The 72,089-nt window shown below is 37.0% G+C and overlaps 2 protein-coding genes and 1 long non-coding RNA gene across 3 annotated transcripts; 2 read left to right on the top strand and 1 right to left on the bottom strand.

The window, feature by feature from the left end:
- Positions 1 to 36,787: 36,787 nt before the first annotated feature.
- On the top strand, positions 36,788 to 39,767 carry LOC113361271. Its single transcript, XR_003365045.1, has 3 exons — positions 36,788 to 37,229; positions 38,204 to 38,733; positions 39,611 to 39,767. It is a non-coding gene; the product is annotated as an uncharacterized LOC113361271 (long non-coding RNA).
- A 471-nt stretch (positions 39,768 to 40,238) lies between these two features.
- LOC113356197 (FAD synthetase 1, chloroplastic-like) lies at positions 40,239 to 43,870 on the top strand. Its single transcript, XM_026599259.1, has 5 exons — positions 40,239 to 40,615; positions 40,706 to 40,761; positions 41,602 to 41,737; positions 42,761 to 42,936; positions 43,065 to 43,870. The coding sequence occupies exons 1-5, from the start codon at positions 40,365 to 40,367 to the stop codon at positions 43,577 to 43,579; spliced, it is 1,134 nt and encodes a 377-aa protein (XP_026455044.1). The 5' UTR covers positions 40,239 to 40,364; the 3' UTR covers positions 43,580 to 43,870.
- A 42-nt stretch (positions 43,871 to 43,912) lies between these two features.
- On the bottom strand, positions 43,913 to 44,927 carry LOC113356199 (elongation of fatty acids protein 3-like). The gene has a single exon (XM_026599260.1). The coding sequence runs from the start codon at positions 44,867 to 44,869 to the stop codon at positions 44,012 to 44,014; it is 858 nt and encodes a 285-aa protein (XP_026455045.1). The 5' UTR covers positions 44,870 to 44,927; the 3' UTR covers positions 43,913 to 44,011.
- Positions 44,928 to 72,089: the final 27,162 nt, after the last annotated feature.

Here is a 72,089-nt window from a genome sequence, read left to right on the forward strand (position 1 = left end):
AGCTGGTTATATTTCTCAAATCGGAAGATTCATGAACTTAAACAATAAATCAATAAGGAATGCAATCTTTACAAACCATGGCTATATTGTTCATGAATTTATTCAAGTGAATCAAACCGATTTTGTTTCAATTGTGTCTATTTATAAATATCTAAGCAATTGAACAACTCTTCAACTAGTTCTTATGAGTCATTTGAACTAGTTATGTGAAGAAGATGAATATGGTTAATATGGAGTACTCATATGGCTAACCATTGGTTAACTATTTGTGAACCAACTAAGTGTACACGTTTAGGTACGATTACTCAAACCTAAATGAAATACATTTCATTTGTGTGTGACAAGCTAAGTTTCGATCTAACGGTTGAAAGATATTAGCTTGGTTAAATCAGGTTTTTCATCTAACAGTGAATATTGAATGCTTTATTACCAAGGTAACTTGGATTGCAAACCGTGATTTGAAAACTATATAAAAGAGACATCTAGCCAGACGAAACTACTTCTCTTGTAGTTGAGCGATCTGATCTTTCCATTTTCTATCGTACGGGTTCAATTGAGTAATTGACTTGAGATTATATCTCCAATAGGGCAAGATAAAAAGAAATCACAAACATTTTCCTCTCATCGTTTGTGATTCCGCAATATCTAGTTTCGCTACCATACAATTTAGATTATTGTGAGGTGATTGATAATTATAGGTTGTTCTTCGGGAATATAAGTCCGGCTTATCAATTGGATTCTGTTCACCTTGATTTTATCAAAAGACGAAACAAAACTCTTAGGTTTATCTGTGGGAGATAGATTTATCTATCATCATAGACTTTTCTGTGTGATACAGATTTGTTTATTAAAGTCTTCGACTTTGGGTCGTAGCAACTCTTGGTTGTGGGTGAGATCAGCTAAGGGAATCGAGTGCGTAATATCCTGCTGGGATCAGAGACGTAAGGAGCGTAACTATACCTTGAATCAGTGTAATATTGATTAGGGTTCAACTACAGTCCAGACCGAAGTTAGTTTGTAGTAGGCTAGTGTCTGTAGCGGCTTAATACAGTGTGGTGTTCAATCTGGACTAGGTCCCGGGGTTTTCTGCATTTGCGGTTTCCTCGTTAACAAAATTTCTGGTTTCTGTGTGATTTCTATTCCGCATTATATTTTGTTATATAATTGAAATATCACATGTTATGCGTTAGGATCAATCAATTAGAATATCCAACCTTTGGTTGTTGATTTAAATTGATTGACACTTAGATATTGGTCTTTGATACCATCCAAGTTTATCTCTCTAGTATTTGATAAAGACTCACAGATTTTCATTTGCTTGAGTAAAGATCAAATCGAGAGATTGAGATATTAACTCTTTGATATACTTTTATTTAGATTGAGTCTGATTGTCTAGTTGATTCCCTAGAAAGTATATTGGAGTTAGTCCATACAGATTGCTAATCGAAATATTGGGTGAGGTTGTTAGATCCCCGCTTTTTCAATTGGTATCAGAGCATGCAAACACATTCAAGACCTCAAAAGTCTGTATGTTGTAGCAATCTGATTTTGTGGACAAAGTCCTATCCGCGCATAGTCTATGACTTCCAATACTCCCGAGAAAGAAATGAGACAATTGACAGGATGTCAGAAGTAGAAAGGAATGTCACCAGAAATAAAGAAAATCCAACTGAGACGATTGATTTTCGCAATCATGCTCAACTCTTGGATGAATTTGAAAAGTCTCTTGGTCGAGAACGTGAACTCTATAAAATCATTGAGTCCTTCTCTAACAATATTAAAAAACTCACTCAGGAGAATATGCTTCAACAAGAGAAGATTAGTATCCTTGAGAATACTGTTAAAGAAGGGACAATTAGAGCAAAACGTTTGATTGAGACACATTCATCAAATCTAAACAACCTTCATGTTGAAACAGAGAACATTACTGCATCTCTTCACCTTGCCCAACAACAGTCAATCTCCTTAACTAAGGAAAACACTGCAGTGAGAAATTCTTCTATATCACGTGCTGGTTTTCAATTAATGTAAGTTACTTGTCATGAAGAAAAACTCACCAAAGGAAATTTTTGCAAAAAATAAACGGCAGGCTTCCAAACGGGACATGGGTTTGAAACAGATGTCTTTCAAAAATTCTCTTCCACGAAACTGTTCCTTCTGTGGGAAAAGGAATCATAGTGCTAAACATTATTTTGATAGGAAGAAACAGATCTCTGATCTTCGAAATCTTCTTCTATTTACCGTCAACCGAGTTAATCATCTGACGACATCGACAATGGATTTCACTCCCATGGAAAACCAGAACTCTCATAAAAATATTTTTAATGATCACTCATTTCAGAATCTTTACAGGGATCGTGTTTATTCTCATGGTGAAAACTACACCACAAAAAGACAGTTTCCCAGTGTCTATGAGAACACGACTGGTAATTCTAAGTCTGGAAGGTGTAGACCCATCTCATTAAATCATCTAGAACCAATCTCTAGAGGTCCTAGACTTAGTTATCAAGAAGTTCCATTTAATGGACTCTCAAAAAGGGCTGTAAAAACTTGATATGGAGTTGAAAACAGTCAAAAAGAAGTAAGAATTACAAAAGTCATGCTGTCAGGTGGTATTCCCAAATCGTCTCTCAACACTCATGGTGAGATTATATCTCATCCTACTACCTAACTTTAGGTATTGTCATCCTTATGTCTAACTTGAGAATCACAAGGATGTTTTTTGTGAGATGCTCAAGTCTTAGGTCGATTATCATCTGTTCTGAATCTGATGTCTGTTTTACAGGTTGAGATTTCTGTTTATTATTCTCTCTGAATCTAATGTATCTTTTTTTGCTCTATCTAGTCTGGTCAGACATTGAGTCCAGTTTGAAAGAGACATTGTGAAAAACAGTATGTATTTACTCTTGGGTCCTTTCTGATCTTCTGGTATCCGTTTCAAGCTCACGAACGTCCAAGTCTTCTATAGGAAACTATAGGGTTTTCACTTAAAGGTGTTTCTCTCTTGATTGATAACACATATATATATATACTTCTAGTATGTGTTTATCCCCTTCCCAGAAAATTATTTTTATAGGAACCTCTGTTGAGCCTCAAGTAGAAGTGAACACTGTGATGGAAGAAGACTTCAAATTAAATGATGTGATTCAGCTCAAGATCTAATTCTGAAAAAGATGCTTAAAAGAAAAGAGTATAACTCTTGGACATGAGAATTTGTCAAGGATTTAATTCTCGTTCAGAATGAAGTAAAGAACGAGCTTGCTAACCTTCAGTTGCAGATGAACCAGCTTATTGATAAACAAGCAAAGATTCTTGATAATCAAAACATCCTGATGAGGAACCAGAAGAAAGTCATCCTTGATTACGTCAAATCCAGGCACCTTGCCCGCATCGTTGACCGAAAAATTAATGTTCTAACTCATGAACATGGTGTTTCTACGGTCAAGAAAATCAAGGATATCAGTGATACTTTTTTTGATGGAACATTTCAAAGGTATGAAATCATCAAAGAAAATTGATTTTCTTCTTTTCTAGGAAACTTCTTAAGAGAATTTTTATTCTTGTTTTTGTTTAAGAAAGATAACTAGGGTTTGGAATATCCATTATTGTGAGTACACATAGCTATGTCCAACGTTTTCATCTTGCAATGTTTTTAGATTTATTTATTTAAAATCTAAAGTGATTTGGAAGATGATGTTTGCAGTATGAATCTTTATGGTTTTATATATTGCAATGTGTTATGGGATATGTGTGTTTGCGTCCGTGAACTATTATTGTCCCATACAATGTCAAAAGTTATCTCTTTCATATGTCGATATGCATGTATTGATACAAGATCGATGAACTTTTGACAAACAAAAGTTAAGCCTATTATGTAAATTCTTTGATGGAAGATAGGTTAAAATCTTTTGTTTACAAAGATTATGTCTATTGTATGTCATTGTGCAAACAATGATGAAGATAGAATGAATCTTTGTATATTCCGCAGTATTGATCTTCCCTGATACATATTTTATGTATATACTGTGCGACTCCATAAGTTTTCTTATGTGAGATTTTCCAACTAAACAAATCATAGATTCGTTTTTGATTAATTTGGTTGTGTATTCCGATTAGATTAATCATGGGTTCGCTTGTGATTAGTTTGATTGAGAATTTTTGGATACAAAATCATTTCCTTATGGTTTTTGGTGTCCAAAGAAATCCTTATTTTCTTGTAAAATTAAGGTCTCTCTTGTTGTTCTTTCGGGAATGACATCAAATGGGGGAGAGTTCTTTTGAACTTGCGCTTAATTTCTATATCTTTGTGGGGAGTGCGGCTGTGGAATATTTTAGGGGTTATCTTGTATCTTTATAAACTCCTTGATGAATGCATTAAGCTTCGGCTTTATGATTGCATCTAAATAAGTTGATATGTACTTTTCTTTGGTCTTGAAGCATCTCCGTGGAAATTTCATTAGGATCCCGTTTTCGTACCTTTGCCAATTTTATTGACAAAAAGGAGGAGAATTAATATGTAGTTCACACTACAAATACATATGGTTTACGTGTTTTACGGATCATTATGTAAAGAGGAGTGGTTTTCATGTTGAGATGAAAGTATTGACTAAGGGGGAGTGATACATATCACCATAGTAATGTTGTCGAAGTTATGATATAAGAAATTTGATACTGTGTAATAATACTATGACACTGTATAACAATGATCGAGAGATTTTGTTTTCTCATTGTTATGGCTATGGATCTTCAACAACTATGATGCTGATTTGAACATCTATGAAATCATGGGAGTACTTGGAAAAGGAGAAGTTTTCGAGTTATGTTGAAGCACCAAGGAGATCAAGCATGTGGACGAGAAGCTACAAAGTTTTATTTATTTTGTAATCCATATGTATTGATAGTTTTGCCGCTAAAATTGACAAAAGGGGAGATTGTTAGAGCATTGCTCGGTCGAACTCGCATGCGTTGCTATATCAAGCATGTTTGTCAAGTTTAATTGTAAAAACTATATGTCTTGATTTCTAGACTACTTATAGCTAAGTCTCGGTTTAGGACAGGTTAGTGTAGTTGAGCTCCAGACTCCATGACGATTATCTTATGAAGACGAAGAACTACTCAAGGAACCAGTGAAACTTCATTCGACTAAAAGGTATGTGGAAACTTGAACTTATCTATCACTCAAAAGTCTATCTACTCTATCTCCTACTCTTGAGACAAAGTCGTATAAGTATGATAGTTTTCATACATACACATTTGCTATTTCGAGCCGAGTTTACTCGCCTATCTTTTTCTCGAAATATGTGTTGGTAAGCTTTCGCTTTAACCATTTTTTTTAATCCGTGACGAAAGTCATGATGACGTTTCAATCTTGAAAATAGCTTTGATGACGATAGTCGTGAATAACGATTGTTATAACATTATAGAAGAATGTTTCAATGATTGAAATGTAGAGTTGAGATTACGTAACCAACTATGGATATAAGCATATATAGTGTGTTCGCACATTAGTGTATAAATCCATGTGCCGGAAACCAAGTGTGTGCATACGGTATTGGTGAAGGAGACAGGTTGGGTACGCGTACCAGTGGAAGTTTTCGAACCGAAAATTTATGCTGAGTTTGTAAGTTTGAAAACTTGTTAAACCAGTCACCTTGGCTACGCATACCCGTACGCGTACCCACGGAAGTTTTCGACCAAAAATTTCTGCTGAGTTTCTAAACTCAATTCCGGTAGTACCGGTACGCGTACACAAGCTGGTTATATTTCTCAAATCGGAAGATTCATGAACTTAAACAATAAATCAATAAGGAATGCAATCTTTGCAAACCGTGGCTATATTGTTCATGAATTGATTCAAGTGAATCAAATCGATTTTGTTTCAATTGTGTCTATTTATAAAGATCTAAGCAATTGAACAATTCTTCAACTAGTTTTTATGAGTCATTTGAACTAGTTATGTGAAGAAGATGAATATGGTTAATATGGAAGTACTCATATGGCTAACCATTGGTTAACTATTTGTGAACCAACTAAGTGTACACGTTAGGTACGGTTACTCAAACCTAAAATAAATACATTTCATTTGTGTGTGACAAGCTAAGTTTCGATCTAACGGTTGAAAGATATTAGCTTGGTTAAATCAGGTTTTTCATCTAACGGTGAATATTGAATGCTTTGTTACCTAGGTAACTTGGATTGCAAACCCTGATTTGAAAACTATATAAAGGAGACATCTAGCAACTGGAAAAACTAATCCCCACACCTCCTGTGTGATACTAGTTGGTTTATCTAGAGTCGATTCTCCTTTAACCTTAGGTTTCTTCTCGAGACCCTGTAGGTTAACGACTGAAAGACTTCATTGGAATTGTGAAGCCATACGAAACTACTTCTTTTGTAGTTGAGCGATCTGATCTTGCCATTTTCTATCGTACGAGTTCAATTGAGTAATTGACTTGAGATTATATCTCCGATAGGGCAAGATAAAAAGAAATCACAAACATCTTCGTCTCATCGTTTGTGAATCCGCAGTATCTAGTTTCGCTACCATACGATTTAGATTATTGTGAGGTGATAGATAATTCTAGGTTGTTCTTCGGGAATATAAGTCCGGGTTATTAATTGGTTTCTGTTCACCTTGATTTTATCAAAATACAAAACAAAACTCTTAGGTTTATTTGTGGGAGACAGATTTATCTATCATCATAGACTTTTCTGTGTGATACAGATTTGTTTATTAAAGTCTTCGACTTTGGGTCGTAACAACTCTTGGTTGTGGGTGAGATCATCTAAGGGAATCAAGTGCGTAGTATCCTGCTGGGATCAGAGACGTAAGGAGCGCAACTGTACCTTGAATCAGTGTGATATTAATTAGGGTTCAACTACAGTCCAGACCAAAGTTAGTTTGTAGTAGGCTAGTGTCTGTAGCGGCTTAATATAGTGTGGTGTTCAATCTGGACTAGGTCTCGGGGTTTTTCTGCATTTCGTTTTCCTCGTTAACAAAATTTCTGGTGTCTGTGTTATTTCTATTTCGCATTATATTTTGTTATATAATTGAAATATCACAGTTTGTGCGTTAGGATCAATCAATTAGAATATCTAACCTTTGGTTGTTGATTTAAATTGATTGACACTCGGATATTGGTCTTTGGCACCATCCAAGTTTATCTCTCTAGAATTTGATAAAGACTCGCAAATTTCCATTTGCTTGAGTAAAGATCAAATCGAGAGATTGAGATATTAACTCTTTGATATAGTTTTATCTAGATTGAGTCTGACTGTCTAGTTGATTCTCTAAAATGTATATTGGAGTTAGTCCGCACATATTGCTAATCGAAATATTGGGTGAGGTTTTTAGACCCTCGCTTTTTCATCTTCGGCCCATACAAGATTCTGCAACGTGTTGGAAAGGTTGCTTACCGCTTGGACTTGCCAGAAGAATTTAAAATTCATCCCATCTTCCATGTTTCCAACTTAAAGAAGGTTGTAACACCAAACACTGAAGTATCAAAGGGGCTGCCAATTGAAGTTGACGAAGAACAAGTAGTATTACTGTTAATGATAGCCCTTGAGGACAAGGACGTGTTAAGGGGGCAGGAACGATAGAACCTCCAGAACATTCAGAAAACAATGCAGTGGCAAAGGGCTGAAATTCTATGGAAGTCAGTTAGTTTTTTAGTTTAGATCTCCGTTAGTTTAAAAAACGGATGTTTATTTCATTGAAAGTTTTCTAGTTTCTTACGATAGGAATAGTTTCCTTCTTTAATTGAGTTTATGTTTAGAAGTTAGGTCCTTTATATATTTCATGAGAAAAACTGAATGAAGTAGAAAAGAATTTTGCTAATTTATTTGATAAACTTTTTTTTACGGTAAAGTTCTCGGTTGCTCTTTTGATAAGAATCTGACAAGGTTCTTATCACAATTGAAACCCTAATTTAATCGATTATGTCATCAACTCAAATTAAATCGATTCGGTGATGAATCTCAATTGATTACCCTATTGAATCTCAACTGAATCCCCTATTGAATCGATTAAGTCATGAGCTCAAATTTAAACCCAAAGATGAATTCAAGACATCAAAACCCTAATCATTTCTGCAACAACAGTAAATCACATAACCTCCCTTTGCCTTCTTTTTTCATCAAAATCAAACCCAAGATTTTAACTCTCTGCAACAATAGTTTTCTCCACCACTTGTCCGTAAATCAAATCCTTATTCATTTACGTGATGGGTTTCAAAAAGAAAAAAAAAGGAAAAAAATATACAGCACAACAGGGAAATTACAGAGGATATGGAAATAGCAGTAGCAGAGAGATTAAGAGAAGAGAGAAAGAAAAAAGGAGAAGTGAAAAATCTGGTGCGCATAAGCGATCCATAGATATGAAAAGAGAATGGATTACTCAAGACCGTAGAATCAAGTCCTTAGACTGTAACCCTCGGATCCTAGACGTACCTGAGGGGTAGTGTTGTAAACTCATAATTTTACAGTATTTTTGTTTTATGAAATTAATTAAAGTCTGGTCATAAACAGTCAATGACGGTCAACGTCTAGTCCAGGCATCAAGCACTAACGTTGGACAAAATGTTAGAACAAAGTCTAGTATTGGACAAAACCAAAGTCCAATTATCCCTATATTTTTTTAAGAGGAGGGATCCATTGACAGGGGAAAATTTTACAATTGTAAATATCAATTGTAATATTCGTTATACTATATTACCTTCTTAATATACTATTACCCAGGATAGAGTTTCTTTAACTTATATTTTTTTTCGATCTTATTTTTTTGTGTTATGATTTCAAGATCTGAATCCAGAATTGTTGTTTTATTATTAAGATTTTTTCTCTTCTAATTCCGAACTTCTCATGTGCTAGATTGGTTGGGCAAGCTTGAAAATGCGTGGGTCTAACAACCACACCCAACAATTCATTTGGAAATCTGAGAGGACTTACTCCAATATACTTTCTAGAGAATCAACTAGACAGTCAAACTCAATCTAGAGAAAAGTATATCAAAGAGTTTAATATCTCTAACTCTTAATTCAATCTGCAATCAACAAATAGAAATCTGCGAGCCCGATTGACATAAAAGGCTTTAACTTTTGTTTGTCAAAAGTTCATTCTATATTTAATCAATACTTTCATACCGACATAATAGAGATAACTTTTGAACAAGTATGGGACAGTCACAGGTTCACAGACGTAAACAACATATCCCATAACAATTTGCAATATATAAAATCATAAAGATTAAAATTGCAAAATCATCTTCCAAAAACTTAGAACTTAAATAAAAAATAAATCTCAAAACATGAAGATGAAAACGTTGGACATAGCTATGTGTACTCACAATAATGGCTATTCCAAACCCTAGTAATCCTTCTAAAAACACAAGAAATAAATTCTCATAAGAAGTTTCCTAGAAAAAATAAATCAAAAACAACTCAGACGAGATCAGCAACCATGGAACGGACAAGGGCGATTTCATCAGTTTATTTCTTTAGCTCATCCTTCAAAAACACTAGGTTCCTTGATGCAATCTCAAGATGTTCACGCACAACCTCAAAATCTTGAAGAAGAATTCCAACCAATTGAAGAGACATCTGGATTATAAGATCTTTTTCATGATCAATTGCTTTAAAGAAAATAACAGGGATGGGATCATCACCAAGTTCAAAGGTTACATCATCAAAGTTGTCTTCCTTTTTGCTTCCTTCCATCGTGCACTTGCTCAATCACACCCAAAAGATCTCTTGGCATTACCGTACCAACATATATATCAAAAACTTGATACATATTTAAAGGATAAATTCCACAAGAGAAACCTAGGGTTTCTTGCATACGCTTGGTAACGGACCATGTGCACAGATTAATAGTTAAGACCCAAGGAGGTGTCGGTTAACCTATGGAGCAAACAAGTTTTGAGTCGATGACAGGAATCTTTGATACAAAGAGACTTGACTGCCATTCTAGGAAGAAAAACTAGTGTATATTAAGAAGGCATTTAAAAAAAGAACTGTTCGGAGAAACATACAAAAAGAAAAAAAAACAATGTCATCACAATACAACACAGACCATTAGTCAAGAAGGTATCTTCTCGAGCGTTATGTGTATCTTCTCACTGGTCCATAGAGAGGATACCCATAAGGAAATAGTCAAGTTGTATGTTGATGAACATGAAGTTCATCAGTAGTATTGACACACTTCCTTTTACTCTCCTGGCCTATAACTGAATTCTTGTACATATTTTCAAAAGAATTATCAGGAGAAGGATAAGAGTTACCTGAATCAGCTGCTTTCCTCGCCTTCTTGATCTTGCGCTTGAGACCGTTGTTACTAGTCTTGAGTTCTGAAACACGATTATAGATGTGGATGTAATCAGGAACACTTATTTTAGAAGCAAAATCATTGTTGAGGGAAATAGAGGGTTTTGAAGAATTTTTCTTTCTTCGATATCTTTTTCTCCGTAAAGGTCTTTCAGAGTTATCAGTCATCCATATAACATTGTTCCTTTTACCATTGTAAGTGGAAGAAATGTTATGTTCATAATCAGGAAATGGCCCATTGGAGCACTTTTCTTGATTGTGGAATGAATTTCTAACTGAACACCGAAGAACAGGTTTGATTACTTCTTTAGACATCCACATGAGAATTTTTTGAAGTTTTTCATTCCGTATACGAAGATGACATCTTCTTTCAATGTGACCTTTCTTTCCGCAATAAAAGCAGTTGAAAAGAAGGTGTCTATCCATTCTCAACTGAGTCGTCCTTGTAGGCTCACGTACTTTATTTTCAGATACGTCTACAACTGTAGATTGAGGAAGGTCATTTGCCTTAACAAAATTCATCTTACCAATACTTGGATCTTCTATATCTTTATAGCCCAGACCACGTGTATCAAGATGTTCTTTACATGCTCCAAGCATAGAAGATAGTTTTGTAGAGTTAGAATTGAATTTTTTTCAAATTCTCTTCTAAAGCTTTGACCTTTTCAAGAGCCATACTAAGATCAGTCTCCAATTGTTTTTCTCGGGAGAGAAACGCCTTTTCTCTGACATTAAAACATTCTTGCTGAGAGACATATCTTGCTTTGGTTTCTGCAAGTATTTCTTTCACACAAGGAGATTTTGACGAATATCATCACATTCAGAATTCTTTGAACATATATCCTCGTTACGATCTTTAAGAGTAGCTTGTAATAAGTTATACCCAGAATCATACCCCTTAAAGAGTTTTCTCAATTTTCTGTTTTCAACGCAGAGAGGAGTTAAAAATTCAGCTAAGCAGGATGTTGACCTATTTTTCTTTAGGAGATGATCAAAGAGAATGATATGCTAAGAGACTTCTTCTTAGACATTTTGTCCTTCTTCTGAATCACTTTCATCAGAAAGTTCATTTAACTAATCATCATGACGGGCTACCCAGTTAAGTGTGAGTTTAAAAGAAGACGTCAAAAAAGAATTCTCAGTGGAACCAGGACAATTAACCAAGTTGGAATGTCCGTGAGCTGGTGGTGCGTGATCAGAGACAATATAGTCCATCCTCAAATCGCTACAAACATAGACTTATGAGGTCTTTAACGTGTTTGTCTGCTCTGATACCAATTGAAAATGCGGGTGTCTAACAACCACACCTAACAATTCGTTTGGCAATCTGAGAGGACTTACTCCAATATACTTTCTAGAGAATCAACTAGACAGTCAGACTCAATCTAGAGAAAAGTATATCAAAGAGTTTAATATCTCTAACTCTTAATTCAATCTGCAATCAGCAAATAGAAATCTGCGAACCCGATTGAATATAAGAGGAGTAACTTGAACGGTACCAAAGACCAATATTCAAGTGTCAATCAATTTCAATCAACAACCAAAGGTTGGATATTCTAATTAACTGATCTTAACGCACAACCTGTGATATTTCAATTATATAACAAAATATAATGCAGAAAAGAAATAACACAAACACCAGAATTTTGTTAACGAGGAAAACCGCAAATGCAGAAAAACCCCGGGACCTAGTCCAGTTTGAACACCACACTGTATTAAGCCGCTACAGACTCTAGCCTACTACCAATTAACTTCGGACTGGACTGTAGTTGAACCCTAATCAATCTCACACTGATTCAAGGTACAGTTGTGTTCCTTACGTCTTTGATCCCAACAAGATAATACGCACTTGATTCCCTTAGTTGATCTCACCCACAACCAAGAGTTGCTACGATCCAAAGTAGAAGACTTGATAAACAAATCTGTCTCATACAGAAAAGTCTATAGATTGAATAAATCTGTCTCCGACAGAAATAACCAAGAGTTTTTGTTCTGTCTTTTGATAAATCAAGGTGAACAGGAACCAATTGATAAACCGGTCTTATATTCCCGAAGAACAGTCTAGTATTATCAATCACCTCACAATAATCTTAATCGACTAGCGAAACAAGATATTGTGGAATCACAAACGATGAGACGAAGATGTCTGTGATTACTTTTATCTTGCCTATCAGAGAAATTAATCTCGAGTCAATTATTTCAATTGTACTCAATACGATAGAATCGGGCAAGATCAGAACACGCAACTACAAAGAGAATAGTTGGGTCTGGCTTCACAATCCCAATGAAGTCTTTGAAGTCGTTAACCTACAGGGTCTCGAAGAAACCTATGGTTAAAGGAGAATCGACTCTAGTTTATGCAACTAGTAACACACAGGAGGTGTGGGGATTAGGTTTCCCAGTTGCTAGAGTTCTCCTTTATATAGTTTTCAAATCAGGATTTTCAATCCAAGTTACCTTGGTAACAAAGCATTCAATATTCATCGTTAGATGAAAAACCTGATTCAACTAAGCTAATATCTTTCAACCGTTAGATCGAACTTAGCTTGTTACACACAAATGAAATGTACCCTAATTTAGGTTTATGTAACCGTACCCAAACGTGTATACCATGTTGGCTCACAAATAGTTAATCAAGATTAGCCATATGATTACTCTCATATCAACCTTATTCATCTTAACCATAACTAGTTCAAATGACTCAAATGAAATAGTTAAAGAGTCGTTCAATTGCTATATTCTCGTAAAAGTATACAAGAACATAATTGAAGAAAAATCGGTTTGATTCACTCGAATCAATCATGAACATTATAGCCACGGTTTGCAAAGATTGCATTCCTTATTTTATAAATGTTTATGTTCATGTTCATAACCGATTTTAGAACTTTAACCTTCAAGTATACAAATGGGTACGCATACTTGAAATACCCGGACCAAGATTGGGTTTCGCCAGTACGCAAACGGGTATTCAAACTTTCAATCCCAGCAGAAATTCTCGGACATGAACCTGTACGCCAATATGCAAATGGGTACGCATACTTAGGTTCCCAGATTTCTCAAACCAACAGGTACGCAAACGGGTGCGCATACTATGGTTCCCGGACATGGATTACATATGTGCAAGAGTGCACAACATGACATATCCAATAATGGTTAAGTGTTCTAAACTCTTATTTCAATCATTGAAACTTTCTTAGAGGATGACAATAGCCGTTTTCACACACTATTAGCATCAAAGCAATTTTCAAGATATTGAAATAATCATAACGGCTCATTCCAAGACTACACCAAATGATTGTATCACACAAACCATGTTAGATGTTACTTGGAAATTTTCACATGATATAATATGAACTTGGTCGAAGTGAAAGCTTGCCAACACATATTTCGAGAAATATGTAAGCGAGATAAACTCAGCTCGAAATCTCAAATGTGTATATGGAAAAATATATCGTAATACGACTTATGTCTCAATATAGGAGATAAATTAGAAATATACTTTCCAAGTGATAGATGAGTTTGAGTCTCCACATACCTTTTGTCGATGAAGTTCCACAAGCTCCCCTTAGTAGTTCTTTGTCTTCAAATGATGAACGTCGTGAAGTCTAATCTCAACTACACAATCTATGTCCTAGTCCGAGACATTTATAAATAGGCTAGAAATCAAGACTTATATTTTTGATCACTAACATTGACAAACATGCTTGAGATAGCAACACATGCGAGTTCGACCGAGCAATGCTCTAATAAAGCTGTCAATGGGATTTTGTAGCTCTCCATGGGTCTTACGACTAAATGAAAAAAATGATAGACACCACACAGCGCAACCATCTAAGTCAACCATAAGAGGACCATGGTATACTCCTTAGAAGCGTGGATATAAGCATCCTTCGCATCATCCAACTTATAATTATCCTTGACACTGTTTGACTTAGAAGATGACGCATCAGCACAACATTTCACGTGAGCAGGCCCCGAAACTTGGCAACTCTCTTCTTCACCACGTTCTTACTATTCTCATATATATTACAAAGTTCATATGTGGCAAAATGAAGAGTTTCTGAAGGGTTTCACTTGTTAGTTAGCAGATATGATGCTTCTTACAATTGAAGGTGCTTGTTAAAGATCTCTCACGAAAATATTTCCAATGGTAGTTGTTTCAGCAAAAAGAAAATGTTCATGACCCCTATGCGACACACCTGCGGAGAGAATACTCTGGGCCAATAACCAACAGACCCATGACATGCCCAAACACTTTCTTTTACCAGTGGAAAAAAAATAGTGAAAAAATAAAAAGTCACATTATCCAATACTTAAAAATTCAATAGAGATAAGCTTCTACCTAAAGCCTCAAAAACCTAACAACCTAACCTAAATATGATTTTCAACTCAACAACCTAACAACGGTCGCGACATGTGTTTTGATGTAACTGGGGTCTCTTCTTTTACTGGCAGTGGAGTTCGCGCATTTCAGCCTGGTTTGGCCTTGAGTAATGCCATCATGCGTAAAAATAAGAAATATCTTGACAATGTGTGGCTCAAGGTTATGGGTTTGGTTCTTTGACCTTTTCCACGTTCGGTGAACTTGGGGAAGACATAGTCGAATTTTAGAAGAGACTGCATAACCATTTGTGTAGATTTGATGTTAACGCAAGTAAATTTAATTTCCTTTTTCATGGATTAGGGATTGTGATTCAGAAAGGTGTTGGTGCCCATCTTGTTGCTAGATTTGATGTTAACGCAAGTAAATATAATTTCTTTCCTAGATATTGTTTTTGTTGTATTGTGCTCCGATTCTAACGAATTATCCGGTTTATTTACCCGTGGAATGACTTATGTGTACCAATGACTGCAGTATGATGAGAATATAATAAATCATGAAACTTGTTGGGAGATTTTTCTCAATTTCTCCACAATGTATTGTGTATCCGATGTGTTTCTCAGCGGTAGAAAGTATAGAATTTTTTTAGCATTATGCCCTATGGCCGTGAACATTGGATTTTCAGTCTTATATGTTACTTTTTCCTGAAGTTGATACCTATAAAAAAATAGTAAAATTTGTTATTCATTTCCATTTTGCCACCTGTATGGAACTCATGTTATTATTTCCTTACCATGGCACATCTCCCAGGTACTCAATCACCACTTTTGTTGTAAGAACTTGGTCATCTTCATACCAATCTCTACCTTCTGCCATATGAAAACCTTCACCTCGTAGTAGCACTTCTTATCCTAGATTTTGGAAATATGAGCATATCAGTATAACTAATTGTTGAGATATGCCATAGTGAAGCTATACGAAAGTCGTTCAAATGGTATCAAGTTTGAACATAACTAAATTATCTAACCATTAGACCAGACGGAATATTTTTTCTGCTGGTTAGGATTTCAGAACTACATCCTTACTAACTAAAATGGTCCAGAAATACATTCTTATTTTGAACTACACCATTATTTCTTGTTCAGATGTTTGCATACTCGGTCGATATATTCTCGTACCTTCTTTTCGAGCAAAAATAATTGCCTACGCTGAGTGTCCTGTAATTTTATAAAGTGTTGCTTACATACCTTGTTTCTCCCATGTTGTAACATCTCAGTCAGATCTACTACAGTCACCATTCTAAAACATCCAAATTGACGAATACCCAGATGCCCTTGATGCAACAACACAAAGGCGTCTAATTATACTCGTAATGTTAAAACGAATCAAAATACGTGACTACACTAAACCAATTTTCATGTATAAAAGAAACACGGACAAAATATTATTACCCAAAAGATCCTTCACATATGTTCCGGTAACTATCACCAGTATAGGCACATTCCTAGAGTTCTCTAACATTTTATCCTAGATTATATGTACAAATTCAATAACACCCATCAGAATAGTCTACAAATAATTCCAAGATAAAGAAAATTAAAACATACACAGTATTGAACCTTTCATTCTCAACTACAATCTCTCACTCGTTCAACTGATTTCTACTACCATCTCTCGCATCCTTCAACTGAAATCTTTACAATATTTGACACAAAACTAAGGTCTCGTAGGAAATACTATTGCATCAGTCATTTTATGCATCTCGTTCGTATTAACTATTATTCTCCTTTGTATAGAGGTATACTTATGTCCTCCATTTTTGCTTGTAAACAATTACGCGTTATTTGTTGTGATGAATGCACAATGTCCCGTTCATATTATATAGGGAGTTGCATACAGTCGATTGGTATAGACTGGTGCAATTGTAGCTTTAAAAGAAAACCAACAGTCTTACAATGGGCTGCAATAAACACGCTTTTAACTCTGGATTTACCTCATCTTCAATCTAAGTGTTACAACAATAATAAAAATCAATGAAAAAGTAATAAAATCATTTTAAAATAAAAACCCATTGGAGTCACGCGATGAAGATACAAATTAGTAAAATCATGTAGAGATAGAAAATAGATTGACATCATAGTATCCAAATTCCAAGCTCTCGGATTTAAACCCTACGTTTCCTAGTTTGACATGGAGCACAAACTCTTTATCACTATTCATATGCAATCCAAAGTGTAGAACTACATTCAATAAACCTAAGGTTTTATAATGAACCATTCTATCAAAACCATATGAAAAAGAAAAACAATTATATACATCACCTGAAACAAAAGAGATAATTAATTGAGATAACTGATAAGCGATTAAATTTATATGTATAATGCCAAAGCAAAGGTCTAACGGGAACCTAGCACCAAAGACGCTATAATGGACATGGTAAAACCAAGGACATGCCTCTCTCCCATAAGTCATTATCAGATCGAGCCCGACCATATATGACATATGCCAATATCCTATGTAGCTTTGGCCGCATACACTGTGATAAGGGTATATTCGACCAAGTTGAGCCATCATTATGCGTACTGAGGAACATCCATAATAAGTTTTGCCAAAATAATTTGGCTTTAAGCATAAGTTTTTCGAAAAAATTCTTTATCAAAGGAGAAGATATTTTGATAGAAGAAGAATGCACAAGTACTTTTACCAGAGGTAGATGAAAAGGAAAAGAATGAGAAATCTTTGATCCTCAAATTTGGTTTAGAATAATCTCAAATTAATGGGGGGAGAAGTTGAGTTTTAGAGCTTCTCAGGATATTAAGATCCGTAGTTTGCCTCCCTCTCTAAATTTGATGACATCGTTAAATTTTTGTTAATATTGAGGTGATTTCATTGGTTTGTATTGGAAAATTAAAATTTTAAATGTGTTTTGGTATTAATTTGTGAAAATATTTTGTATTGAACGTGAGTTATGGAAATTGATTTTTTGAATTCATTCTATTATTACAATTAAGTTCTTTTAGAGTTTCTCAGTGTATCAGTGATGTTGGTAGTGGTGGTGTAATGAAAAGTGAAAAAGTGGGGGTCTAACAACCACACCCAATATTTCGATTAGCAATCTGTATGGTCTAATTCAAATATACTTTTAAGAGAATCAACTAGACAGTCAGACTCAATCTTAACAAAAGTATATCAAAGAATTGTATCTCTCTTTCTCGATTCAATACTTACTCAAGCAAATAGAAATCTGCGAGTCGAATTGAATACGAGAGAAATCACTTGAACGGTACCAAAGACCAATGTTCAAGTATCAATCAATTTCAATCAACAACCAAAGGTTGGATTTCCCAATTGATTGATTCAAACGCACAACCTGTGATATTTCAATTATATAAAAAAATATAATGCGGAAAAGAAATAACACAGATACCAGAATTTTTGTTAATGAGGAAACCGCAAATGCAGAAAACCCCCGGGACCTTGTCAAGATTGAACACCACACTGTATTAAGCCGCTACAGATACTAGCCTACTACAAACTAACTTCGGTCTGGATTGTAGTTGAACCCCAATAAATCTCACACTGATTCAAGGTACAGTTGCGCTCCTTACGTCTCTGATCCCAGGAGGATACTACATACTTGATTCCCTTAGCTGATCTCACCCACAACTAAGAGTTGCTACGACCCAAAGTCGAGGACTTTAATAAACAAATCTGTATCACACAGAAAAGTCTACGGTAATAGATAAATCTGTCTCCCACAGAAATACCTACGAGTTTTTGTTCCGTCTTTTGATAAATCAAGGTGAACAAGAACCAATTGATAAACCAGACTTGTATTCCCGAAGAATAGCCTAGTATTATCAATCACCTCACAATAAACTTAATCGACTAGCAAAAAAAGTTATTGTGGAATCACAAACGATGAGACAAAGGTGTTTGTGATTACTTTTATATCTTGCATATCGGATAAATCAATCTCAAGCCAATCCTTTCGATTGTACCTAGTACGATAGAAACAGCAAAATCAAATCACACAACTACAAGAAAAGTAGTATCGGTCTAGCTTCACAATCCCAATGAAGTCTTCAAGTCGTTAACCTACAGGGTCTCGATAGAAACCTAAGGTTAAAGGAGAATCGACTCTAGTTAATACAACTAGTATCACACAGGAGGTGTGGGGATTAGGTTTCCCAGTTGTTAGAGTTCTCCCTTATATAGTCTTTCAAATCAGGGTTTGCAATCAATGTTATCTTAGTAACAAAGCATTCAATATTCACCGTTAGATGAAAACCTGATTAGATTCAATCTAATATCTTTCAACCGTTAGATCGAAACTTATCTTGTTACACACAAATGAAATGCACGTTTATCTAGGTTCGTGTAACCGTACTCTAACTTGTACGTCTAGTTGGTTCAATAGTAGTTAACCAAATGGTTAGCCATATGAGCACTTTCATATCAACCATATTTTTCTTTACCATAATTAGTTCAAATGAACTAGTTAGAGAGTTGTTCAATTGCTTAGATATTTATAATAGACACAATTGAAACAAAAACGATTTGATTTACTCGAATCGATTCATGAACTTTATAGCCACGGTTTGCAAACTTGCATTCCTTAGTTTATATAAGTTTAAGTTCACGAATAATCGTTTTTAGAAAATAACCAACTTAAGTACGCGGACTGGTACGCGGACTTAAGTACCCGGAATGAGTTTGTAAATAGTTCACAAACTCCAGCAGATTGTCTCGGGAAGAGAGCCTCCGACAGTACGCGGACTAGGTATAAGCGGACTGGGTTCGTTGACTCTGTTCGGGTTTTCCTGATCAACAAAGTATGCATACTTTGGTTCAAGGAATAAGGACTTATACATGTAGGAGTTACCTCACAATGTTTATATCCAACAATGGTTATATAATCTAAACTCTCATTTCAATTATTGAAACATTCTTAGAGTACGTTATATGATTGTTATTCACAAACCATTTTTCGTCAAAGCCATTTTCAAGTGATTGAAACATAACATGACTTTCTTCACTAGGTAAAGATGAACTTGGCCAAAGCGAAAGCTTACCAACACATATTTCGAGAAATAGATAAGCGAGTAAACTCGGCTCGAAATAGAAAATGTGTATAATCATAGTCTATATAGCAAAACGACTTTTGTCTCAAGATAGGATATAGAGTAGATAAACTTTTGAGTGGTAGATAAGTTCAAGTCTCCACATACCTTTTAGCCGATGAAGTTCCACCATATCCTTGAGTAGTTCTTCGTCTTTTATGATGATCGCCATGGGGTTCTTGAGCTCAACTACACTTTCTATCCTAGTTCGAGACTTAGCTAATAGTAGACTAGAAATCAAGACTTATAGTTTTGATCACTAACATTGAAAAACATACTTGAGATAGCAACGCATGCGAGTTCGACCGAGAAATGCTCTAACAATCTCCCCCTTTGTCAATTTTAGTGACAAAACTATCAATACATATGGAATAAAAAATAAATAAATAAACTTTGTAGCTTCTCTTCCACATGCCTGATCTTCTTGGTTCTTCAATATTACTCGAAATCTTCGTCACTTGCAAGTACTCCAATGATTCCAAAGGTTGTAATTTTAGTATCATCTTTGTTGAAAATCCGTAGCTATAATAATGAGAAAACATGAATTCTCAATCATTGTTATACAGTGTCATAGTATTATTATACAACATCAAAGTTCAATTGTATCACAACTTCGACAACAATACTATGGTGATATGTATCACTCCCCCATAGTAAATACTCCATCTCACATGGAAACCACTCCCCCTTACATAATGATCCGCAAACCATATGTATTTGTAGTGTGAACAAAACATTAATTCTCCCCTTTTTGTCAATAAAATTGGCAAAGGTACGAAAACTATTGGGATCCTAATGAAATTTCCATAGAGACATTTCATGACCAAAAGCAAGCACATATCAATTTTTTAGATGTCATCATATAGTCGAAGCTAAATGCATTCATCAAGGAGTTTATAAAGATACAAGATAACCCCTATAATATTCCACAGCCGCACTTCCCACAAAGATTTGGCAATTAAACACAAGTTCAGTTAAGAACTCTCCCCCATAAAATGTCATTCCCGAAAGAACAACAAGAGCGACCTTACTTTCACAATAAAATAAGGATTTCTTTGGACAAAACAAATCACATACGAATATGAATTTGAATCCAAAAATACTCAATTAAATTAACCACAAGAAGACCCATGATTAATTTAATCGGAATACACAACTAAATTACCACAAGAGTGTGATCAATTCAATTAGCCATACTCGACATAATACACATAAAATATGGATCAGGGAAGATCAATACTGCGGAATAGACAAGGATTCATTCTATTTTCCATCACTATTTGCACAATGACATACAATAGACATAATCCTTGTAAACAAAAGTTCATCATATCTTCCATCAATACTTGCATAATGACATAATAGGCTTAAAACTTTTGTCATGTTAAAAGCTCATTCATTCTTTTATCAATACTCGCATATCGGCATACGAAAGACTTAACTTTTGATAAGGTATGGGACAATTATAGTTCACGGACGCAAACACACATATCCCATAACATATTGCAATAAAACCATAAAGATTAATACTGCAAAAATCATCTTCCAAACAACTTTTTAGAATTTAATCAAATAAACCTAAAAAAATAAAGATGAAAACTTTGGACATAGCTATGTGTAATCACAATAATGGCTATTCCAAACTATAGTTATTCTTCCTAAAAACATGAAAAGAAGATTTACTAGACAAAGTAAAATCACAGTTCATTGAGAACCTCATACCTTTCAATGAATCCGTCAAAGAAGGTATCACTGATTTCCTTTACTCTCTTGACCGTAGACACACCATTTTCGTGAGTTAGAACACTAACTTTACAATAAACAACCCGAGCAATTTGTCTAGCCTTGACACAGTCCATGATGAGATTCGTTTGATTCCATATCAGAATATTCTGATTAGCAAGGATTCTGGCCTGGCCATCTAAGAGTTGGTTTATTTTCAGTTGAAGATTCGCAAACTCGACCTTTGAATCGTTCTGAAAACGAGTTAAATCCTTGACATAATCATCAATCTAGGAGTTGTGATCCTTTATTTCAAGCATCTTCTTTAGAACCATCTCTTGAATTGACTCCCGTCCTTGAGTGTCTTCCTCCACATCAAGATGCACAATCTCTTGATATTTGCAGAGTTCTCCATATATTTTTTTGATAGGGATGTAGTAACACAATAAAGAGTATATATGTGTTTGTAAACAAGAGAAGGAAACTCTTGTTTTGGAAACCCTATGAACTCACAGGAGTAGGACACAGACGTTCACGGACCGTTCACAAGAGAGGGATGTATTTGAACATAAATCCAGTAAGAGGAAAAACACAATGTTTGTCAATTATTGCTCAAAAATCCTTAGATTTAAAGCCTGAGTCATAAAATAGTCTTTCATAACTTTGATTGATTGAAAAAAGAAAACGACACAAAAAGACGTACAACAAATCTTGAGACTCCCATAGTCATCATCCTTGTACCTCTCAAGATAGATTCAAGGATGAGATTACCTAAGGTTAGGTAAAGGAGTGAGAAGTGATCTCACCACCAAACATGGGAAGAGGGTCGTACAGGTTCTTTGACCGTTTTACTTGTATATTCCCCATTTTCCATTGATTATAACGTATTCCAGAGGAATTAGTCATAAACTCTTTCAAAAGTCCATCCGAAGGATTTTTCTGAGGACTGAGTCTAGGACCTCCATAAATAAGTTCCAGAAAAGGGAATTTGGAGGATTTCCATTTTCTTGATCTAGACTTACCAGACTTGTTCTTATGAACACAGGGAAAGTCTTCATTAGTGGCATAAGAGTTTATACCATAATGAGGAACATGCAATCTGTGATGATTTCTTGAAGAGAAATCATAAGATTTCTGGTTTTCTGTCGGTAAGAGATTCACTGTAGATGTCTTCTTGACAGTAGAAAGAAGCAAATTATGGAGATTAGAAAATTTTTTCCTCCTAGAAAAACAATGAATAGCATAGTGATTATTTTTCCCACAGAATGAACAACATCGTGAGATTGGGACATGATTGCCTTGATCCAAACCTTCATCCTTCACATGCACATTCTGCAAGTGATTCTCAGTAGGTACCTTTTTGTAGGAGTTTTTCTTTACACACAGTAAACCTTGTGAGTATCAGGAGAAGGTGTAGAGAATGACTTAACAGAGTTTTCCTTTTTCAAGGTGTTACACTGTTCTTGGGCAAGTTGCAGAGATGGAACAAGTTTCTCTTTTTCATCACGATAGGTGTTTACTTCTGATGAATGCGTCTCGATCAAACGTTTTTCTCTAATTGAATCTTCCTTGAAAATATCCTCAAGAATACTAATCTTTTCACGCTGTAGAGAAGTTTCTTGAAGAAGTTTTTCGATATTGTTGGAGAAGGAATCGATGATATTATAGAGTTCACGTTCTCGACCAAGAGACTTTTCAAATTCATCAATGAGCTGAGCATGATCCTGAAAATCAATAGTCTCAGTCGAATTTTTCGAGATTCCGGTGAGTTCCTTTTCAGCTTTTGCGATAGTGTCAACTGTCTCTTTAAAGGAACAAATATCAACATTTGATAGATCCTTTTTCCCACCTCGGGATTCAGAAGAATCAATGAAGGAGTAATCCTTTGAGGTGACCCCAAGACATTTCACATAGTTAAAAGCTTTGGAAGGAATTTTGGTATGCGTATATGCTAGAGATGAGGTTTGTCCACAGACTCAGATTGCTACAAACACAGACTGATAAGGTCTTTAGACGTGTTTGCCTGCTCTGATACCAATTGAAAAAGCGGGGGTCTAACAATCACACCCAATATTTAGATTAGCAATTTATATGGACTAACTCCAATATACTTTTAAGAGAATCAACTTGACAGTTAGACTCAATCTTAATAAAAGTATATCAAAGAGTTATATCTCTCTTTCTCGATTCAATACTTACTCAAGAAAATAGAAATATGCGAGTCCAATTGAATACGAGAGAAATCACTTGAACGGTACCAAAGACCAATGTTCAAGTATCAATCAATTTCAATCAACAACCAAAGGTTGGATTTTCCAATTGATTGATTCAAACGCACAACCTGTGATATTTCAATTATATAACAAAATATAATACGGAAAAGAAATAACACAGACACTAGAAGTTTTGTTAACGAGGAAACCGCAAATGCAGAAAAACCCGGGACCTAGTCCAGATTGAACACCACACTGCATTAAGCCGCTACAGACACTATCCTACTACAAACTAATTTCGGTCTGGACCATAGTTGAACCCCAATCAATCTCACACTGATTCAAGGTACAATTGCGCTCCTTACGTCTATGATCCCATCAGGATACGACGCACTTAATTCCCTTAGATGATCTCACCCACAACTAAGAGTTGCTACGACCCAAAGTCGAAGACTTTAATAAACAAATCTGTATCACACACAAAAGTCTATGGTAATAGATAAATCTGTCTCCCACAGAAATACCTACGAGTTTTTGTTCCTTCTTTTGATAAATCAAGGTGAACAGGAACCAATTGATAATCCGGACTTATATTCCCGAAGAGCAACCTAGTATTATCAATCACCTCACAATAAACTTAATCGACTAGCGAAACAAGTTATTGTGGAATCACAAACGATGAGACGAAGGTGTTTGTGATTACTTTATATCTTTCCTTTCGGAGAAATCAATCTCAAGCCAATCCTTTCGATTGTACTTAGTATGATAGATCACCAAGATCAGATCACACAACTACAAGAAAAGTAGTATCGGTCTAGCTTTACAATCCCAATAAAGTCTTCAAGTCGTTAACCTACAGGGTCTCGATAGAAACCTAAGGTTAAAGGAGAATCGACTCTAGCTAATACAACTAGTATCACACAGGAGGTGTGGGGATTAGGTTTCCCAGTTGCTAGAGTTCTCCCTTATATAGTCTTTCAAATCAAGGTTTGCAATCAATGTTATCTTAGTAACAAAGCATTCAATATTAACCGTTAGATGAAAACCTGATTAGATTCAAGCTAATATCTTTCAACCGTTAGATCGAAACTTAGCTTGTTACACATAAATGAAATGCACGTTTATCTAGGTTCGTGTAACCGTACGCAAACTTGTACATCTAGTTGGTTCAACAGTAGTTAACCAAATGGTTAGCCATATGAGCACTTTCATATCAACCATATTCTTCTTTACCATAACTAGTTCAAATGACCCAAATGAACTAGTTAGAGAGTTGTTCAATTGCTTAGATCTTTATAATAGACACAATTGAAGAAAAAAAAACGATTTGATTCACTCGAATCGATTCATGAACTTTATAGCCACGGTTTGCAAACTTGCATTCCTTAGTTTATATAAGTTCAAGTTCACGAATAATCGTTTTTAGAAAATAACCAACTTAAGTACGCGGAATGGTACGTGGACTTAAGTACCCGGAATGAGTTTGTAATAGTTCACAAACTCCAGCAGATTTTCTCGGGAAGAGAACATCCGACAGTACGCGGACTGGGTTCGCGGACTGGGTTCACGGACTCTGTTCCGGTTTTCCTGATCAACAAAGTACGCATACTTTGGTTCAAGGAATAAGGACTTATACATGTATGAGTTACCTCACAATGTTTATATCCAACAATGGTTATATAATGTAAACTCTCATTTCAATCATTGAAACATTCTTAGAGGACATTATATGATTGTTATTCACAAACCATTTTTCGTCAAAGCCATTTTCAAGTGATTGAAACATAACATGACTTTCGTCACTAGGTAAAGATGAACTTGGACAAAGTGAAAGCTTACCAACACATATTTCGAGAAATAAATAAGCGAGATAAACTCGGCTCGAAATAACAAATGTGTATAATCATAGTCTATATATCAAAACGACTTTTGCCTCAAGATAGGAGATATAGTAGATAGACTTTTTAGTGATAGATAAGTTCAAGTCTCCACATACCTTTTAGGCGATGAAGTTCCACCAGTTCCTTGATTAGTTCTTCGTCTTGTATGATGATCTCCATGGAGTTCTTGATCTCAACTAAACTTTCTATCCTAGTCCGAGACTTAGCTAATAGTAGACTAGAAATCAAGACTTATAGTTTTGATCACTAACATTGACAAACATGCTTGAGATAGCAACGCATGCGAGTTCGACCGAGCAGTGCTCTAACAAAAAGTACTGAGAAAAAATTCATGATTGTACATAATGCATGACATGCGCTTGATAAAATTTTTGACGAACATAGTTAAATTTTTAGATAAGGGTTAAGATATAATGTCATTTAACTAATTGGCAAGGGCACATTTGTAAAAATTTCAGACGGTCAAACTAGTCTTTGGTCAATGTACAACCCATATGCATCAACTGCATCTTTTACAACTCGGACCCTATATAGATACTAAACATACGACCCTTTTACTCTTTCTTACATCTTGTAACTTATTCTCCTTGATATGATCAGAACCCTTGTGAAATCCTCTCCTTCACGCTGAATTTCATAATTACTTCTCTTGATTCAATAACTTCTTGGATTTTCCTGTTGGAATATCTTATTTCTTAACCTAAAATTTCACTTATTTATACTCTTGAAGATGAAGTTCGTCCTATCAGTGGGGTGTATCCTTAACTCTGGAATGAATCCATATATTTATACCTCTATAGTCTTCTTCGTTTTGTTCGTATCTTAATAAATGTTGTTAGTGTATTACCATGTTTGTTGTGTGGCATGGTGATGTTTCTCAGTTAACCCAACAACTCTGTAAATCCTTGAATTTGAGTGGCGGTGGACAGTTTAATCTCAATGAAAAAAATACCAACTAGTTATCCAAACAACTACCTTTTAAGGGAAAACTATTTGATAGGTAGATTATATTGCGCTAGTTGAAAAAAATTGTTGGGATGTGAAATGCTTTACTGTTTCAATAGGAGATTCAAGGAGGAATTTCTATTCGCAAGGCTAGTCATTGGGTATTGATCATCAAATTCTAACATGAGGCTGAGATGCACAAAGTTTTATCTTTATATACCAGAAGGGTATTTGGTGACATCTTCAACATTAATAAATGAGAAGATACTAATGACCTGCAAAATTGGTATCCAACTAAGGAACAACCTTAAATACCGGTATAACAGGACTGGTTGGATTCACTCATTTTTTTGAGCCTGATCGAGCCTGCTACACTAATCTACCTCTTCCTATCTATCGACCTTTCCAGACACAATATCTTGAGTACCTATGATAGTGACCACATCTGCTGGCGGCCTTCGATCTCAATCTTCCTTTCCACTAGCTCTAAAATGATAGTGAAGGTGCCCTTAACAGTCGAGTACCCTTATGTTTCGTCATCTTGCTTGCTTCTAATAGTCTTTAGTGCCAAATTCCAGGAGGTTCTCTTAATGCCTTCTTTTTTCTTCTCGTCGGAGTTATTTCACAAAGACTTGCCATGGGAAGGAAGAACGAGGAAAAACAAATACAATGTGTTATATTTTCCGGTAGTTCTGATTCTAGTGCCTAGCTGATGTGGTTTTTTTATGATGTTGTAGTAAGATGATTCGTTCACTCAGATTTGTTGAGAATTTGTTTTAAGATTTAATAAAGAAAATAAGGAAAAATATATATACAAAATTTGTCACAGGATGAAGAGAGACCGGGACTCGGGATTCCACTGGTTTTCATGTTCACGGGGTTCATAAATTAATCCTGGACATTTTATAGCTCAAAGAAAAAGAAACAATAACTTTATTCTTTGCCAAAGTAGATTTCGTAAAACATCAATTGTAAATTACAAGCATAGTGTATCTAAAGCATCTAAGACTAAGCATACACTATCTAACAAGATAACAAATGATGAATAGAAATCATAAATCATTTAAAATTTATGCAAAAAGTAAATAAGGAATTTATTAAATTACCCCAAGGATGAAATACAGCTTCCTCCGTCGTCCCAGTGAAGGGTTCTAGCTCCACATGGTGAAAACACACTCAAAAAGATAACTCATAGCTCAAATGGTGTTTTTATTGAAGAATAAGATAAAACAGAGATTTGCAATGGTATACGGGTGTTACAAATGTTGCAAAGAAGCTGTTACAAAATTATAGCACAAAACAGTCGCAGAAGCAACAGTCTTTTTCTGGAAGAAAACGAAACGGTTTTAAGACACTAGAAAAAGACTGCTACTTGCAGTCTATTGTTCTTCGTGTTCTTCTCTAATGGCAGCAGCAACAACTCTCTGCAACTCTAATTTCTATACTCTGTTCTCACCCCTAACTCTCCATCACCCTTCTATGACTCTCGAGAATCCTTTTTATACCCAACAGCCTCATAAAATCTTGCTCAATCACTCCAAATATTCTCCCATTACTCGGCAGTAAACGATATATTTTTCTTTCGTTTTTTTATCTCGATCACGTATCTGCAGCTGTCAATTACGTGAAAACTATCCATGTTTATCTTTGTCACGCTCCAACAAGTCGTTCAAGTCATTACACATCATCAGAACACGTACAAATTCTTCCAGAACCCGTGGATATCTTCTCCCTGTACGTGTTTTCCCTGTTTGCAACTCGTGGATTGCCTAGCCGATTCTAGCTAATTCTGATCGAACTAAAAGCCCACAACGTGTTTGCTAGGCCATATCACAACTTCCTACTAAATATCAGCCATTGAATCTCCCTAGAACACGTTCAAAACTTCGACCAAAAATCTGCCCGTGAAGAAGGAAATTTTCCCGCCAAAAATGAAATTTGAATTTTAGAAGAAGGACACCCCTTATCCAGTAGTCTCCCCTTATCCGTTGCTGGAGTGAGAATAGCAGATGCCTTTTGGGGTGACCTGGGGTGCCCCTTATCCAATGGTGAGACTCCGAATAACACGTGTCCTCCGGGACTTTTACCAACTTTTCGAGCCGAATTTTCCAAAAAATGTTTATTTTCCAAAGGTGCCTACAAACACATAAAACACCAAAATTAGTACAAACTCGAGTGCCAACAATATATAGTATTGAGATCAAATTAAACAAAAAAATGTGTCTATCAAATACCCCCAAACTTATTATTTGCTAGTCCTCGAGCAAAATTTATTTTTGAAAAGATAAAAAGACTACACTTAGCACGTGCAGCAGGCCGTTAAACCGCTAGGTGGCCCTAGCGGCGGAGTGTTGTCTCCGGAGGGTTTACCAGAGGTGTACCCACAAAACCTTTACTCCTAATTGGTCATAAGTATCCAAAGAGCTATGAGGACATACATATTCTCAACCTATCTCCAAATAACTAGAATGCCATAGAAATTAAAGGTGTCAACTCTAAAGCTGACTGAAGAAAAGGGGAGACATATCCGCACCACTGCTAGATAAAGAGATATCCGCTACACAGCTAGATAAACATTGTAAGATGCGTCCGCTGCTTTACAGCTGGATAAGATTAGGAGAGAGATAAAAATGAGAGGGACATCTACTACACAGCTGGACTAATTACGTGTGATGAGTTAAACCAGTGCTAGAAAGATCTTGTGCCAGATTGAAAGCAGACTAACAAAGCAACCAAATGTATCTTTCTTCGACTCTCTCATAGTGCTCAGTAGAAACAACGTCTTCTTCGGTCTTCAACTGTTGATGATAAACTATCGAACCTCATAAAACCTCGACAATTAACTCTTCTCTTCTATTTCTTCCTTGACTTATAAATTTCTACTTCCCTTGGGCCTTATTGAACAAAACGTAACGATGATTTTTTTTTTTCATTTTTTTTTTCATTTTTTTTTTTTTGGAAACAAAAATTACAAGACAACAATTTACATGACCATGAGAGAAGGACTTTCAAAACTTGGATCTTCGCAACTTGTGATGTCTTGGTATTATGGATTCTAACAACTTATATCATTTGCTCTTATAACTTCAACTTTGATTTTTAAATTATTCTTTTCTATTGTTGCTTCTAAACCTAAAACGTCTTCAACTTTCTTCATAGATTTTGATGTCGCTCCGCTTGTTAATGATGATAAGTTTCTACTGAGAGAGAGTCGTAATAATCCAGTAACTAAGACTACATTGTGAGGTTTCTTTGTCTTTCTGGCATTTCCTCCTGACCTACTCGCCTTTCCATCATGGATGGTTAGGTCCATCACGGTTACCCTCTAAAAGGAACAAGTTCTCTCCTGAATTTCAAGGATCTCAATGTCTTTTTCTCTAATGTCTCAATAAGTTGTTATCTCTAGCATTCCAATTTCTATCTTTTCAGTGAGAAACAATATGTAAACTTAGCTAACCGGGTACCATGTGATGCTAGAAGTTTCAAAAGTGCAACTAAAAATTTTCTCCCATACCCCCAAACTTAAATCTAACATTGTCCTCAATGTTCTAAAGATAAAATTAAAAGCATATGAACAAGGAGAAACTGTTACCATTTGAAGCAAAAGAGTTAAGGAAATATATTACCATGTCGCATGAGATTGGGTTACCTCCCAAGAAGTGCTAAGTTTAAAGTCTTCAGCCAGACATCGGAAGGAATTAGTCACCTCATAGAATCAAAAAGTAACAGACGAAATAACTGTGGGTCTTCAAAACCAAAAAGAGTTGACCAAAGGAAACTACAATAACCCAAGAAAGTGAACAAGGATAGCATGCCATTATCTAGTTTCCTGATTAAGATATTTATATCTAATTGTGGTTCAGGTTCAGGTTCTAAGAAAGGGTCTAAATAAAATATTTTCATTGGTTGCGTTTCTTCATAGGTGGGATCCGAATCATTAGGTCCTAGAGTCTGGAAAAACTCAAATATGATCTTAGAAGCGCACAATAATAACCTAAATAACTGAGGATCCTCTAAGTCAATAAGATTTGACTTACAAAATTGACCACAATGAGAGTAGTGGTCACTCTTAAGCAAATGTGTCGATTCTAATTTCCTAAAGCATTTAGGTTTAGTCTCACAACTTAATATTCGACACATTTGAAATATAAACGTTCCCACATTTGGAAGAAAACTATTTGGTGGGAAAACAAAGTCAATCTGGGTATCATAGCCTGGGCAAACCACATCAACCAGAGGATGGGTTTCTAACGACTGAACTTCTTTTTGGACATCATTAGGTTCAGGAAAAAGTATACTAAGATAATCTTGTAAGATGGTTGAGGCACAAATGTCAAGTCCTACACGAGGGAACTTTTTAAGAGTTAAAGCACACGGAGAATGATAATCACCCCCAAACTTAGAGTTTTCTGTGTCTCTAGAAAGACTAGTCACAACTTCCCTAATTTCTAGGTCATCGGATTCCCGAAAATGGTCAATTGATTCTTCTAAGTCGGGTTCACTCACTCATTTCTACGAGTTCATTTTCTTTTTCTAAGTCTAATGTTTCTAAATTTCTAGACTCTAAAACAATATTCTAATAAACTCGTTCCTCAAAACTATCATCGGCTTCGTAGACAGGAAATACTACATCATCTAAAACGGGGTATCTCTAGTCAAATCCTCATCCTTTTGAATAGGTGAATAATTATAAAATTATTTGGATTTGAACTAGAAATAATATTATCATCGTAAAGCTTAATTGGAGTAACAAATTCCTGATCACTATGCCTACATATTTCATGTTCTTCATCGATACTATCCTCATCATAATCATCATTATAATAACATGAAAATGATCGAACCTCATCAAAACAAGTAGTGTTACCAATTCTAACCTCGTCATCTTGATTATGAAAATAACTATCCTCATTTTTAAGGGTATTATTGGAAACACTATATTGGAAAGTAAGATTATTTCGAGCAAGTCTTTCATTCGTCTCAGCCATCAGCTTGAGGGATTCCTCTATAGAAAGTTCTCTTTCGTCAAAAACTAAGTTTATTCTTTCTGCTAACTTACGTGTCGACTCAGCTAATTTACGTGTTGACTCTAGTAAAGAGGAATTATCAGAAGGATCATAAAAAGGACTACTTTTCAATAGTTTCATTGCATCCTCCAAAGACGAGGAACTAGTGCTATAGTCTTCTTGCTCGTATGACCGGTGCGCATGTGGATAGTAATTGGGCTCACCATGGTATAACCCATAACCTTCAAAAGTTTCGCGTTCCCAATCACTATTCACACTATGGTCATAAAAAGGATAATGTCCAAGCTGCTCAGTCGGATACTCATTGTATTGGCTGTTATAATACCAGTTCGACATCCTAACTGCAAGGGAATTCTAAACAAACACAAAGAAGGCTGACTCGACCACAACAAGCCTATTTTATCTAGCAAACAAAAAGCATGATGGTTCCACTTAGATTGTTTCTAGACCAGCTTCTATTCTTTCGAAAAGGAATTCGTTACAATCTGAGCAAACCCCTATGGAATCAATCTGAGTCAAAGTAAGCTGAATAGAGGCGAGGGAAGCTGCGTGGAGCTTTGATACCCAAGGCCTCACCGCATTACAAGGCGGCGCAGTCACGCATTCAACTCACAGAAACCATCATGAACTTCGAAGTATGCTTAAAAGAGTAACCAATATTTCTCGAATGACTTTCCTACTAAGCTCGTTACCCTATAGGTCTCGTTCTATTCCAAATTTTAAAGCTTAGGTTCGCGTTTGGTTTCGTTTTCCTAAGGCGGGCAAGAAGAGAACGGTGATGAAATCCGAACCCTTATCTTGTATGGCCAGGCCTTGCCCTTTACTAGGAAATTAAAACAGCCATATTCGATTCCTCAACATATATGCATACAAAATCATCCAGTAAACCCGCTGACAGGAGATTCGCGGGTGTTTAGAATTCTTACCTCCCGTTCCAGATGGGGGATGAACCGTTGAAGTCGACTCGGGCCACGAATCCTATGTCATGTACGAACCCGAGGGGACGAGGCGATATCATAATCGCCGTCCTTCTCTGTGCAGTTTATTATAACTACCCTTCCGTAGGGTTTTAAAAAAAATAATGTCCAAATATGCAAAAAATAAAAATGTCCAAAAATTAAAAAGTCCAAAAATAAGAATTACAAAAAAAAAAATTCTATATACAGTTTCTAAAAATAAAATAAAAATAAATTAACTATATACAAAATCTTCTTCTTTACTTCTTTTGGATTCCTTCTTTGTTTCCTTCTTTAGCTTCGCTTTTCTTTTCAACACTTTTTCTTTTTCTTTAGCTTAGCTCCTAATTACTGATAACATATTCATTACCCATGAACTCCATTATTATATGAAAATCTCAAAATAAAAAAAAAGGTTTCTTGGACCTAATATAAGATCTCTCAAAAGCCTTTAATTGGGTGGAATGGCCTTTTATAAGAAGTCCCTGATCTCTCTCGGTTTCAATGATATTTGGATAAAACTTATAATGCAATGAATTTGTACGACCTCTTTCTCTATTCTCATAAATGGTTCCTCAGAACAAAATTTCACAAATTCGGGGGAAATCCGGCAGGGTGATTTCCTTTCCCCATATCTATTCCTTATATGTATGGAAATTATATATAGACTTCTAGATAAAGCTATCTTAGAGAAAAAATCCAGGCTAAAAATCAATAAACATGCTCGAATATTTCTCACTTATTTTTCGCTGATGCTTGCTTCCTTTTCACAAAAGCGGATTTGGGAGAGGAAAAAAATATTCTTGATGTCATATCTAACTTTGGTGATATAACGTGACAAATGGTTAATCTTCAAAATTCTGAAATTTACTTTAGTCCCCAGATTCATCCCAAACATGGTAAATTATAGCAAAAATTCTAAAGGTCCCATTGATAGCAAAAATTCTAAAGGTCCCATTGAAAACTGTGAGCCCCTACTTCATAATTATTATTCAACTCTGCGAAGTTGCAATACGAAACTCCTTTTTAAAACCGGTCGTATAATGCTTATACAATTTATTCACCCAGTGTTCTCAACTTATCAAATTGGATGTCTTTCCTCCCTAAGGATATATTAGATCAAACTGATTGTATTCATAGGGGTTTTCGGTGGAACAAAGATGATTCAAAAGGAAAGGGAGCTTACATAAAAGCGTGGGCCAGTATTTGCAAACCTAGATTAAGGAGGGTTGGGATAAAAATCCTCATAAATGTGATATACCTCTTTTAGACAAACATATGTTTTTTTCACAATACAATTTATCTAGTCGTATTTGTAATTGGGATGTAATCTCCAAATCCATGTAATCTTTTTGGTTTCAATATCACTGCTTTAGTGATACGTCACTTTTTTTTAATAAATTTGCTCTTTGCCGTCAAAAAAGTAAAAAAAAAATAATTGATCAGTCGATTAATTTTGGAACCTGACCACCTGTGGGCTCAACTTCTAAAAGCCAAATATTATCTAATTTTCATCTGCTCGAATCTTTTAGATCTTCTGACTTACCTTGGATTGGGACAAGTATCCAAAAAGGTTCAAACCTAATAAAAGATAATTTCTTTTCTCAAGTGAAAAATGAAGCTGATACAAAAAATTTAGGAAGACAAGTGGATACCTAACTCAAAAATAATTCTCAAACCTTTCGATTGGGCTTCTTTAGCGCTCTATGCATAAGCAAAAACCTTGTTAAAGGAAAGTAACTGGTTAATGGAAAACATATTATCAAGTGTCTCCATAATAACAAATTGCAAAGTACTAGCGGATATAATTAATAAAATTAAGCACGAATATCCCGTAAGCAGAAAATAAATTGCAGAGACTATGTCAGTTTTAGAGAAGCCTTTCTCAGGCATATGTTTAATATATTAACAGGAAACATAATACAACGGCGAACTCCATAACAAAGACAATGAGGATAAAAATATCATGGGAAATTGATAAAGTGCCCACGTTTTAAATATACTAAATGGAATTACCATCGTATTTTAACACTTTTCAAAAGTATCCCACAGTTAAGTTTTACGTAGGAAATACCAATAGGTCCTAGAAATAATATATTAGAGAGAGTTTGGTCCAGTTGACTGAGTCAACTGTCTGTTTGGTCAATTTTCAAAATATATATTACAGTTTGGTCCTGCAAATTATGGTTTGGTCGTAGGGTGATGTCATGGATGATGTAATTGTCATCTTGTAGTGGCAGAAATACCCTTTCAGATCCATATATATACGAATTTCTTAGCAAAAAAAAAATCATTTTCTTTTTCTTTTTCTTTTTCTTTTTCTCTCTCATAATTTTAGATCTAGTTTCTCTCTGTTCTTGTTTTTCTTTTTCTTTTGTTTTGGTGTTGTTGTTTGAATATGATGAAGACAATTGTGTTGAAGATGAAGAAGACGATGGAGATGATGAACGATGAAGATTTATATTTTTTTTCTATTTTTTGTTTTTGTTGTTGTTGTTGAAAATGGTGGAGACGATGAAGACGGCGACGAGAATTTGTGATGAAGATTTTGGATATTTTTAAGTCTCGGTTGTTGCTGCTGATGATGGAGACGATGAAGATGATGAAGATGAGTTGCTGCTGCTGATGAAGAAGATGAAGATGACGAAGTTCATTTCTGGAATGAACTCTGTTTTTTGACGAAGTTCAATGAACTCGTGTTGAATTACTAGGTGTTCATCTGAAGGAACGAACTCCGGAGTTCATCAGAAAGAATGAACTCCGTACAAAAAATAAGTTTGAAATTTAGTTTGGTTTTATTAGGAGTTCATTTAAAGGAATGAACTCCGGAGTTCGTCAGACAAAATGAACTGCTACAAAAAATAAGTAGGAAATTTAGTTTGGTTTTATTAGGTGTTCATTTGAAGGAATGAACTCCGGAGTTCGTCAGACAGAATGAACTGCTACAAAAAATAAGTAGGAAATTTAGTTTGGTTTTATTAGGTGTTCATTTGAAGGAATGAACTCCGGAGTTCGTCGGACAGAATGAACTGCTACAAAAAATAAGTAGGAAATTTAGTTTGGTTTTATTAGGTGTTCATTTGAAGGAATGAACTCCGGAGTTCATCAGACAGAACGAACTGCTACAAAAAATAAGTAGGAAATTTAGTTTGGTTTTATTAGGTGTTCATTTGAAGGAACGAACTCCGGAGTTCATCAGACAGAATGAACTGCTACAAAAAATAAGTAGGAATTAACACAAAAGGGTACTTTGGTCCATTTAATATTTGTAAATAATTATGAACCAAATGGAAAAGGTGATTTCTGAAAGGTCCAAATTGACTTAGGACCACCTAAAAAAGGACCAAACGATATTTTTCCCCAAGTTTTACATCCAAGTTAGTCAACACTAGTTTACTTTTCTAAATTTTACTTATTTACCCTTTAGTTGTTGCCATGTTTACCTTTTACATCATTTTTCAGATTTATCGAGTTTGGTTCAGGATCGTTTCATCGTTTTCAGGTTCGTTACATCATTACCTGACAAGGGTACATCATTTTAATGTAGTTTGGGGTTTTTGGTTGATGGAGAATCAACTTTCATAACACTTTTTAAATTCATCGAGCCCGGTTCAAGATTGCTACACCACATTCAGGTTCGTCGAGCCCGGTTCAGAATCGTCGAATCATTTACCCTCCCCACCAAAAAGATCTTATTCAAGGGTAAATAAGATTTTTAATAGATAAAATGGCTGCCGCCTAACACTTAAACGAAAGACGTTATTTGATATTGTACTTCTAAACAGGGGTAATTTATCATTCCATTACAGCAAAAGAGTTGAGAAGCCTAGTATTTTTGTTATGAAGCAAAGGGATGTCCCACACGAGAGCCCAAAGGCTCCTTCCTTATCTCCCCTCCTTTAAAATGCTAAGTTATATAAGCCTAGTATTTTTATTATGAAACAAAGGATGTCCCAAACGAGAGCCCAAAGACTCCTTCCTTATCTCCCCTCCTTTAAAATATATATTATACTCTGGTTACACCTTGAATTTAACCGGCCGTTAGTAACACCGTCAACATAAGGTGGGTAGACAATACTTTATCAGAGTTTCTGCCTAAATAAGTTGTTACACTCCGTTTACACCGAATACTTAACTGGACGTTAAGTAACACCGTCAAGGTGGACGATACTCCCGTGAAAAACTGAACCAAATCAAAGTTTTGTTTCGAGTTACACAACCCTAAACTCGATGAGATCTCCTCTCATTCACCTGAAACCGCAAACGAGAAGAAAAGAAAGAAAAACAGCGGCAGAGATTAGTGAATCAGAAATTCTGATGATCGCTATGGTGTTCGATTAAAGAGTTGATGGTTGTGTAAAAGAGTTATTGATATGGGTTTGTCGAGATTAGAGTTATTGAGAACTGAGGTTGATGATTAAGTTATGGATTAATTGAAGATGGGGGTTTGAGAGCTCTTGAATGATGATAAGAGTTGGGTTGAGCTCGATTTGCAACCAGATAAAGAAATCAAGTAGATTTCAGTCTGGAATTGATGAAGATGTTAGGGTTTGTGATGGAATTTAGGGTTCAGTCTGGAATTGATGAAGAAATTGAGTTCAAAGAGGTAATGGAGAATAGCTATGAGCTGCTGTAGATGGTGTTTCAGGTGCAGGTAATGGACAAGCTTAATGTGTACATATACGCATGCCTTTTGAGGGTAATTTTTATCTGTTCAATACTTTTGTTTGATTAGCTTTCAATGTTAATGTTTCTAATATTCAGATTTGGAGTTTTCTGTTTGTACATCTTTTTTTTTTTTGGTACGTTCTTTAGGTTTTTATATTTATTTAGTTCATTAAGGTTTAATTTGCCATTATTTTTGCCACAAATATGTATATATTCTTAACTTTGATGTGGTACTGATCGGTGTGCATTAGGCTTGAAAGTAAAGTTCAGTTTCTTGGGTTTGATTTGCAGAAGGGTAAATCAAAAATGGAGGTAAGGTCCTTTGTTCTAGAAATCACAAAAATGTAGCTACTGATGTCAAGGGAAGAGCAATAATGATTGGAGGAAATTTGATAATTCCTCTCAGTATCTACATGTGTATAATTTGCAATAAGTTCCCTTTTAGGTAAAAGCCAATAATCATGTACATTGAAAGTCTCATTTATGGTACTTGGTACTTCAGCGTCGAGATACTTTCTAGAGTATAATCTAGGGTAAATTCTCCAAAAACTAAAATGTATACAGCAAGTTCAATAAATCTCCAATAGATGATTTCATCCTTTTTGAACGGAGTTTATTCGTTGACATTTGATAGAGCTGGGTATGTAGAGAGTGATTCAAATCCAAACAGATCTATGAGGAGCGGAGCCTTTGACAGAAAAGAACTTGCTTTTTGAAGTTGGCAACAATGCATATAATAATTTACTGTTCATCACATTATATGAACTATCATTTTTCTTACTATTTCACATATTATCCACACTCAAGTATAGTATGGACTTCTTGCCTGGCTTAGTGTGTTTTCTATAGGACGACAGTAATACATTCAATGTTAGCTTGAAAGATGTATTTTATGAGCAGTGGTTGTTGACTTGCATAGCATACATTTGCTGTTTTAGGAATATGTTCTTAGCTTTTTGGTTGTCTGATCTAATCAACTAACTCTTCTGTTTTTTTTTATTGCAGTACACCAAATCAAGGGTTAGTGCATCGCGACGGGGCGGGACAAAGCCGCGCCACACCAAATCAGGGCTTAATGCACAGCGACAGGGCGGGGTGCGCCTCGCCACACCTTTTAGAGATGACATCATGGAGTCTGCAGTCAAGGTTTAGTTGCATCGAGTCGGGGACGCCCGTAGCACCTCAGTTACATGCCAGTTTTGGTAAAATAAAAGTTAGTAGGAGGGTTTGCAACTGGTTCTTATGGAGGAATGTTCGCTCAAAATCAAAACCCCTTTGGTGGTTTTTCAGGGTATGCATTGCCATGTGCTCCATCTGAAACGAACAAAAGGAGCAGAGTTACACCATGTCATGGGAATGATTGGAGTCACGTCGATGATGAGGATGAAGAGAAAAATTATCATAAGAATAGATCATGCAGATAGAGGCCTATATTCTATATAACACTTTGGTTATCTTCACATCTCATCAATGCGGAAACAACTACTTAGCTTAAAATTTAAATCCTCAAATTATATTGGAGTTGTTCTAATGAGGTAAGGTTATTACTCTACTACCACTTACTATAGCTTATTTCATTTGATAAGTTTTTTTCTTTTTGGAACGCCTACTCTTGCTACTCTTATCAACATCTTCAAGTAATGCTTACTGTTAGAAAGATACGGGGACTGCCATCCGTTCTGAACATATAAGATTTTCATTGTTCTTATATGTAAAACGTTTATATTTTATTTTTTTCATAGGTGCATGGTTCATACAAACCGCATTTGGTTCATTGGGGATTAGGGACTTTTCTTTGCGATATATTTGCATGGCAACTAGAAATCTTTAATGGGGGTTTAGGAAGTGTGATGATGTTGCTTGACGTAATGGGGGTTTAGGAAGTGTGATGATGTTGCTTGACGTATGACATAAGTTTTTTTCGCTGACACAGTTCAGTGTTGCAGATGACGTCTTAATACCGTTAAGAGCATGAGCCTCGGCTAGACTGTGCAAGAGTGTCACGTTGGGCTTAAATCTGTATGCTTATGGATCATATCCGCTAAAGTATCTGTATATTAAATCCCATGTATATTAAGAAACTGTGCTTGCTGTCTTAGCTCAAATGGAAGAGCGCATGGTGCTCAACCATGTATTTGTGGGTTCGACTCCCACGGATGGCGTTATTAACTTTTGTAGGCTAAAACCTTTTCAAGCATTTTTGGCATTTTCACCACTTGCAGGTTTCCAACTGATAAGAATTTTTGGTAAGAAACACCATTTTTCTGATCCTAATTAATGGTATATTTTTCTTGATAACATGATCTTCATTCGATATTACAAGACCCGATGCCATTCAAGTACTTCGGAATTATGTGAATGCCTATAATCATCAAAAAATGGTTTTTAACATTTTTAAGTTTGTGTTTGCAGATCGACAACAAGGAGTACCACCACTTCATCGCTGCCAGGTTGAAAAGTACCACCTAATGAATGATGATATTTTGGGAAAAGCGATACCAAGGTTACAAATTGGGGTCATTGGTGCACTAGAACTTGCAACTACATCTTCTGTTCTGTTGTAATCCACGGAGCGAAAATAAATGAATATTTAAAGTGGAAAAAAATCCACATATTTTCTACGAAAATAAAATGAAAAAACAAATAAAATATACACATATTCTACACCTATTTAATGTGTTTGCCCGCCATACCAAATGAAAAATACATCGTCACGGGACGGGACGAAGCCCCGCGCACACCAAATCAAAAATGCATCGCCACGGGGAGGAGCGAAACCCCGCACACACCAAATCAAAAATACATCTCCACGGAACACCAAATGCATCTCCACGAGATAGGACGAAGCCCGGCACACACCAAATCTATAATGCATCTCCACGGAGCAGGACGCAACCCCGCGCACATCAAATTAAAAACGCATCCCCAAGGAGATGGGAGGGACGAGCCCCACGCACACTAAATTAAAAGAAATAAAATCGCACCGGCACAAATCTAGTTCAACCTTAACCACCCAACAAAACCTCCACTCCGCCTTTGTAAAAGTAAAACAGAATAATCAGCTCTTCCCAAAAAATCATTTCACACACATATCTTACACCCACTCCTCAGTTCCTCTACACTCCTCATTCTCTCCTCTTCTCTCCAACGGAGTGAGGGAGGAGGAATGGCGAGTCGCTGTAAAATCTCGCAACATCTGAAAAATTGTGACCTAGGGTTTTGTTCCAATTCTCCAATTCGTCGTTTCATCAGCACTGGTAATCGTATCAGTAGCTTTTCATCTTCCCTTAAACCCTACCGAAATTGTATTCATAGAATCTCAATTTCCAAACTTACTACTTCTTCCTCGCATCATCGTATTGGTTTCAGAAAACCAAAATCGGCTGAAAAAAGTCCAACTATTACTGACTGCTTCAGGTTCTGTTTCATTTCCCCGCTTTGAAGATTCACATCTTTGCTATATTGATTTGAATTGTGCATTTTGATAATCAATGTGACGCCTTACAGCCAACAAGAAGACGATAGGGAAGTTGCTCTTGAAGGAGATGTTGTGTCTGTGGCAGGTATTCTTCACCTTATCATTACATTGGTTTTTGTTAGTTGATTGTGGTAATTTTCAGTCTAATCAGAATCATGTTTCGCTTAATTACTCTTTTGAATTCCACATTGTAAATGCTTCTTTGTTCTCATTACGGCATTTAGGGTCAGAACCTTGATAATTTTTCACCTTTATATGAGAGGTGCTGAGTCTGCTGACAATACTGTGAAGTAGAGGAAGGGGGGAAAAGGGAGGAAATGTGGAGCTACTTGATCAACCTTTATCTTGCCACCACCCAAATTCTACCTTTCCTCTTCAGTAGCATAACAGCTAGATTCTTCACATCCATTCAATTTTAGGTTGCCAATCTTTTGGTCTTCAGTAGCATAACAGCTAGTTTCTTCACATCCTTTTGATTTTAGATTGCCAATCTTTTGCTATCCAGAAAATAAAAGATTGCAGGTTTATATTCTAGATGTTTTTGGAGTTTGAACAGTCTGTGGAATTTCAGGCGCCCTTTAAGAAACAAAATCGCCCCCCCAACACGACCATCATTTGATCTAGATATTGTATAGTCCTGTTTAGGCTGGGGATTAGAGAATTAGACCCAACCAGTAGTTTCAGCATTTACCAACCTTTGTAAATTCCATAGAATTTTGTCTCTGCATGTTTATGAGAAATGTATTACTAACTCAATCAGTAGTGCACACTAGTATCCCTTTCCTTTTTCTTCTCTTTTTTCCCAGTATCTGGTCCTATTCATGATGGTGGTTTTCTCTCCCAAATCATCTCCCAGGTTACCAAACTTACCATATCTTCATCTTTGTGACGCTTTCTAATTATTTCTTTACTACTATTTAATCAGGAGGTATAGTTGCTTTGGGAAAATTTGACGCCCTTCACGTTGGACATCGAGAACTTGCAATACAAGCATCTAAAGCTGGGACTCCTTTTCTGTTGTCATTTGTAGGAATGGCTGAAGTACTTGGATGGGATCCACGGTATGTGTCTTCTGAAGTTTCGCAGTTCTATTTTAACTCACAACTCCTTGCTGGAAATAAAGTAAATAAAAAAGTGTATGCATTCTTATTATATTCAAGGCGTTTTGATGATTGCCCCTGGTTTGTTCTGTCGCTGATAGATATTGTTGGTTTGACTTATTCTGCAACTTAACAATAATAGTATGTGGAGCATCTTACAAATCGGGATTTTATTCTTTGCATTACCCATAAAGAATGTGGAAATACTATTTCCATGTCTACCGTTCTTATGATGTTTCATTTTTATACATTCGTAGCTTTTACAATGAAACAGGCAGACATAATTGTTTTTCATAGCTAGTTGAACATTGATGGATATATGTCCTTTTCTTTTTTTCCGAGAACCCTCGAATGACCATAAGCTGGTTGTCTTTTGATTGCTTTCAGAGATCCTTCTGTCACCAGAAACTTCTTTTCTGAATGTACTCACTTGTTAGGTTGGCAGTCTGCCCAAATCGGCATAGCTAGGACATGGATGAGTCCCTTCTTACAAAATGAGTTGGTTTAGATAATTATATACTTAAACAAGAATCTTGTTGCTCTTGTTGCATTAACCTTATACAGTAAGTGAGAAGAAAACATACAGAGGAGATTATTTAAAACTGTTAACATTACTGAGCTCTTTGGTGCGGCTGAAGGTTTTAAAAGGTGGCCATTGAAATGGGATCTCATATATGGTGTCTGTTACACTGAAAACTCTTGGATTGGTAAACAGACTCCTTGATAAAAGATACTAATGCATTACTGAATGGGTAACAAAAAGGGGATCCGCGTGGTGTCTGACTAAAACGTAGATGATGGCAGCAAGGATTAGTTTCTTCTGTGAATGATGTAGAAATTTTTACTGAGAGGGTTTTCCATTTGATTTTGGTATTCATTGTAATTACAGGTTAAAGTTCAATTTTCGTATTGTCTTGTACTCTTGTTTACTGGGTTTAATATTTAGATTTTACATTTACTAACTCGTGGATTTTCTTACGGAAGGGCTCCCGTCGTTGGCAAATGTGACCGTAAGCGAGTGTTTAACTCTTGGGCCTCATATTGTAACGATGTAGCTCCAGCTGAGTTTTCAGTTGAATTTTCAAGCATTAGACATTTGAGTCCAAGGCAATTTGTCGAGAAGCTGTCCAAGGAGCTTGGAGTGCGAGGAGTTGTGGCCGGTATATCATCTATTTACAGCTTGCATTCTCTTTCAGTTTTTATTTACTACATTTGTTTACCCATAAGTACCATTTTTTTATAGATTTAAATTAAAAGTGAAATCATCATGTTAGGGTTCTTATGGCAGGTGAAAACTATCGGTTTGGATATAAAGCCGAAGGTGATGTAACAGAACTGGTGAGACTCTGCGAAGAGTATGGTATTGGAGCTAATATTGTGAGCTCTGTTATGGATACCACTCAGTCGCCCGGGATCACAATCCCCACTAACACAAAAGAGAGGGGGCAAGTATCATCGACTCGTGTTCGTCATGCTCTTGCTGGAGGTGACATGAAATACGTGTCAGAGCTTTTAGGGCGTAAGCATCGTCTAAAGTTCATATTGCCAGAACAAGGAGCTACCACTATTAAGGGGAAGAATAGGATTTCAGCTCCAAAGTCATGTCTGTTAAATCTCCAACCAAAGGATGGGTCATATGGAAATTGCATTCTTTTGGTTGATGACAATAACATGCTACCATGCAGAACAGTTATTGATTCCACACGCATACATATCGAATCAGACGGAAATGTTTCTTGGAATGAGGTCTTATCTCAAGATTGTCGTGTTATTAGTATCGAATTTGATACTTCCTTGGGCTAATCTTCAATTTGCGAGGTAAATATAATTCCGCACCAAGTATTCTCCATTTGTATTCTTTGAATTAGGTTACTAGGCTGCTGCAGCAAAAAGCATGTAGGCGTAATTTCTTGGATCAGTATTATGTTTGTAGATTTATTTATAAGCAATAAGAATATCAGACAGTAGAACACAGAGATTCAAATTCTTTGATGATTCTTTTGCAGACGCCATTTTGTATTGTTGGCTATATGTATCTAACAAAACAGTTTTAATATTACCAAGAATGGGCAGAAAAGAATTGAATTGCAGTTCTGACACACTCTACACCTCTTGTCACTCATCAATCCTCAAAAATATTCGAAAGAGAAGAAATTTTTCATTTAATTTATGAGCAAAATAAAGAACATGAACACAACAACACTACAAAGCAAGACACTCTAAACCTCTCGTCACTCAATCAGTCCTCTTACCGCTACTACTCTTTTTCTTATCATAATTCTTGGTATGAAAATCAGTAAAAAGAGCAAGAAGTGAAGCATTGAAAGCAGCATTAAAAACCCAACCCCCAAAGCCAGAACACCCATCATTTCCACTAAAATGGAACCACAACATCACAATTGAAACCCCAAAGCTAAACATAAACTGAACAATCTGACAATCAGTAACAATTCTCTTCCACGGTGGTCTCTTTCCAAGTGCACACAACATGTAATAAGCGTACATTAGTGTATGTACTAATGCATTGGTAACAAGCGCCACTGGAAGAAGAGACTGAGATGTATGAAGCCAAACATAACACATCACAACTACGACAGCATGATGATACACGTGGAGAAATGTAAGCCGTCTATTTCCTCCGTTTAATAAAATCAAGAGTGTGTCGACGAACTCGAGGATCTTGGATAAATAAAATACGTACGCCCAGAAAAATACGGGTCCACTCGGTGGGGTTTCATTCGGAGGAAAACAGAAAATCCAACGGGTATTAAGCATTTGACTTGACGTTGATAGAATGCATCCAATGGCCATGATGAAAGAAAGGTTTACGAGGATTAAGCTATGGATTGCGGAGACAAAACGAAGGAGACTAGGAGATTTCGGGGACGACGATGATGATGTGGATGGATTTTGAGGCGGTGGTTTTGATGGGAGAATGATGAAATGGAGAATTGTAGTAAGAGAAAGATAAGTAATGACTGTAGTAACTAGGAACTGAGTTGACGCACCAAATGTCTCGCCTTCTTTCCATCTGAACTCACTTATCATGGGTTGATCTACTAACCAGTAATGCAGTTCCTGATACATCTCCATTGCTCTACAATTCTTTTCTGGCTATAATTTTCGTTTCTCTCTGCGTGAAGAATGAGAATGAAATAATAACAAAAGAACGTGGATAAGGAGTGGGCACAAAATCGACAATTATATCTTTCGTATCATGTGGGACCATTTGAGATGTGGTAGGCAGCAGGCCAGCGAGTAATGCTCCAAAAGAAAATAAAAGGAGGAGAGAAAATTTTCCCGGCTAAATTGGGATGTACCCAAATTAATTGGGGTATATCTAATGAGACAAATTCTGAGTCATTATAAAGTAAAACACAATAGCCCTTAACCAATTATTTTCAAAATAACTAATCCATCCTTCTTTAATTAACACAAAAAAGTTTTGATTAGATTAATTAATTTAGTTAGTTAATTAGATGATTAAATTCTAGAATTATGTTTTATTTAGATCGAATTCATGGATTATGGGTTATGATTTTTGAGGATTTTTTTTTTGAGATTTTTTTTTACAAAGAAAATGAAAGCACACTATCCAAACATTTCTAGAAAGGGGATTGCAAAAACTACTAAGTGATTTCATACTCAAAATTAAGAAGAAATCAACACTTCTGAAAGTATGAAAAGTCGGCAGGGTCGACAAATTAGGAAGATGTCGACTATGTGTAGCTCGCATACTTATAATAAATATACATGCCGACTTTATTATTTTTGACACACATGAGATGTCTTGTAAATGCTTCACTAGTCGGCATCTTATTATTTTCTCACTCTGCCGGCTAATGTATAGTCGGCTTGTTATTAATTTCTCACCATGCCGGCTAGTATATTATCGGCACTGAAGTAATCTTGGAACAAAACGACCCTGGATTAGCTGGAACGATGTGCAGTTTAGAACCTTGCCGACCTTTAGTTATACCCAACAGAAAACAAAATCTAGAGAGATGTAATCCACTTTATTCATGCAATTTTTGTTACTACATTGATTGAAACATAAAATCTAACTCCTTGTCGTAGGAATAACGGATGCACTTAGCACGTGCATCAAGCCTTTGAACCCCTAGGTGACCCTAGCGGACGAGTTATAGTTTCGTGAGGGTTTACATAGAGATCTACCTACAAAAAAAACTTCTGAAACCATCAATCTTCATCGGAGGAATCCGAGTCTGATTTGCCCACCATCAACTCCGGGGCATACTCCGGAATTTTGGATACCATGAAGTGAAAGCTTGCATTGAATGTGAATGCTTGCCCCTTTTCCTCCAAGTAACGCACTTTCACGACTTCATGCTACAAAAACAAAACACAAACTTACTTTGTTAGTGGTGTTTAATAGGAAGATCAAACAACATGGATTACGTAAAATAAACCACAAAAACACTTACAAATTGTTCAATGGACAAGTTAAAGTGGCTAGCGTTCAAAATCCCATGTTGGATAGCTAAATAAGTAAGTATCGCATTTTCTATGACTTGGTGCCTATCATGGATTTGTTGAACACTTATTTCATTCGGTTTCCCAAAATCTCGCCTATATTTGTTATATACCTTTGTCCAAAAGGTTTCGGCATCTACCCTTAGGGAGGACTGATTTTTAATTCGAGTTTCCGCGTACCATGCTTTGGTGATGGATAGATCGTCATTTGAATCAAATGATGCCATTGTTGTATGTAGAGATATTTGGAGAGTTAGATAGAGTAGATGATGATATGAGCTTTGGAGAGTATATGCAAATAAGTGTGTGTTGTTTTGTAGGGAGAACTAGTGTATTTATAGGATGGTCCCTAAATCTAGTCGTTGGGGTAGTCAATCAATGCAGTTGTACTTGCAAAATTTTGAATTTTGAACTTGCCGGCTAGATTTTTGTTTCCCCAATATACCGAAAATTTTTAGTCGTAAGGGTCGTAACTTTGTTACCTTCCGGCTAATATAATTTTCAAACACAGGAGAAGGTCATTTTTAGAGCACTGCTCAGTCAAACTCCCAAGCGTTTCTATCTCAAACTTGTTTGTCAAGTTTAGTTGATCAAGACTATAAGTCTTGATTTCTAGTCTACTTATAGTTATGTCTCAGATTAGGATAAAATGTGTAGTTGATCTTTAGACTTCACGGTGTTCATCGATTGAAGACGAAGATCTACTGAGGGGAGCTTGGAGAAACTTCATCAACAACAGGTATATGGAGACTAAAACTTATCTATCACTCAAAAGTCTATTCTATCCTAATGAGACTAAGTCGTATAGCTATATAGACTTTTATATTATACACATTTGATATTTCGAGCTGAGTTTAACTCGCTTATATATTTATCGAAATATGTGTTGGAAGATTTTTGCTTTAGCTACGTTCATCATTATTCTTGACGAGTTTAGTTGGAAACAATTTATTTGTTGGAAACTAAATAATAATCAAAAGATGATCACGTGGAGATTTCCTTGAAACATCTTACATGATTTGTGTGAGACAATCATTTGATATCGACTCGGAAAGTTTCGTATTGATCGTTCGATCACTTGAAAATTACTTATAAGCTAATAGTTTGTGTGAGACAACTATTGTCGTCTTCTAAGGATGTTTCAATGATTGAAATAGAAGTTTAAAACAAAAACCTTTGTCTGGATACATCACAATACGCGTACCTAGTATGCAAACTTTTTTGGTATGATTCAGTTCGGGAATCTTGTTTGCATACCTAGTATGCGAACGGTTTTAACTATTAAAGTACGGGCAATGGTTCTACCTGAGTTAGGTCTGGGACGTCTGTTTGCATACTCGTTTGCAAACGGCTGGACAATACCAAAGTCCGGAACTATAGTTTACGTACCTGTTTGCAAACTTAGTGGTTAAAGTTCTAAAATCGCTTAAGTATGATTTTCATACTCATGAACAAATACATTTATAAATTAAGGAATGCAATCTTTGCAAACCGTGGCTTAATGTTCATGAATTAATTCTTATATAAGTACTTTGTACAATTAGGAACCAATCTGATTTTGTTTCAATTGGTTCTTATATACTTCTATGAGATATAAACAATTGAACAACTCTATGAGTAACACAATTAGATTCATTTAACTAGCTTTCATGAATTGATTGATGATCATATTTGATCTAGAAGTGTTATATTAATGTGGTTAAGACAAAACTGTTCATATGGATAACTTCGGTTAACTATTATTGAGCCAACTCAATATACATGTTTAGGTACGGTTACTCATATCTAAATGAAGGTATATTTCATTTGTGTGTAACAAGCTAAGACCATATAACGGTGGAGAGATATTGCTTTGGTTTTAAGCAGACTTAGCTTGAATCTTAAATCAGGTTTTCATCTAACGGTGAATATTGAATGTTTTGTTTTTAAGCTATCTTAGCTTTGATTGTAAGCAAACCCTGATTTGAAAGATTATATAAGAGAGAACTCTAACAACTGGAAAACCTAATCCCATCACTTTCATGTGTCCTAGTTGCGACTAGAGTGGATTCTCCTTTAACCTAGGTTTTTCTAAAACCATTATAGTTTAACGACTTGAAGACTTCATTTTGGATTCGTGAAGACAGATCCAACTATTTAATTTCTTTGTAGTTGCGTATTCTGATCTTACTTGTTCTATCGTATTGAGTACTATCTTCTCTAAGATTTGCTCGAGATTTATCTCCGATAGGTAAGATATAAAAAGTAATCACGAAGCTCTTCGTCCCATTCTTTGTAATTCCACAATAACTTCTTCTACTACCATATAGTTAAGTTATTATGAGGTGATTCATATTTCTAGGGTGCTCCTCGGGAGTATAAGACCATATTATCAATTGGTTCCTGTTCACCTTGATTTACCAAAAGAAGGAACAAAACTTCATAGGTACTTATGTGGGAGACAGATTTATCTATCAGAATAGACTTATTTGTGGGAGACAGATTTGTTTATAAGTCTTCGACTTTGAGTCGTAGCAACTCTTAGTTGTAGGTGAGATTAGCTAAGGGAATCAATTGCGCAGAATCCGGCATGGTTTTAGAGGCGTAAGGAACGCGACTGTAACTTAATCGGTGTGAGATTTTGTTAGGGCTCAACTACATTCCAGTCCGAAGTTAACTTGTAGTAGGCTAGTGTCTGTAGAGGCTTAATACAACGTGGAGTTCAAATCTGGACTAGGTCTCGGGGGTTTTCTGCATTTGCGATTTCCCCGTTAACAAAATTTCTGGTGTCTGTGTTATTTCTTTTCCGCATTATAGTTTTATATAATTGAAATATCACAGGTTGTGTGTAGTTCAATCAATTGGTAAATCCGACCTTGTTTATTGGATAGGAATTGATTGGCACTTGGGCATTGGTTTTTGGTACCGTCCAAGTATTTCTCACATCAATTAGGCTCATAGATTTAATTTGTTTAATTTGCTGATTGATTTGAGAAAAAGAGATATAATTCTTTGATATCTTTCTTGGTTGAGCTCGCTTTATAAGTTGGTGCTCTCGGAATAATATTGGAGTTAGTCCATATAGATTGTCGAACGAATTATCGGGTGTGGTTGTTATGCCCCCGCTTTTTCAGTCATATTCTGCTGCATATAGTCGGCAAGATATTTGTTTATTACAATGTCGACTAACGTATAGTCGGCAAGGTCGTAATTTTCTTACCCTGCCAGCTATTAACTTTTTCAAACACAAGAGAAGGTCAGTTCCAACTGCCTGTTAGTCATCATGGTAGTGTTTCAATATTATGCCGACTAAAGTATAGTCGGCAAGATCATAATTTTCTTACCCTGAAGATCCTGGTAACTGCACCATTTCTGATGTCAGGGCCAGCAGTCTGCCAGTTTACAACCTTGTCGGCTCTGGTTTAGTCGGCACTGTAACTTAACAAAGCATTCATTCGACACCCTATCGGCTAAATTATTGAAACTTAACATAGATAAACAAATCATTCATTCAACAAGTAGAAATCCAACATATGTCCAATATAAGAAAACATATTTCCCATAAACCTTAAAAAAACATTTGTCCAACCATTAACCTTGACATAATGTCTAACACATAAATAAACAAACTAGGAATTCATTCATTCACGACCACTACCACTACCATCACCACGACCCCGTTTAGCATTTTCACGACCACGACCACTACCACCACCACGGTTACGCGGCCTCTTTTGTTCAGCATTCCTCTTTAGTTCAGCATTAGCTTGCTGGAACGTTTCAGTGACATCTTCATTGTCAATATTATTAGCATAGTCAATGTGCTTAGTTTGCTCTTCAACTGACAAAGGTTTTCTTGTATCTCTCGCGCAACACATCATCTTCACAAGGGTCTTCAAGTGATCCTTCTATTTTTATTTAAACAACAAACAATTGATAGACTGATACTATAATCTTAAAACATTAAGAGTAACTCTAAAATATTTTCAAAATTCTTAAGACTTGTTGTTGGGTCTTTCGCGGTGTTCTTCCTCTTACGAGACGGTTGTTCAACAATATCTTCCCTAATCACAATAGGACGAGCAAAACCATTGTACCACGACATGTAATCTTCATGATCTTCATGACCTTCAGTCACCTCGTCCAAAAGAGTCAAATCGATTTTATTGTCACGTCTTTCGTCCCAATAAGAAATCTCTGGTGGTGGAGCGTAATGGACGTGACTTTTTGTGGACGTGCTGCAATTCTCCGTTACCACTTCATAGAACGGAGTACCACCGAGATGAGGTACTTCTTGGACGTAACCCACTTGTTGCATTACCCGCTGTGGATTGTACATTAATAATCCTTGGGGGTAAAACAAGGGACCGCAGTAGAATGCAACATCATTTCTCCTTACGATTATACTCTCATTTTTATCATCTCGATAAGGATAAAATATTACCTCATCTGTAGTCATTTTGTCCAAGGCGACTCGCATGTTAATAAGCTGTTGTGGCATATCCTTCTCCTGAGCACCAGTAAAACTGTATCGGCATCCTCTTGGTTTGTGACTCGCAAGACTAGTGTTCACTTTGATGTGGGAGTTGTATTTCACCAAAGAAGGGAAGTGCTCATATATCCAAACCTATGCAAACACGAAGTTTAGTAAGAATCTTATCTTATAATAATTTTGAAAATATAAATGATTTAGACAATAAAATTACCTGGAAGAGACATAGATTTACGTTAACTTGCTTAGTGAGTGCCCTTGAAGCCTTTGTCAACTTTGCATTCAAGAAGCCAACCACCGCAGTACCCCAAGAATACATATGCATCTGATCAAAGGGATTCAATAGTTGAAGATACTTTCCGTCGACCAAGCTTCCGGAACTGTCGGGGAAGATACATTTTCCCAGGACGTATAACAAATAATCTGACGCAGTAGCATTGATTCGCACCAAGTCCACACTTCCTTCCCTATCATAGATTTCTTGGGTCCCAGTGTATATGTCCCTCAACATCTTCATACTTAACTTCCTGCTTATATAACCATCCTTCATCACAAACATAGACTCTGAATGCTTCTCATCCTAACCGAACAAGATTTTGGTCAATTTGAAGAGATTCTCCCAAGAAATGTCATCATCGTATCCATATTTGGTTTCTTTTCCCTCAACATCGAGGCCTAGAATTTGATGAGCATCATCGGGAGTTACCGCCATCTCACCGAATAGGAATAACGTTGTATCAGTCTCTCCGTAGAATCTCTCACAGAATGCAGATATGGTAACTTTGTCATACTAAACAACTAAACTCTTCACCGCAGGCCACGGCCCGGATTTCTTGACAATCGCTTTCACCTCGTCATATTCCTTGTAAAGTGGCCATTTCTTCATCGTAGTGTTTCAATCTTGGCGCCTCAAAAGACGAATGACATGTTTGTGATCCTAAATACCAAAAACACAAAATTAAAAGAAATACAAACACATGAAGCAAATTTAAGATAGATACACTTAAATAAATAAAAATAAAGTTGGATTGAGATTACTTACGATATTATTATGGATTCCACATGCCCATGAGTCTTTGTATCTAAAAAGAACATGTCCACCATCTTCCGGGGTCCGTAGTGACGGCTTACCATCTTTCAGATCCTTCTTCAAGTGAGAGTGGGCATGTGGGAATCAGCTGGTTCAGTGATAATCCTCTTCGGTCTTCCGGTTGCAGTTGCAGTTGCAGCTTGAGTTTGTTGATCATTGCCTTTTTACTCTCCACCTTCTTCTTCCTCTTCTTTGTCCTCTTCAAAATTTTCACCTTGTCCATCATTATCTTTATCTCTATCATTGTTATCACCATCATCATTACCTCCTCCAACAAGTGGCATGTATTGATCATCATCATCATCGTTATCTCCTCCAACAGTTGGAGTTCATTCAACATCATCATCATTATTACCTCTTCTACCAGATGGAATTGACTGGTCTTCATCTGGACTTTCATATGAATCACATGGTTCTAGTGGTGGTTGAGAATCATTCTGTTAGAGCATAGCTCGGTTGAACTCACCAAGCGTTGGTATGTCAAGTTTGGTTGTCATATTTTAGTGTGTCAAAACTCATCTAAAGTCGCTTGATTATATACTAGAGTCAATTTTGTTTAGGTTAGAATAGAAAGTATAGGAATATTGAGACATACAAGTATCATTCCGAAGACCTGAAGAATGTGAAGAAGTAGCGAACTACAATGACGACATCATCCTTACTCTTGAGGTTAGTAATATTAACTTGAATTTTTTCATTCCTAACGTATCTTTCAAGTCGTGCTAAATGCATATTTAGCAAGAATAAATGCATATCAAGTCGTGCTAAGGTTTTTGGCTTTATATGCTTTAATTACCAGCAACTAAATGCATATTTCTAGAGAATAAAAAATTAGTAATATGCATTTACTAATTAGATATTTTTTATTGAGAGATTTCAGAAATTTTGGACAAGCATTTATTGGAATTAGGAAAACCGAATTCTGCTATTCATTACATATCTTGAGAATATTTTCGGTTTTGGAAATTCCTTGGAGTCCAGACATCCTTGGTCTATAAACACCTAAGTTTTCATTTCTAGCAAACTATCCTAAGAGCCATGCAGATTTCATTCTTGTTGTTTCTGGTGGAGTCGTCTATTCGGAGAGGAAAGTATCCTAATTAGGTGAAATTTCTTACGACCGCTCGTTTAAAGACTTCTGTGGGATCAAGAAGCTCATCGAGTACCGTTGGTGTGAAATTAGATAATTGTCGTGTTATTAGTTTTTGATTGATTTGACTGACTAATGGTTGTTTAAACTTTGATTGCACCTAGTTTGTTTATTCTTGTGAATCTTTTCTTCTGATATAAGATTCACTCAAACTAGATCGAAGTATCGAGGGGATCTTTAGAAATGTTTGTAGATCGAAAAAAATCTTGTGATAATCCATTGTTAAGACTTCGTTCTGTGTTTGATTGATCACAAGAGATTCAAGTGGTGTTGTGCAGGTTTTTATTGAAGATTAAAGAAGATTTGAAGACGAAGAAGATTTCTTATTAGTTCTCATATCTTTGTGTGTGCAAAAACCTTGATCGGCTGGGATCCAACTAGAATCGGATTTATTCAATTGATTAGTTGCGTGAGATCGGCATCACTTTATAGTTTCTTGTTGGGATCTATATTGATTGATTGTGAATCTAAACTTAACTGCTTTGGTAGTTATTTGATAGATTGATCATCTAACCAGGCAAAGGAGTTTATTAGATTAAACGGAAGATCCTTTGCGTATGACTTGATATATATTTATCTTGAAAGAATCGAAAAAAGTTGTTACCAAACAGATTTTGTTGTTCCTTTACTGTTTGGAATATGATCCAAAGGAATTGTTCCAGTGCGTGCACTCATCGAAGTCGGAAGCACATGGATACTGAGGAAACTAAGTGAACTAGGGGTAGTTTCTTGGTCTCAACTATACGAAGTTGGTGTAGATTTTGTATATCGGCTTAATTCTGAGAGTATTCAATTCTGGACTAGGTCCCGGGGGTTTTCTGCACTTGTATTTTTTCTCGTTAAAAAAATCTTGTTGTGTCTTTTACTTTTCTATTTCCGCAATTATAATTGTTTATTATAATTATAAGTAAAATACACCAACGTTAACTCCGATATACTTGATAGTGATCCTATTGAGTTTGGTTAACTCTGAACCTATTATCAAGTATCACACTTTGATAGTCGTATTGTCTCGATCTCGTATCCATAAACAATCACACAAAGTGTGAATACCGATTTGTTGTACTATCTCGACTTTGTCCATAGACGATCACTTTCGGTAAGATGACTTATAGGTTGAAAAATAAAAGATTATGGTGTATTTGGGTACCCTCGTCTTTTCACATTCTGTTCACGGATCTTGAGCATTCTCGGCTCAACGAATTCCCCTCGATGTGTCGCAGTCAAGAGTTTGTCACCAATCAAACACAGAACGGAGTCTTGATCTAACACATTTATCTAGTGCATGCACATTCAATAAATGTTTCATAGAATGGTACCAACGCTACTTCGGGGGCATTATCATCTCCTCATGTCTAATAAGGAGGTATAAACTTAGAGAATATGGATCATATTCTGATAGTCTCGCACGAGGATTATCTGTAATCTCTTCAATAGCACTACATATTATAAAGGTGATTGAATTATTTTATAAGGCATAAATAAGGCGGTCGTTCATGCCTTAAGCATGTCTTGACAAACGACTTGGTCACCGCAAGATGCACGTTAAGCAAGCTAGTGGCAAACAATAATTTCCAAGAGCTACTGCAGTTATGTGGTTTAATCAAGAGCAATATCCAACACCTCAATTACATCAAATATTTTGGAGAGAGAAGAGAAAACTGAAATAGTTTCACGCCAATTTGTAGTAGCATCATCCTTACTTCATCTAAAATAGTTTCAACGCCAATTTAGTTGTTGATATTGCTAAATGCAATCTTTTGGTAATGTTTGTCATCTCCCTGACTTCAAGGGAGAGCCTTTAAGTTTATCTACACAATACGCGCCATCTTCGGGAGGAAAGCTTTCCTCCCTAGTTAAAGTGGGATATTTTTTTAGGTTATCAACAAAATTAGCACATCCTCTTAGGTTATATATCAACCTTACTCAGTTCATTGCCATGCCAATTTCTGGGTGCATTTTAGCTTTCTTGATCATGGCGGCAACATATGGAAACTTCTGGTTCCATAATTTTTTCCTTCTTCCAAGGACAACTCTATTCATGATGACTTTTGGGTTTAAACCGTAATACAAAAAAAGTATCTCAATAACGACTACATGCTTAACAAAAGATGAGAAATTTTACGTCGTTCCTTTTACGGCTAACTTTCTCCGCCTAACGGCAGAAATACAATCTCATATGCTATAATACATTACCTTTTCATAAAATACATTTTCATCTGCAGAAATACAGCTTAACTGTCACGAGCTCTTCGTCCTGATAACATGTTATGTTGTTGGTGTCTATCGACTCGCGAATCATAAATGATGGATTTATGGAGAGTCTATTTCAAGTAATATATCTATCCCATGTATATACAAGTAACATTCACAATTATTAATAAACAGATGAGATGAGAATGACTCGAATTAAAGTGTGCAAGATCTATGGAAAAATGAATGCTTTCTCTTTATTTCTTTCGTCCATTTTATTATATTACATAAGTTGTTGTTAAAAAGTGCTAGCAGTGGTTATTTATAGATTTAGAGAAAATGAAATTGGTGTATGGAAACTTCACGAAACACCTCATGCGCTTTTTTTTTTTTTTTTTAATTTTGGGTTGTCAAATGCTGCGATAAAACTGTTATCACTACCTCGAATGTTCTTTCTTGATAATTTTGATGAGTTGGTTTATACTTTCTAAGATGCGTCACATATGTTCTATCTAATTTTTCCACTTTATATTATAAGTAAAGAGATAAAATACAATCATCAACAACAGAATTGAACCAAAACTTTAAGAAATCAACTAAACTTTCGATAGTGGTAAGGGAGAGGGAACCTTCCCCACAATTTCCTTCTTATGGAAATATAAACTTTCTGAAACCATTTTCTTAAAAGAAAATAACATATTTCCCAAGTAATCATTATCATTCAGATCAACATTTCGCAAAAAAAATGAAAGTTTACTTGCAATAAGATAAACCTAAAGTCCTAGTCATGATTGATAACTGCAAAACCATTAAAAACACAAACTATTTAATAAAAAAAAATTAAAAACAAAAGAAAAATCGTTAAAAGATTTTAAAGTTTAGTTTTATTACCCTGTCTCAAGGAGATGTGGAGATATAAATCCAGCATCATTTTCACGAGAGTTTCCCCAGAAGTGCATAAAACTAGGATCAATTAATAGAAACACTGGAGACAATTCGTTCACCCAAATCAAAGTTAAAGGCTTGGTTTCATCCCACTCAAGCTTTCTACAGATTGCCTCCTTTAAAGACTTAACTGTTAAGTCATCTCTATCGACTTCCATCAAAATTGCCAGAAGAGAACTGTCTAATGTGTATACCTTTATGTTATTCCATTTGAGCTCCGGTTTAGAAAACGCCTCCATACCTATTGCTTCGAAGTTCGATCAAACCCTAGATCAGAAAATTGGGGGAAAACTCTCGACGGGAGAAGTGCAGGGAGGAGGGAAGATGCCCCCATGCGTCATTACATGAATATAAGAAGATGTTATGCTTTAATTAAGTACGATTATCTTTATGGATGATTATACAAATATTCACCATAATCAAGCGGTGGGCCGGCCATCAAAACTGATTTTACACAATAGTTGGAAAATTTTAGGTGTTTTTTTTTTGCTATAAAAGGTGTCATATTATAATATATTTTAATTGAATACTACTACTAAATTCATGGTATTATAAAATTTTATCTCCACAATGTAATATTTATATAAAATCTTATACTTAAATCTATTATATATTGGTATATTTCAAAATAAATTGTAGATTTTTTACAATCTAAGTAATCATGTAAATTACTATACTTTCAAGCCCAAAATTATAATTATGTAATCCTATTGGGTCCTAATTCATTGCTTTCTTATATTTTTTATATTATAAACAATGGTAATTATGAAAAACATAAAGTGGTCTAAATCATGATAAATAATAGAGTATATTTTTCACTTCAATAACTTATTATGTTTATCCACAAATTATTGTAATTTTTATTAATATAGCCTAAAGCTTTTTTTTTTATGTGTAGAAAAATCTAGGAGAACAAATTATCTCAAATATTCGATGATCTTAATTTCTCTCAACTATTTTAACTATTTGGCTAAAAAATTGGGTAGACAACTGTTTTTCTTTATCCAAACTCGGCTACATCACCAATTTTTTCTTTTTTTAAATCATAAATGAGCCATCATTATAAATCAAACTAACAACATAAAATCTGGAGGTACACCAATAACATAATCAGAAGGTAAACAGTGAACATGATTGATACATAATGTGAAGTCCTTAAAACGTGTTGAAAAGAAGTTTATGTTATTTATTTAGTTTATAGAGAAAGAAATGTAATGATGAAATTTTTGGTTAAAACATGTTGAAAAACAAGATTTTTAAATACTTTTGTTGCAAGTTATGTGTTTGATATTTTGTAAGAAAGATGTTGGTTATTTTGCATGAAAGAGGTACATATGATGCTCAAATAATGGATGGAAGAAGATGCAAATACTTGATTGGCTGAAAGGATATTGATTAGCTAACAATCATGATGATTATGGTGTATCTGAAATATGGTGACAAATAACCAAAGATATAGCTGATAATTATGATGATATTGTACTGAAGAGTACGATGGAAGATGTGATAATAGAGACCATAATGATATGATATTGTAGATGGTGGATTTTCAACAAAGGGAAAAATTGTAAAATCATGAGGCATGTTTTTGACGCGGCTTTCAGGCATGCAACGATTCATATTTTACGAAGCCATGATGAATATGTTTTCGAAAAGCCTCCACTAGCTGAGCGTTCCATCCCTGGCATTTCATCGTGCCCTCTATGCAGAATAACATATTTGGGCGGTTCTCCGTAGATTGAGGACTTAACGCCTTCAGGACGTCGGTGATACTCACTATTCTCTGACTGCAGGAGAGTGACCCACCTCCATATAGAAGAATAGTTGGGCGGCTGACGCCTTCAGGACGTCGGCGACACTTCACCGTTCCCTGATTATGTGGAGATAGTGCATAGATTCAGGCGGTTCTCCGTAGATTGAGAACACTAACGCCTTCAGGTCGTAAACAACATCATGACTCCCTGACTGTGCACCACTCAGAATAGATGTGACGCTTTAACTGGCTAATATATTTTCTGAAGTAGATTACCTCTGTCGTGACATTCACTACTGAATTCCAGAATAATCTATCATTGCTCCTATTCCATGGTTGAATCCAAAGCCTGATCTCATGGAATGGCAATAACAATTGCTCCTATTCCATGGTCGAATCCACAGCCTGATCCCATGGAATGGCAATAAACAATTGTTCTGATTCTATGATCGAATCCACGGCTTGGTCTCATAGAATAACAATGAAACAACTGTATTATCTCATTACTCCGATTTCATGATTGAATCCACTAGTCTCATGAAATGGTGATAGATAAATCTTAATTACTCTGATTCTATGGTCGAATCCACGATCCTATAGGATGATAATGCTCGTTTTATTATTATGAATTCATAGTCGAATCCACATCTGATCCTATGAATTAATAATGAACAACTATTCATTTTTATTACTCAGTTTCATGAATTATTCTCCACTGAATCTCATAAATTAGTAATGAATACTTAACAACTGGGCATCTGGACCATCACTGGGTAAGCCCCACAAAAATGGTGCAAGTGTACTCGACAATGATGCACGACTGAGCACCCAGATGCACGAACGAGCATCCAAAAATATGAAACAATGGGGAATCCTTCGCAAAACAGGAGAAGATATTAAAATAATATAAAATAATGGAGGCGCTCACGGTGGGCCCACCGGCCTGCCGGCCTGCCGTGCCCTAGCCACGGTCGGTCCGCACCCCTCTTATTATTTTTTCTTATTTTATTTTCATAAACTCATGAGGGTTCTCCATCTTAGCAAAATTCCTTATTTTGTGCAAAACTTGTGAATTCTCCATAACTTGGTGGATTCTCCAAATAATATTATAAAATAAGGAAAAGTGTGCGGGACCGAGCAACCTAACCGGCCGGCCATGCCCAAGCCGTGGCTGGTCCCACACCTCACAATCCTTAGCTTTTTATAATTATTATGTCAAAACTTCATGGATTCTCCATATTTCATGGATTCTCCATATCTTCAAGGACTCTCCATAACCTTAAGGATTCATGAAAAATAATAATAAAATAGGGAAAGGTATGTGGGACCAGGCAACTTGGCCGGCCAGTCATGCCCTAGTTGTGATCGGTCCCACACCTTGCAATCCCTGATTTCTCATAATTATTATTTTCCCTCAACTCATGAAACTCCTGGGTTTGAGCAAAATTCGTGATTTCTCCATATTTTCTCAAATATTGCTCGAATTACGAAAAACCAAAAGCCAACATGGTCACACGGCCGGCTAGCCTCTCACGGCAATTTTAAATATTAAAATATTTTTATTTTAATATTTTTAAAATATTGATGAATTGAGCATACATGCTCATTTCATCAAAAAATCAAGAACTCTCAGTCAAGATGAAACTCTTCTGAAAATTCACAATATTGCTCAAATGCGCGACAGAAAATACTGCAACTCTCAGTATGGAAACACGGACATCATGGAAACACGTGCATGCCTCCATGATCGACCAGGTCGTTCCTAGGGCTTGCACGAAGCCGGTCTCACACGTTTTTCGCAATTCTGACCTAATTTGCTCAACCGCTCATACTGGGCCCGAACTCTCTCCAACCAACTGGAGAATCCTCCAAACGACCAACAACTGGTCACGTGACCACTTAGAACCGGTCCCATACCCTCTTGGTCGGTACTCATCTCTCATACCTAGGTTTTACACCTAATGCTGAACCCAGCAGTATTTTCAGTAAATGGTGAATCCATAATTTATTCAAGATTTCTCGCCAACTCTCAAACTGAGAATCCTGGTGCGTGTTAACTCAAGAACTGGACACCACATGGACGTTCCTCATCCCATGTGGTCGGTCCCTATCATTCATGATCAATTTTCGGCAATTCCTCAATTGATGGAGGATTGACCAAAAATTAGGGTTTTCGAATGAACGCTCTGTGAAACCATCATTCTGAGCACTCTTCGAACACTAATAAAATTTAGGTTGATTCACTAATCAACATCAATATTTTAATTGATATTAATTTTACTGGGTCACGTCACTAGTAAATAATTGGTTGAACCGAACAACACTTGCTCGATTACCCGAATATAATCAATATTCGGCAATTCATCGATAATTCGTCGAATTGAGCAATACTTGCTCAGTTGCACGTCAGATTATCAAAATCATTAATTTGGTGAATTGAGCAATGCTTGATCAGTTGCCTATTAAATTCTTAATATTCAGTAATTTACAAAGTTGATCAATACTTTCTCAGTTGTCCATCAAATTCTCAATATTTGCAGAATTGAGCGATACTTGCTCAGTTGCTCATTAAATTTTCGTAATTTGCAGAATTGAGCAATACTTGCTCAGTTGCTCATTAAATTTTCGTAATTCGCAGAATTGAGCAATACTTGCTCAATCGTTCAACTAGTCAATAATTCATCAATGAATCAACAATACTGACGTCCCTTCAAAGAAATACATGTTCGATCCATGAATCGCTGAGCATTCACCATTCATGCTCGATTCACCAAAACTTAGACTCATTGTCTAATCAGTCAACAATTGACTAATCAAAACACGTCTACCCTGTAGACTCCACGACTTGTAAGACATCAATCACGTCACAAATGGGGGGATATCACTTAGGGTTTTGGTCTGGCGGTCTACGGCACGTGGATTCATCCAAAACGAGAAATGTGCGTAAGTCGTGTAAACGGTTAAAGGAGTTAGAAAAGTAGTGGGTGAACGATCAGTCAAGTCTCCGTACGACATGGAACTGACTTTACCATGATCTCCCAATTTTCCACTCTTTCACTCAAGAAACCGTCACGCTTACAGGGATTAGTGGTTCATCATTCTTGCAATATAAATAAGTCAAAATCGAGGACAACAGATATGATCAGTATCAACGTTTTCCGTCAACAACTCGATACAAACTTATTCACAGAACTCAACTTCAGCAGTTCACCATTATTGCAGAAACCTTCAACATACCCACAATCCTCGATCATCACTGATCCCACACAATTCTCAGCTTCCCTCCTACAGATCAACCCATCTCCCTCTTTGCGACCTAATTGACTCTGGAACGACCATTGTCTTGGTTTAGGCCAGAGTCATGCAAATTGATTTTCCGAATCTAAGCACCCCCTTTGCTGCGGTACATCTGTGTGAGGATTAACATTTTTCCCGGTCGAGGAGTCTCGACACCACGCTCGTCTCTCCACTTCCCGAAAAACCGGCGACCCGTTTTTCCCCATCCACAAATACAGATATTTAAATGTTGTTTGAACTAAAGTAAGGTGTTGGAATATAATCAAACACCATTTACACGCGTGAGAATTTGCATGTGTCGATGTCTAGAACCTTATATATCATTAAAAGTTGATTTGTTAGGATTGTAGACTTTTGAAAATGAGATTAGTTTTTATATGTAAATATGTGAGAAAAGAATAATTTTAAAATAACAGCCTTAAATAATTGGTTGTTCATTTTTTTTCTTCCAATATGCGACCTAAGTTGCATTTTCCATCCATTTATATACACATAACTGTAGTTTGGGGACAAATTAATATTATCTTAGGAAAATTTTAAAAAGTAAATCCAAATTACATTCTCATAGCTAAAATATGATATGTCTTCTTATTGATCGCAAGGGCTACAAAGATTTTGGTACAACTTGAAACTAAATATATTGCTCTCAAGTTGCCTAGAGTTGAACAACAAGATAAATATCCATTAATGATGGCTAAAGAAACAAAGATACCTTTATTATATCATAAAATTGACAAGCGTATGGTTAGTATAAGCTACCCTGCTCATGCTTGAAATTGAAAAGACGAGGGTACCCAAATACACCACAATCTTATTGTTTTAACCAATAAGTCCTCTACCGAATGTGATCGTCTATGGACAGAGTCGAGAAAATACGACGATTCAGTTCACACTTCGTGTGATTTCCTATGGATACGAGATAAAGACAATACAACAACAAGATAACTTGTGTGATTGACTATGGATACAAGATCGAGACAATACTACAACAAAGTGTGTTACTTGATAATAGATTTGGTGATAACCAAACTCTATATGATCACTATCAAGTATTACGGAGTTAACGTATATGTCTATTTTACTTTATTATAATAAACAATTATAATGCAGAAATCAAACTAAAAGACACAGCAAAATACCGCAAATGCAGAAAAACCTCGGGACCTAGTCCATTTTTGAATACTCTCAGAATTAAGCCGCTATACATAATCTAATACCAACTTCGTATAGTTGAGACCAAGTATACTACCCCTAGCTACTTAGTTCCCTCTGTATCCCTTCACTTTCGACTTCTAGAGTCACACACGTGAATAGCAAGTCCTTTGGATCGTATTCCAAACAACAAAGGAAGAATCTGTATGGTAACCACTCTAATCAATCTTGCTAAAAGATATAGATGAGTCGTTGACAAAGGATCTTCCGTTTAATCTAATAAACTCCTTTGTATGGTTAGATCAATCTAACTTTAACTACCGAAATAGTCAATTATAGATTCACACTTAATCAAAATAAATCTCAAAGAGAAATATAGAGAATGTCGATCTCAACAACTAATCAATCAGATCTATCAAAGATAAATTGATTCTAGTTGGATCCTATCCGATCAAGGTTTGTGCACACAATTCACCAAATATGAAAACCAATAAGAAATCTTCTTCGTCTTCAAAGATTTTTTTTATCTTCAAAACCTGCACAACACCACTTGAATCTCTTGTAATCAATCATGCACAGAACAGAGTATGTTAACAATGGATTATCACAAGATGTCTTTAGATCTAACAACAGTTCTAAAGATCATGTTGATACTCTGATCTAGTTTGAGTGAATCTTATATCAGAAGAGAAGATTCTCAAGCATAAACAAACTAGGTGCAATCAAAGTTTGAACAACCATTAGTCAATCAAATGAATCGAAAACTAATAGCACTACAATTATATAGTTTCCCACCAACGGTACTCGTAGAGATTCTTGATCCCACAAAAGTTTTTAAACGAGCGGTCATAAGAGATTTCACCTAATTAGGATACTTTCCTATCAGAATAGACGGCTCCACCAGAAACAACAAAAAATGAAGTTTGTCTGGCTCTTAGGATAGTTTGCTAGAAATGCAAACTTAGGTATTTATACACCAAGGATGTTTGGACACCAAGGAATTTCCAAAACCGAATATATTCTCAAGATAAGCAATGAATGGAAAAATTCGGTTTTTCTAATTCCAATAAATTCTTGTCCAATGTTTCTGAAATCTCTCAATAGAAAGTCTCCAATTAGTATATGCACATTACTAATTTTTATTCTGTAGAGCTATGCATTAATTGCTGGTAATTAAAGCATATAAAATCAAAAACCTTAATTAAAAAATTCTTAATTTATTTAGGCACATGATCACCTTGAGTACCAAGGAATATCTTTTAACAATAAATGATAAGAGTTACTGCTCGTGTTCAAAGTATGTTGACATCTTTTCACTTCAAATCCTTATTTCATATTTAGATGGATTTGCATTCTTGGAATCGGTTATACCACACTTCCAAACAAGTTTAGGATTGGTTTGCCTGTTGTTGATGGTGGTTTTTAGCTTAGGGTTAAAATCGTAAAACCATACATCTGACATGACGTCACTATGACCACTAGCGCATTTATTGAATCAATCAGCTTGCCTACGTAAGTATTACCAGGGTACTTTTTTTTATACATGTGTCATGTTCTACGGAAGAACCCTTAGTATTGACCGACATCATCTTCGTACATACCAAACCCTAATTCTCACGCCACCGTGTCAATGGAAAACCATGCCAGCCACGTCTACGCGCCAAGGCATGCCAACCATGCCAGCCGCACCACCGTGCCAAGGCATGCCAACCATGACATCCGCACCACCGTGCCAATGGCAAACGATGCCAGCCACGTCTATGCGCCAAGGCATGCCAACCATGCCAGCCGCACCATTGTGCCAATGGCATGCCATGCCATCCACGTCTCCGCGCCAAGGAATGCCAACCATGCCAGCCACACCACAGTGCCAATGGAAAACCATGTCATCCACGTCTTCGCGCCAAGGCATGCCAACCATGACAGCCGCACCACTGTGCCAATGGCATGCCATGCCATCCACGTCTCCGCGCCAAGGCATACCAACCATGCCAGCCGCACCACCGTGCCAATGGCAAACAATGCCATCCATGTCTCTGCGCCAAGGCATGCCAACCATGCTAGCCGCACCACTGTGCAAATGACATGCCATGCCAGCCACGTCTCCGCTCCAAGGCATGCCAATCATGCTAGCCGCACCACTGTGCCAATGGCATGCCATGCCATCCACGCCCAAACCGCGCCAAGGCATGCCGACCATGCCACATGTGCCAATGCCATGCCGTGCCGCCACCTTGTCGCGCCTAAGCCATGTCATGCCGGGATTCCCTTCACGACTGCTAAAAACGAAGGCGTGCGACGACCAACGACCACCCTTCCATCTTAGATACAAATCTTAGCCGTCCAAGGTCGTCAAACAACGCATGGTAACCTTTGGCCCAAAATCCTAGTTTTGGCCACGCCAAACCGCCCAAGGCATGCCATGCCACATGTGCCAATGGCATGCCGACCACCTTGTCGTGCCATACCATGCCCACCTTCCCTATGCGGCTACCAAAACGAAGGCGTGCGACGATCAACGGTCACCCTTCCATCTTAGATGCAAATCTTAGTCGTCCAAGGTCGCCAAACAACGCATGATAATCTTTTTCCCAAACCCTAATTTTGGCCACGCCAAGGCATGTCGGCCATGCCACATGTGCCAATGGCATGCCATCCACCTTGTCGCGCCATGCCATGTCGGCCTTCCCTATGCGGCTACCAAAACGAAGGCCTGCAACAATCAACGCCCACTTTTTCATCTAAGATGCAGATCTTAGTCGTCCAAGGTTACCAGCTAACGCATGGCAACCTTTGGCCCTAGTTTGGTCGGGCCTAAACATAGCCAAAACCCTAACTTTTGGCCGCGCCTAAACTAGGCCATATTAAAGCCATATGGATCATGCTTTCATGCCACTGGCTACCAAACGAAGGGTTGCAATAATCAACAGCTACCTTTCCTCTCAAGATGCAAAATCTCGACCGTCGAAGGTCACCACCGAGCCGGCAAGTCTCCCAAGCTAAACTTGCCAGACAACAACAACATGCTATATGTTTTCCACGAAAACACTCGAGACATCAACACATGTCACAAACTGGGGGATGCTCATTGGGTATTGGTTTGGCGGTTTACAGCGTGCGGCGTACACTACGCCCATTATAAGACAGTGTCATAAGGATGAGGCGGTTAGTATATACGGGGATTAATGGTGAAACACTTTCTTTTATGGAACATCAATTTCAGGCGTTACCGGTTACCACCTCCTCCCATTTACTCACCCGTTTTCCATTTCTTAATGAGTCCAGAGTACGTTTCACTTAGACTTGTATAAATAGGCATTACCTATTTCCACCGAACAACAAATTTTTAGTCAGGAGTTGTTTATGGGTGAAAACTGTTTCTGCGGTTTTTGGTAAATTTGGGTGTGTGTGGATGAGAAACGAATCTAAACCCTAAACAAATGCACTGCACGGGAGTGCTTTCTGATTCGAGAGATCAATCTGTACAATTCTAGCCTAAACCAAGAAATGGCCGTTCCAGACTTGCTTCGGTCACAAAGTGAAGGAGATGGGGTTGATCTTAGGGAGGGAAGCGAAGAAGGTGTTGAGATTGTGAAGGTGTTGGCTGTTTATGACTTGTATCAGAATATCGAACTGGCTTGCAATAATGTAAGCAATCAACTCTGGGTGTTTGAATACGTTGTATCAACACTTGATTTCTGTCTATTCTATAAATAGGGAGGAGAACCTATTTATACAAGTCATTGAGACTAACCCTCGTCTTTCGTGGGAAGTGGAGGAAGTGGAGTGATGGATTAGTGGAGTCTTAGTGTCTCACGATCAGTCTTGGCCTATGATGTGTTTTCAATAATGTTGTAGTAAAAAGGTTCGTAAGACTTGTGAAAGCAAAAGATTCTAGATTTAATTTTTAAACTAAAAATATAGCAAACTCAAACAAAGTGATATCAATATATTATGAACAACCAAGACACAGATTCCACTATTACACATGAATAAATTATGGTAAATAATTCAAAACTCTAATTATCTTTTAAGTCTCTTATTTCTTAATTCACAAATAATCAGGAAAATTCTCAAAAATTAATTGTATCCCCTAAGCATAGATTATCTAAACAAAGCAGAACCTATCTAATTGAATCACAATTAATGAAGAAAATTTTGCAAACAATTAAAAACTCTGCAAAAGCAGTGATTGAGTGAATTATAAATTATAAATTAGAGAAAATAAATAATTACCAATTATTCATGCGTAAATAGCTTCCTCATTGCCTTGGTTGTGAGAGAATTAGCCGCTCATCATGTTGGAAACACGCTCAAAAATCATTATTATTGCTCAAAGGTGGTGTACAAATGATGGAATGAAGAGAAAATATTAAAAATCGGGTTTGTAACACTTGTTTCTGTTACAAACCAGCTGTTACAGAGAACGATAAATGAGAATTATCGTTTTCACTGTAGCTATACGGCCCACGGCTAAGTGTCGTTGTCACTGTAGCTATATATATGACCCACGGCTAAGTGTCGTTGTCACTGTTGGAAAACGACTGTCCCGGTAAGTCTGTTCTTCGTGTTCTTCAGCTTTGCAGCAGTAGAAATGGAGTTTCTGCAATTTGATCTTCTCGACTCTCTGGTGCTATGTAATTCTTCCAAACTCTCCATAACCCCTCTCTGAGTTCCCAGCACCCTATATATACTCAACATGACCAAAATATCTCGCCATAACTTCATATAATCTTCCATTACTCGGCATTATTCTTCACTATTTGTTTAGGAAATAATTTAGATATTTGATTTCTCCACGAGTTCTGAAGCTTCCAAATCACCATATTTATCTCCTTCACACTCCAGATGGTTGTTAGAGTCATCCTAACATACGCAAACTCATTCCAACTCATGCAAATCCCGTGAATATCTCCATTCAATGATGTGCTCCCTGTTTTGCTTCTCGCGGAATATCCAGCCAATTTGGATCGAACCAAAGGCCTTTACCAAGCCTGATAAGCCCAATCACGTCATCCCAAAGAGTTTCATCCATTGAATCTCTCTAAAACATCACCAAAATATCGAAAAAAAATTCTCAGCTTGCTGCCATGTCTTCCCGCCAAAACTGAAATTCAAATGATGAAGATGAGGCTTCCCCAAATCCAAAACGTGGGCGCCTTTAACTGATGGGGTGCTAAAGATGAATATGGGCTACACATAGCCATGGGTGACACTTAGCAAAAATGGGGGTCCGTATACCAAATGTCCTCCGAGGGTGCTCCGAGCAACTTTTCGAGCCGAATTTTCCAACAATATTTATTTCCAAAAAAAAATACCTACAAACACAAAAACACCATAATAAGGACGAAAACGAGTACTAACAATATGAAACATTGAGGACAAATTAGACACATAAATGCGTCTATCAGCCTACTTCTCCCATCATCACTAACCGTCCATGTCTTCCTGACACGTTCTTGTGTTGGCGCGTTCCACGCTGCACGCTGTAAACCGCCAGAACAATACCCCAGTAAGTATCCCCCAGTTTGTGACATGCTTGATGTCTCGATTGTATGGATCGTGGGACCCACATAAGGTAGCATACGATGCTAGGTTAAATAACTAAGTTATTTGGGAAATCGATATTTATGAAATATCGTGTACATTTGATGTATGTAATGCATCACAAATAATCAGCATGCATGAAGCATTGTCGTTTCGAAGCCTGTCCGGATAAGTCGCGGACTAAGCGTCTTAGAATAGGATCATGTCCAACCATCTTCGAGTGATCGTTTGGAGGCTGCGCAGGCAAGCCCTCCCTTGACCAATCAGTCCATGTGGTAGGGTGACGGATGGTGATCACCACGACATCTTATTGGCCACTTAACTTCTAGCTTGGGCTGTCCGACCAAGCTGGTAGAGTTGGACGGATGAGATGATCTATGACGCTCATCTGCGACCGTTGATAGTGTTTTAGGGTTTTGAAGAAGTGTGCAAGCATCACTCTTCAGCTTGGTCGAAACCAAGTATGGGAAGCGTTTTTGGCAGGACCGACCGGGCATGTGTGTAGACGGCTTGCCGGTGTACATGTCCGTACCTCGCTGTCTCATGAAGGTGCGATCTAGGCCACTCAATTTGACCGGTAAAGAGGAGTGACCGAGATCAAATTTCGACAGGAATCATATGCCGCAAAGGGTTCATAAAGGGGCGTGACATGCCACCTTCAAGGAACACGAATCAAGGCATCCGGCCATGGCTTGTCTTCGTCGGTCGGACATAGAGATATACGGGCCCACAGTGATCATGTACATACTCTCTGGACTTGCTTAGTCTATTCCTGCACCCTTCATCCAAGCTGGCAAAGATGGACGCTCGTGATTGATTAACGACACATGTAACATTCTGCAAACCCTAATTAGGGTTTTGGATCGGTGGTGCGCATGTAACTTCATCCAAACGGTTTGGTAAGCTATGCTCCTCCCTTGAGGAGGCCAATCGTGTGGGGACCACATTGGGCCGGCGGTGAGCATGTGCGTACTTATTCCACAGTCTTAGGGGTGATAAGCCATCCAACCATGGTTGCGAAGTTGGATGTCGTGATCAATTTAAGACACTAGTGGGGTTTCCATGGCTTTTAAAGCATCACGCCAGCCATGTTTTGAGCAAACGTTTATTTCTCCATGGCTTGGTCGTGAGGGAGTCGATCATGTAGGTTAAGAATGGGCCCGCCATTGTGCGTACCAACACTTCACTGATCGATCGCGGGACGATCCAAGCCGTCCAACTTGGCTTGCGAATTTGGACGGTCGCGACTTCTTTGGGACTTTTTTTAACAGCCTTGCGCACACGAGCCACTCCATACCAGCTCGACCATCCTTATTCAGGGATGGCGTTTGGTGGTTTTTTGGGGGCATATCATATGTTCGACCGTCCAGGACATAAACGGACCCCCTGGTGGTCATTGCGGTGATAGCCTGCTCCTTCTGAGGATCGTCTAGGCTGGTTAAATCATGCGGCCAACCTGCATGGCCGTGATCATTTCTGAGACTGACATGGGCAGTCCAGATTTCCCTTAGGAAATATGCACAATCGGGCTAGTATAACACACCGAGAGATGTAGCCTGTACGGGTATTTTGTCCATGCCTCACTATTGACACTAGGAGATTCATATTACTCTGCTGAGAGCAACACTCAGTCGTCATGTCACACCAATATTGAGAGTTCTGCGGGAACAACACAGGAAATACAAGGCTAATCATGCTATTAATTCACAGAATATCGGATTGTTGCTACATGCTCCGTTCTAGGTGAATTTTGTGTATTTAATTCACAGAATATTGGGGATTTTGCCACATGCTTCATTCCAGGTGAATCAATAAAGCGAAGAAGTATTCATCACTTATCAAATAGCTTTATCTTCTGCAAGATGTCAGCGTATTAAATTTGGATTTTACAATTTTATCCCTGAACTAAAATCCACCATCAACACTAAGTCCCATGCCTAGCACATAATGGTTGCATTATTATGGGGGTAGGCATGAGATGGTGACATATACAACGTAAAAAGAAAAGACAAAGGAAGTTTACCTGGAGGGACTCTGGCCGGCCGTGTTGGCAATCGTCCGTGTGAGTACGCCAGGTGTGACCACGACCTTGCTGGGACCGGTTTCCTCCTCCGGGTATTTGAGCCAAGAAGGGAATAGAACTTGTATGCTCCTCTTCCCATAGAAAACCGTGCATGTAACCCTGGACGAATGTGGACCCCACCATGTATATGCTTCAACCAAACGTCACCTTGTTGCACCTGTTTGATAGGCATGTGGACCCGCCTACTTCGCTCAACCGTGGGACTCATCATTGCCTGCTTGATCGAATGTGGGCTTGTTGTGCCTGCTTTGGTTAAATGTGGGTCCACTGCGTTCCTTCTTCGGTCGAACGTGGGACCCGATGTGAGCATGCTTTCTTCGAACATGGGCAGCTGTGCATGCTTCGATCAAACACGGGTCCACCGTGTACATGTTTCAAACGTCGGCCCTGTCCTGTGCCTGCTTTGCTCGTACGGTTGATGTGCTTGCTCGAGTGTCATCCTTGCTACTTCGACCAAACATCGACCCTGCTATCTTGACCAAACATCAGCCTTGCTGCCTGCTTCGCTCGAACGTGGGACCCACCGCGTTCTTGCTTTGCTCAAAAATGAACCTTGTGTGCTCAAATGTGAATGTGGGTCCTGCAAAGAGCGTTGAAGCAGCTTATGGAGCGAGCAAGTCCCATAGAGCGTTGAAGCAGCTTCTGGAGCGAGCAGGTCCTGGAGAGAGTTGAAGCAGCTTCTGGAGCGAGCAGGTCCCGGAGAGCGTTGAAGCATCTTCTGGAGCGAGCAGGTCCCGCAGAGCGTTGAAGCGGCTTCTGCTGGAGAGAGTGTTGAAGCGACCTCTTCTTCAGTTTGGTTTCCCCTTGCGAATTACATGCTTCTTTATTGACCATCTCTCTTGTGTTGAAGAAGTTCTTGACTGACGGCGAAGGAATTTCATGCTGAGCCTCAGTCCCCAAGCGTGGTCTACGCGGCTCCATCTTGTATTCTCGATGGGTCTACCATAATAAAGGTATCGCCATCTAGCCTTCGTACTAGTAATCATATTACTTCTCCATGGGTAAAAATATGCAGAAGTTTAGATTACCTTTTGTACGTAGTAGTCGTTGATATGGTGAAGCTCTGGATGGTATCAATCGACGAGGGTTCTTGGCAGCAACTGTGATCATAAGAGACTGGCAGGGAGAGGCGTGGCGGAAACTTGCGCGAACTTGGCACCCTCTTAAGTTCCAGGTGCAATCTCCTTTGGTAACGCAACTACTTCTTCCACGGGAGAAAAATTCTGAAAGCGTCTGTCATTGATGTAGTTACCATCGATCCAAATATGGAATATCTTGGACGCTATTTCATCATTGTGGCAGTCGTGCATGTGGTACTAGAGTTGAAGTTGGAAATTTTGGACGCGCAGGATGTTGTATCTCGGTGGCTTTCCTCTTACTGCTTCAGCGAAACTGCTTACGGAACGTTGAAGGTTGTATTTCATGTTGGCGAGATGTATGTTGAGTGACGAACATCATGAGGCTCTTAATTATTGGAAAACCTGGTTCTTTATAGCAGGGCAGATGTTGTTGTAGATGAGCTTTCAACAGCTTCACGAAGTCCAGAGGATGACCAAAAGTGCAGATTCTCCAACATAGCACGATAGACATGCACCATCGTCTGATAGAGTGATTCGTCGGATCTTTCTCGACATGACGCGCGGACAACGTTATCTTCTTGAGGCTGCTCCCTTGAGGTATCGACTCCAGTGGAAGATTGACATCATAGAGCGTTGATACATTGCACTGGCATTCTTTAAACCAAATGGCACTACAGTATAATAAAAAATTTCGAGAGGAGTTCGAAAAGCTGTCTTACTTGCGTCATGCTCGTACATCCTTATCTGATTGTACCCGCTATATCCATCCATGAAGAAGAACATGTCGTGTCCGCTGATGGAGTCTACTAACATGCAGTGTTAGGTAGAGGAAAATCGTCTTTGGGGAAGCATTTGTTCAAGTCTCTGAAATCCACGCAGCACCTGATCTGTCCGTTTTTCTTTCACCGGGACCACATTAGCCAACCAGGTCGGATAATGGATGAGCTTAATGAAGCCAGCAGCAAGCAACTTCTGAATTTTAGTCTTTTTGCTCTTCTAACTCGTGCCTGAATTGCCTCGGAGATTGCTTGATCAGCTTCGCTCCAGGTATGACATGTA

The sequence above is a fragment of the Papaver somniferum genome, chromosome 3 (assembly GCF_003573695.1).
Source record: "Papaver somniferum cultivar HN1 chromosome 3, ASM357369v1, whole genome shotgun sequence".
In the NCBI taxonomy this organism is placed as follows: domain Eukaryota; kingdom Viridiplantae; phylum Streptophyta; class Magnoliopsida; order Ranunculales; family Papaveraceae; genus Papaver; species Papaver somniferum.

Coding starts and splice junctions, on each gene's coding strand:
- LOC113356197 (XM_026599259.1), top strand. CDS start 40,365: ATGGCGAGTCGCTGTAAAATCTCGCAACATCTGAAAAATTGTGACCTA. Junction 40,762..41,601: donor AGATGTTGTGTCTGTGGCAG/GTATTCTTCACC, acceptor CTATTTAATCAG/GAGGTATAGTTGCTTTGGGA. Junction 41,738..42,760: donor GTACTTGGATGGGATCCACG/GTATGTGTCTTC, acceptor TTCTTACGGAAG/GGCTCCCGTCGTTGGCAAAT.
- LOC113356199 (XM_026599260.1), bottom strand. CDS start 44,869: ATGGAGATGTATCAGGAACTGCATTACTGGTTAGTAGATCAACCCATG.